At 41.6% G+C, this 72,089-nt stretch overlaps 1 protein-coding gene across 1 annotated transcript; it reads right to left on the reverse strand.

Moving 5' to 3' along the window:
- Positions 1-29,843: 29,843 nt before the first annotated feature.
- SLBP (stem-loop histone mRNA binding protein) lies at positions 29,844-40,907 on the reverse strand. The gene is made up of 8 exons (XM_063457665.1): positions 40,813-40,907; positions 39,610-39,744; positions 38,088-38,195; positions 35,927-35,989; positions 34,832-34,963; positions 34,109-34,258; positions 33,228-33,279; positions 29,844-30,676 (listed from the first exon to the last, which is right to left on the reverse strand). The coding sequence occupies exons 1-8, from the start codon at positions 40,854-40,856 to the stop codon at positions 30,572-30,574; spliced, it is 789 nt and encodes a 262-aa protein (XP_063313735.1). The 5' UTR covers positions 40,857-40,907; the 3' UTR covers positions 29,844-30,571.
- Positions 40,908-72,089: the final 31,182 nt, after the last annotated feature.

Raw genomic sequence — 72,089 nt, forward strand, 5'->3', positions numbered from 1 at the left:
CTTTAAGGTGGCTTCCAAACCTTCATCTATGGTGTTTTCTTTTTCTCAGGATTATGTAGAAGACATAAATAGTACAGACATCTAGGTGCTAGTAGTTCTATTCAACTATGCAATTAGAATAAAAATTGACAAGAAATTTGCTCACCTTTTTAGATAGATAGATCTGCTTCTGGCTGAATTTATACATTCCTCATATAAGGAACATTTCCTGTCTTGACTATGAAATGTATATCTACCCAAACCAAAACATGAATATTAATCAATGTCATTAAGGGCATGCATGGCAAATGTTGGAAGTAACACAAGAGGTGTGACCAAAAGAGGACAACGTTCCAATAATTGTACATGGAATTCTCACGAAATAACCCTGATTTGCTTAAGAACACCAGCAATAGATTGGTGCGTTATACAAATACCTACTAAGCTTTATTTTTCATTCCTCTCGGATCTGCATGTTGACACAAGCCTTTCCCCAACCATCCTAAAAAACTTGAAGAAAATAAGTGAGTTATTGACAATTATCTCACACATTTATTCGACTTAGCTTAATTGGAAAAGTACTTTTCTGTTTTCTAAATTACGCAGCTTGGTCGTCATCTCACCATAGTTCACTGTTTAATGAATAAATCCCACGGCATCGGAGTTACAGATCGTATCTAACACTCAAATTCAGAATAATGTTGAATTTTTACGTACATGAAAAGGATGTTGAGTACAGGCTGCAGAAACCCAATAGTCTCTATGAAAAGCTTTGTTATGATGGTAACTCAAGATCTCACCAAATCGACTGCAAAACCCAGGGATGAAGAGAGGAAATTCAATTGTGAATTCATTGACCTTTCCACTGAAATAGCCGGCACCATCAAAGAGTTCAGTGAAAAAATAAATAGTTTGCAAAGGCTTTTCAGTGATTGACTTTGATGTTTTCCTAAGCACTCGGCTAAATATTTTGAAAACTTATATGAGCCACGCATGTCAGAGTACAGCTGTAGTGAGAACAGTGTACCCAAAAAGCTATGCCGTAACACTGAGGTACTGTACCATTTAGTTATTAAGGTGATTTCAACATATCATAGCAATATATGATCTTCATCTGCACAGCATTTGGATAGATTAGAGGTCATTTAGTTTTGGGTTTGTGTCTTGAGGGAGAACATAATACTCTTAAGATACAGTATTAACTATATGAGTTTAATAGCAGCTCATTTAAAAAGAAAAATCTATAGGTTAAGAATGGCGAACTTTAAAATGTAGCCAAACTGGTACTAAAATGATTGGCACGTGCCTCTTAAAGGGTTACTGCAACTGAAAACCATTGTTTTAATAAAACACAGTTTTTTTTAGGGAAACCATGAGTGAGGCAGTCTCCTCAACCCCCATCATGCAAGCTTTAAAATAAAATAAAAGAAATACTAAAACCTATTCCATCGCCAAGTTCTCTCCTAAGCCTGATTCCCCTTGGCTGAAGTCACTCTCTCTCGTTGAAGTGAAGGGCGGACGGACTACGTGGAAACTTGGTCACCATAGAGGGATGGTGTGCCACCTTGTCCGTTTGGTACCAGCATGCTGTGTTACTGGTGCCAACCAACATTTTTGCACAGAATTGACATTAGTCAACCCAGGACTTTGTCATGGGTTGGTTACTGATGTTGCCAGAGGTCAAGTAACACTTCTGGCAGTTAATCTCCGCATGGGCAGTGTATCATAGATAAACAATGCACAGACAGATTTTTCAGGCACCATGTCCACTTCAAATTACTCATGTTACTTGGAGTAAAAAGGAACAATGAACATCACTTCACATTGACCAATCCCACCTCCTACTCTATCCCATCTGCAGGAGGTTGTATCAGTCGTGGGGGGTAATCAGTGGGATCTGTTGTTGTTTCTGTCTGTTTTATTGGGGGCTGTTGGTATCATTTTATTCATATGTTGGTTTTGTGTGTTTAATTGTGATTCTTGTACTTATTATGTACTGTGTAATACATTTTATCCCAGGCTGCTAGATGCCTTTTTGTTCTGACATTGCTTATTTTGGCTGATCTATGCAAGTAGTCTCACAGCTCACATGCCTTAGATATACACTTACGTACAGTACTATTTGGTTTAGCTGTTTCTTGGCTGTCGCACAAGACCTACTCAACAATTCCCAGCTCATCCCAACCCCAGGGATATTTTTCACTATTCTGAGTTCCGTTAATGTCTCAAGTTGATGACCTGTTGCAGACGCCAACGTTTCCCAACTTGACTCTGGCAATAATATCCATGCATTAGTGGAAAACAAGGCTGCTGCTAATTATTCCGTTATTGGAATGTGTACATTAACACAGTTTACCAACAAGATGCCAGGCTTCGACTCACCATTTTAAGATGATGAAGGTTCTGGTAAACCCCAAAATAATTCCCTTACTTTGCCATCCCCTCCACACAAGGCCACTTCCAAATACCTGTAGTGTTGTTTCATTATTTATGCATGTCATCTGATACAAATAATGAAATACTATATCAAACAGCCATACTATATGCTACAGTTAGAGACTCCAATAGCAAAATCATTGCCATAAATCGTACAGTATGTTACTGTTACAGCTTCCTATAAATAAATAATTGCAATATTAACATTATTGAATGCCCCTAGGTTAACAGTGATTTTTTTCAAATTATATAAAATATAGGGTGTAAAACTTTGAGACGGCTCTCTTTTTATTTTATTAACGTGATGTTTGTGGCATAAACATGTGAGCCATCAGTGATGCTCAAAGCATGACTTGGTCATTGTGACTATAGTATATTATAGCATAGGATTTTCTAAACCATGAGATTTGTGGTCTCATACTCGGCATTTAAATATGTATCACATGTTGACACAACACAGACAATTCACAGGCACTACATGTTTATTATGGTCAATATGAGGTATAAATAAGATTGTCCGTAGTAACGGTAGGCAGATTTCTTGGCAGACGTAGGAGGTAAGAGAGTTTAGCAAATTAAAAACCACCCCTAGTAGCATTTTTTATTGTGATATGTGTCTCCAATAATTCAATATTAACAAATTTCAATTCCTTTCTGGTATCTGCAATTGTTTGAGCTAAGGGATTAGGGCATCTTGAGTGGAGCAAATAGTTAACCATGGAAACCATCCCATCTGAGAAATTAGGCCTCAATTTAATATTTATTAGGATTACCTTTTCAAATGATCACAATCTGTAAGAAAAACTTGATTATCTACAAAAAAAAATTTTATCTACAAAAAAAATTGCATATATTTTAATGATGACTTCAGCATATAAATCATTTGAAATGTGTTTCTAACAGATTGTAATAATTTGAAATCCTTATCCATAAATATTAAATCGAGGCCATAGTGAGAGATTTAAATCTACCTCAATGTTTTCCTCTCACGTTAATGATATTTGCATGTCAATAGGTATTGGAAAGGAAAAGATATTTATCATTAGAGAGGCATGTGTGCCTAGCCAAATGGGATTTTGAGTTCAGTATTTAAAATATATCCTCAACACCCCAATATGTATCCATTTTTGTCTACATTATTTAATTTGTTCTAATTATGAAGAGACCAGTTTTTTTAAGGGTTTATAATGTCTAATTTCTATAAATACTTGTGTTCACAAGGAATGTGGGCTTGCCTAGATGCAATGTGTCTTAGAATGTTACAGTTGCAAGAAAAAGTATGTGAACCCTCTGGAATGATATGGATTTCTGCACAAATTGGTCATAAAATGTGATCTGATCATCATCTAAGTCACAACAATAGACAATCACAGTCTGCCTAAACTAATAACACACAAAGAATGAAATGTTGCCATGTTTTTATTGAACACACCATGTAAACATTCACAGTGCAGGTGGAAAAAGTATGTGAACCCCTAGACTAATGACATCTCCAAGAGTTAATTGAAGTGAGATGTCAGCCAACTGGAGTTCAATCAATGAGATGAGATTGGAGGTGTTGGTTACAGCTGCCCTGCCCTATAAAAAAACACACACCAGTTCTGGGTTTGCTTTTCACAAGAAGCATTGCCTGATGTGAATGATGCCTCACACAAAAGAGCTCTCAGAAGACCTACGATTAAAAATTGTTGACTTGCATAAAGCTGGAAAGGGTTATAAAAGTATCTCCAAAAGCCTTGCTGTTCATCAGTCCACGGTAAGACAAATTGTCTATAAATGGAGAAAGTTCAGCACTGTTGCTACTCTCCCTACGAGTGGCCGTCCTGTAAAGATGACTGCAAGAGCACATCGCAGACTGCTCAATGAGGTGAAGAAGAATCCTAGAGTGTCAGCTAAAGACTTACTAAAGTCACTGGCAAATGCTAACATCCCTGTTAGCGAATCTACAATACGTAAAACACTAAACAAGAATGGATTTCATGGGAGGATACCACAGAGGAAGCCACTGCTGTCCAAACAAAACATTGCTGCACGTTTACAGTTTGCACAAGAGCACCTGGATGCTCCACAGCAGTACTGGCAAAATATTCTGTGGACAGATGAAACCAAAGTTGAGTTGTTTGGAAGAAACACACAACACTATGTGTGGCGAAAAAGAGGCACAGCACACCAACATCAAAACCTCATCCCAACTGTGAAGTACGGTGGTGGGGGCATCATGGTTTGGGGCTGCTTTGCTGCGTCAGGGCCTGGACGGATTGCTATCATCGAAGGAAAAATGAATTCCCACGTTTATCAAGACATTTTTCAGGAGAACTTAAGGCCATCTGTCTACCAGCTGAAGCTCAACAGAAGATGGGTGTTGCAACAGGACAATGACCCAAAGCATAGAAGTAAATCAACAACATAATGGCTTAAACAGAAGAAAATACGCCTTCTGAAGTGGCCCAGTCAGAGTCCTGACCTCAACCCGATTGAGATGCTGTGGCATGACCTCAAGAAAGCGATTCACACCAGACATCCCAAGAATATTGCTGAACTGAAACAGTTCTGTAAAGAGGAATGGTCAAGAATTACTCCTGACCGTTGTGCACGTCTGATCTGCAACCACAGGAAAAGTTTGGTTGAAGTTATTGCTGCCAAAGGAGGTTCAACCAGTTATTAAATCCAAGGGTTCACATACTTTTTCCACCTGCACTGAATGTTTACATGGTGTGTTCAATAAAACATGGCAACCTTTCATTCTTTGTGTGTTATTAGTTTAAGCAGACTGTGATTGTCTATTGTTGTGACTTAGATGATGATCAGATCACATTTTATGACCAATTTGTGACCAATTTGTGCAGAAATCCATATCATTCCAAAGGGTTCACATACTTTTTATTGCAACTGTATATTCTATTTGTACTGTAGAGTTAACAATATCTATATAGTAGATGAACCCCCAATGAAAAACATTCCAACATTTAATTATTCATTTTTTCTTTGAGGTATATATCTTTTCTACAGCCTTTGCAAGCCCTCCTCTTCTAACCCTGCCCAGACTTTATGTAGCTGTCCATTGACAGACTTCTCAATGCAGCTAAATGAGAAGTCTTTGCACAGCAGTTGACTGGGCAATTACGTTACAATACATAGTTACATAGCTGAAAAGAGACTTGCATCCATCAAGTGGATGAGCGCTCCCTCCTGCCGGTCTCTTAATGTAGCGTGGCCGGGCGGCGAGTGAGCACTTCCCTTCAGTCCGCCGGCGGCCGTGTACAGGAAACAGAAGTTCCTGTCCCGCGTTCCGCGCCGCCCGGCCACGCTACATAGGCAGATAGGAGGGTAAGGACCAGGGAGGGGGGTGTAAGGACCATGAAGGGGGGTAAGAACCATGAAGGGATGGGGGTGTAAGGACCAGGGAGGGGGGTGTAAGGACCATGAAGGGAGGGGGGTGTAAGGACCAGGGAGGGGGTGTAAGGACCATGAAGGAGGGTAAGGACCATGAAGGGAGGGGGGGTGTAAGGACCATGAAGGGAGGGGGATAAGGACCATGAAGGGAGGGGGGTTAAGGACCATGAAGGGAGGGGGGTAAGGACCAGGGAGGGGGTGTAAGGACCATGAAGGGGGGGGTAAGGACCATGAAGGGAGGGGGGTGTAAGGACCATGAAGGGAGGGGGGGTGAGGACCATGAAGGGAGGGGGGGTGAGGACCGTGAAGGGAGGAGGGGTAAGGACCATGAAGGGAGGGGGAGTAAGGACCATGAGGGGAGGGGGTAAGGACCATGATGGGAGGGGGTTAATGACCATGAGGGGAGGGGGGTAAGGACCACTAGGGAAGAGGGGAGGGGGAGTAAGGACCACTAGTGCAGGGGGTAGTAAGGACCACTAGTGGAGGGGGGGAGTAAGGACCACTAGGGGAGGGGAGGGGAGTAAGGACCACTAGGGGAGGGGAGGGGGGGAGTAAAGACCACTAAGGGGTTTGGGAGAGGGAGGACCACTAAGGGGGTGAAGGACCACCAAAGGGGGGTAAGGAGGGAGGCCACTAAGGAGAGGGGAGGAGGGTAAGGACCACTAAGGGGGGGGGAGAGGGTAATGACCACTGGGGGGGGGGGAGATTACCACTAAGGGGTTTGGGAGGGGGAGGACCACTAAGGGAGAGAGGGAGGAGTGAGAAGACCACCAAGCGGGACTGCAGAGAGACAGGGGGCCAAGGGAGAGCACTAAGGGACAGAAGGGGAGAACACGGAGGGACAGGGGGGAAGGGGAAATCAATAACTGACAGGAGGGGAGAGCACTATGAATTAAAAAAAAATAAAAATAAAGAGCTGCTCCCCTCTCAGTCCCTATCCTACCCCACAAACCCTCTCTTTTACACTACACACATACATAACGCACCCCCCCACACACACACACCCGAAACACACAATGCATCCCTTGCGTTCACACAAACACTCATTCTCTTACACACAGAAACAAAATGCATCTCTTACACAATCAATGCACCCCTTACATACACACACTGAATTCAATTACATACACAGAAACACACCTTGCACCCCTTACACACACACACACAGAAACATACAATGCATTCCTTACATGCAAACACACCCCTATAAACACACTACATCCCTTACACAAATTGGTATCCCTATACACTACATTCCATAAGAACACACACACATTGCATCCAGTCTACAAGAACACATAAAACATCCCCTACACACATACACTCCACTTCATGTGAAAGAACTCATGGGCCATGTAGGTATTTATGGGTGGGCATTGTAGGCATACTCACGGTCAAGCCCTGGGGGCCCAGACCTTGAGCTGTGTAATGGGCCCTGTTTGTTAATTGTTGTCTCCAGAGAGCCTCTTCTACACCAGACCTGTGGAGCCAGACTGAGCCCATCATCAGCCTCTTGTCCTCATCTGGTGGTAAGTAGGCAATCCAATATATTATTAGTGGCACTAATCTCTAATTTACCTCACATTAAATGGATACTATAGTCACCAGAAGCACTACAGCATAATGTAGTGGTTCTGGTGTCTATAGCCTGTGCCTGTAGGCTTTTTAATGTAAACAGTCTTTTCAGATAAAAGACACTTTGTGAAGACTGACGTTGGCCCATATGGCAGAGCATATGGGCGGGGCATTGTGATGTCACATGGTGGGCAGGACATATGGGGGTGGGGGGGCGGCAATTTTTTTTTGCCTAGGGCAGCAAAAATACTTGCACCGGCCCTGTACACAAATATATATATATATATTTGTATAATGTTATCATATGCCCCATGAGGGCCGTTTTTTCAAACAAAAGAGATTTACAACCTTTCTTCATACTTAAAATGTTCCCTTCCTTTTATCAATTTTGTAGCTCGTCTCTGCACTTTTCTAGTGCCATGATATCTTTCTTTAGAACAGGTGCCCAAAATTGCACAGCATATTCAAAGTGTGGTCTTACTAGCAATATCTAAAGAGGCAAAATTAAATTTTCATCGCGAGAATTTATGCCCCTATTTATACATGACAAAACCTTACTGGCCTTAGCAACTGTGATAGTGTGTGTGGGGTGTGCCAGTGTGAAGGAGGGTGATAGTGTGTGAGGGATGGCAGTGTGTGGGGAGGGTGACAGTGTGAAGGAGGGAAACAGTGTGGGGGGTTGACAGTGTATGGGTGGGCTGTGTTTTAGTGACCAGCCTCCTTAACTTTTTTAAGACAGCAGTCAATTCCATAGTGGTCCAATGGGCTTCCTGGTGGTGCAGTGGGCTAGTTATCCAGGTGCAGAGTAACAGACCATGTGAAAGAGGCCTAACGAGCTCTGTCACTTGAAGTGTCAGAGCAATGCAATGTTAACTCGCTGCAACACTCTGATTGACCAGAGCCCATGAGACAAATACTTCATTCTGCAACTCTGCACAAGGCAGAACTGCAGACTGGATTCTGGGCTCTTTCCCCTGGGCAGACTGAATAGAGGGGACCCGCTTCAGGTGGCACACAGGGCAAGCCACAAGGCTCCCTCTTGATGTATCTTCCACAGACAGAGATGCATTTTGCCACCCCACCCCCCTCACCCACTTTTCCCCCCAAAATAAAATGCGTCTTTACCTGTGTGTCTTGTAACCTCCGTTTTGAATTTCTTACCCTCTTTAGCTTATTTTATCCCCCCTTTACTATGTCTTACACCCTCTTGTGTGTCTCTTACAACTCCCCTTGCTATCTTACTTTCTCCAGCCCCATTGTGTGTCTTTTTCTCTTCCCCAGCCCCTTTGTGTGTCTTTTTAATTCCTCCAGCCCCTTTCTGTGGCTTTTCTCCCCTCAATCTGTTTTGTGTGTCCCTTCCAGGGCCCTTTGTGTGTCTTTTTTCCCCCATGTCTAATAGACACATATGTAGCAACACACAGCCACACAGTCACACTGTAACAGAGATACGCAGGCCCTGCTTCCATGTTCACAGACCAATGTACCAACTAATCAGTCTGCCCCAGGGTGAGTTAGGTGGCCACGAGGCCCTAGGTGACTGCCTAAATCGCCAGCGCTGATAACAGGAGACAAGAGTCCTCTTAATATCCAGTGGGTGTAATCCCACAATGTTTTTTTAACTTGGGGGCTTCAGAGGTGGCTATTCCCTAAAGAATGAATCATCAGGAATTCAAAGTAAATAAAAGTGAATATTCCATTTTAGTCCAAAATCATCAACTGAAACTACAGCTGACTTCGAGAATTTTAACAGTTCCATTATTGTGACCTAAAACATGAAATTCACTTTCAATTCATGCCAATCAAACTTTAGTGAATAAAACTGTAAAATATCCTCTCTCACTCCCCACCAGTAAATGGTAACAGCAAAGTATGTAATAAATTGTCACCCACAATACTACCTAGAATTTGAATATACATGACATTACTCAGAGCTGCAGTAATCTAACTATACCTGGGATGTGAGGTGTCAAGTCCAGGTAGAGGACTGTCATTAACTCACAGCCAGCATTATTCCTGGGGTATCTAGAAATGGTGTGGCATTGACAGCGAAATTACAAAACTCAAGCCAAAATAGACAAGGCTGCAAAAATTCCCAAATGTACCCATTTTTATCAACTTTACTCCTTTGTTATATATTTTTATATTTCCCTTTTCAATTTACAACAATCTAGTGAATAAACTCACGAGCCAAAATATTCTTTAAAAGCACGATCCTACTTATATAACAAATATGTCATTGACTTGAAATGGATGTAGTAATACTCATTCTTGCGTTACATGCTTTTAAATGGCCAGATATATTGGTTTAAGTCATGTGCATGCATCGTAAACATAAAAATAAATCCTTTTAAAAATGAAATACCAGACTTTGCATTGTCTGTAAACATCAGTAGACACAAACCAGAGACCCTGGGCTACTTATACACACTGCAGGCTCTTGTGTCCATAATCTGAAACCCTCAGGGGTCAACATTGGGGGGAAAAAGGGCCAAAGAAAGAGACAAGCAGCTCATTCTTTCAAATTTCAAAATAACAAAATAGTAAGAAAGCCTTTAAGGAAATATGTTGCTCCCTTGAGTGGAAAATGTAGTTTAACGAGTGAGGATGTACGAGAGCCACTACGGACGCATGTTAAATATTGGAGGAAAAAAAAAGTAAAAATCAAACAGTGTATTGTTAATAATAAGATATACAAACAAGATGGGAAAGTTGAAGCCATTAAATAAAACCTCAGACTGAACAAAGCACTCTTTTATAACTAAGAAACTTGGACTCTTCTTCAAAGGAAGATAAATAGTAATAAGGGTAAACGCTCTTAAGTAAATGTACATAATGTCATTGCAAAGCATGGATTGTACTGAGACTCATGTATTCAATGTCTGTTTTTACAACCGTCATGTGAATATAATGACTTCAATTTTATACTTTGTCATATCGTATGTTTGGTCTTTGACTACAACTGTGTTTGGAAGACAAAATCCGTCCTCATCTCTTCCACTCTTGATACATATTGGATTTCAGACTATGAGAAGGGTTTCTGTTATGGCTAAACATTGATATGGTAATGGTACATAAGTTATGCATGCGAAGACGGAAAGCCTGAAGTTACTCTGATAGTGAGGAGGACCAAGACCTCTGAAGAATCACCATGGAAATGTCAACATACCCTATGAAGATAGACCAGAGTGGAAGATGTTTACCCTGGGAGAGTTGCCTAGGATTCTGGAACATGACCTGCCCTGTAGTATCCTGCAGATATAGAAGTCACTATCCCTCGAGGAACTAATTGGGAGCTTTAACTGATGCTAGAAGACCCGAGAATATATCTAATTTTTTGTGCAGTAAATGTACAGCGCACAGATTTTATATTATTTATATAGCACTAATAGGTACACTTCACATGTTGCATGCTAGATTATAGCACATGGAGGTTCTGTAACTGCAGCAGTTATATATTGTACAGTGAGGGGGAAAAGTATTTGATCCCCTTCTGATTTTGAACATTTGCCCACTGACAAAGAAATTACTAGTCTATAATTTTAATGGTAGGTGCATTTTAACAGTGAGAGACGGAATAACATAAAAAAATACAGAAAAACACGTCAAAAAAGTAATAAACTGACTTGCATGTCAATGAGTGAAATAATCTCATTGAGCATCTGTGGGAAGTACGGAAAAAACAAATCTGATTGATAAATATGAAAATGCATATTCTGAGAGTGACAAATAACCTCTGTGTGGTGTATATGGCGCGCGTCTCATATATCAATATCTCTGGAATGTAGAGTTACATTTCCCTTTAAGAACCTATTCTGATTGACCTTATCTTCTCTCTGTTTTTCTTTCCTGAAAACGTGTGAAGTGCTATGGGATCTGCTATCACCTAAATGCAGAAGAAATGCTAATCTCTCAGTACACACCCTCACTATCACCTGAGGTATTGCATGAAGTTTCAGAGTGCCCCACTCACTGCTCTTACTGAATTGCTGTCATACTGTCACAATTCCTGGTAGCGATGGTGTAATATTGTGCAATAATTGGAGGATGCAATAATTTGAAAAAGTAAATAGAATAATTTTGCTTTATAACTCTTTGCACAGACTGTGACACATGAACCCATACACAATGGAGTTAGGCAGTGATATAGTAATAACAGACAATAATATACAGTAAATACTGTATATATACAATATGATCCTTCTTCAGGAGACTCCTGTAATCCATTGTTTTAATAGACATAAGAGCAAAGTAACTATTCTGTTTAGGTGGGCAGGAGACCATGTTAGTCATTAGAGAATAAAATGCCTCATGGGGCGAACTACAGGAACTTGGAAATTCTAGAATTCTATCAGGGTTACTTTAGGCCGACGTGAACTGAGACTGCATTGGAACATTATTACACACGGCAAAGTAGTCTAGGTAACTCAGTAATCGAGCAATGTTAGTAACGATGAGCAAGGCTTAAATAGATTACAATAACTGATGGGGGAACGCAGTAGATCAGGACATTACTAAACAAGGAATATGAGGTTAAGTTAACTCTTATTTAACTTAACCTCATATACTTTGTGGTATCTAGCGCCAAGACAATTAGCAAGTTGCGAGGTGGCGCCTCCATCAAACACACATCCGGGATATAATGGAGAATAGAATAACAATAGTGGGGTGAATACAGTCACCAAAATGTTGTAGTACTCTAATCCCAATTTTTAAAATGAACTTTTTGGCAGCTTTGGCATGAATGTTTTCTTTAAAATGGACTACCCACCCATGAGATGGCTGGCAAGTTACAGGGCGTGGATCAAGGTTATATGTAATTGGTTTTTTAAGGCTGATATAAACCAACAGTCAAACCTAGGACAATAACAAATACTCAAAAGAAGACGTATTACCGGTCCTTAAAATGGCCAGGCTTAACGTATTTGCAGAAAAGACAGTCTGCAAGCAGACACAGATTAGTCCAAAACGAGCCGAGGTCAAATAAAACAGAAGTACACAGAATCGGAGGACAGACCAAACTCAGGGAATACAAAAATCTGGGAAGTCAATAAACAATGAAAAGTTGGAAACCAGAATAATCAAACAGAACTCAGAAACACACTCTTGGGTATCAGGAACCATTACAGAGGAGCAAACCGAAGAGCGGTCTTAGATCACGTCACAATAGTGGAATTTATCTAAACATAAACCTTTCATACTCACTAACAAGCGCTACATAAAAAACATATAAGGCACATATTAAGGCAGCGCATGGTATAACACATGCATGGCCATCAGTGGTACTTCAATTACAATTACATTGAATTCCATTGAAATAATTAAATAATAAAAACTATTGGCCGATTTTCTCTATGCCCTTGTATCTATCAAGGACATATTTAAAAACAATCTAATTCCTGGCAAACGTGTTACAAATAGATGAATCTATTCTGAGTTGGCATGGGTGCTTTCATTATTACACGCTTTGTTTGATAAAGAGTTGGACTTTGGAACCCACTAAATTTCCACTGAAGACATCTAGAAATTATTAAAAGGCCTTTGTAGAAATTAAGCATTGTTCTGGCCAACATCATGCAGCTTGAGTGGTCACGATGCTTGGAATGTCACCCATTGTTGAGGTAATAAGTAAAGTAAAGATACAAATTCTCGGGGATCCTTGATTCACAAATATTACAACCCAATGTTTCAAATCTTATGAAAATGTTGGTTGAACAACAGCTGTCATTTTCCATCCAAGTCTGGGGGACCACAAGGAAATTGTCAAAAAATTTTAGATGAAAAATCTGTTAATGTTTAGGGTAGGGATTCCCTGTGATGTTTGGACCTCTAGAGAACACCTACAAACTGAAGTGGAATATATACTGACAGAATCACTGGAGATTTAGTTGCAGAACCTATAGAGTTATTTACTAAATTATGAAATTGTTGAATATTCGGAGTGAACTTCAAATTTTATGTAAACATTTCCAAGATGTAAACATTCTCTTAGTCAGCTGTGTTTCCAGTTTGACTATTGCGTTATAAAATGTAAAATTAATTTTGAATTTGCTTTGAATTCTTGCAAAGTCACACTTTAGTGAATAAGCCCTTCCAGTGGATCGGTAATGTACTCACAGCTAAATCCGGCCTGAAATGCGTTTGCTGAATGTATGCAATGTGCCGTTTGTGGCATGCTCTGTTCAAAAAGACAAGCAAACTCAACATCCAACTCAATTAAGTTGTGTACAGTCACTTCATCATGTAGAACCCAGATTCTTTTTAAATATCAATTGTGACAATTTGCGATGTGCAGTGAGAAAGAAAAATATTTATTTATAAAATCAAGTCTGAGCCTGGCCGGGCCTATAGTCTTTCCCAGATTTGGCTCATTTTACCCAGACATAAACACACCCTGGACCTTTATACCAAATACATTTGGAAGTGTTTATTTATGTAACGGAAATAGACCCTGTGCTATGTATGTAACTGCACACTGTTCAAGTGCTTTTGTACAATTTAATTACTGTTGCTTTTTTTCAAAATTAAGTTTCAGCCTGATATCCTGGCCTTTCTTTCCCTAGCATTATTACACATTAAATAAAACAATAATTATTATGCAAAGTCTTCCTTATATTGCAAGCTGCAAAACAGGTTTTATTTTACGGAATCTCAACACTATCACTTTTGGGTGAGTATGGTAAATGTGTTTAACCCCTTACGGGCACAACTTCTGGAATAAAATTTCCATCATGTGTCACTAAGGGGTTAATATTAGCATCCAGGCACAAAAACACCTTAAAAACACCTAAAAACAGCGTTCTGTTTATTTTGTATTTATGATTTAAAAGAAAAAAACAAAATGTGGGAGTTGTGACTATCATACACAATTAGTCGCCTTTTTTTTCTTTCAATGTCGTAAATGTCACTGTTATTAATCGGACACATTTTAAATGTTTCTTCATCTATAGGATACATTAAAAATGAGGGTCAAACCCTGGTGTATCAATCAAGGTACCTACTAGTTTATATGAAATTTTTGAACTGAAAATGTATGCTATATATAATATAAACCTGTATATTTCATCTATATGTTGCCGACAAAATTTCTGGCAAATGTACACATTTTAAAATAAATCTATATAAATATATGCCTTCACATCACTTGTAAATCAAATCTTGGCATCAAATCAAAGACATTTCTTCGGCTCTCCATCACAACAACTATATTGATTATGCTGTAGTTGCTTTGACTATTCTTCTAGAGAGCTTGACTAACGTCCTGTTGGTGGAGTATAAGAGCAAAGTGACAGACATCATTCCACTGGAGTGGAGCCTTGCTTGGGTAAGTGTCCCCAAACAGGTCCAATCACATATGAGGAAAGAGGAACATGGGATGTATGTTTACTGCTGCATCCTCTATACTTAATTATAGCATCCAACAATCCTTGATTGTATGACCAGTGATATGTTTAACTCTGCAGTTCTCTCACTGACGTGTATGGGGAAAATTGCTATAGAATTGGTAGTGATGAACATAGCTCTGGTCATGTAACTCAGCCCCAGACCAGATTTCAGGACAGACTAGAGAGAAGAGACTCCTATGTATTTCCATATCACATTCCCTCTGATCAGCTGTACTGCCATCAGCAGGGGGCGCTCTACTGCAGATAGTTTTGTACAGGTGGGGGCAGGACAAAAACAACAGAGAACCAGACTGCTTGAGAGCTCTTAATAAAACAATTCTGGCAGTGGGACACAATTAAAATTAAATTAAAATAAAAACAAATTAAATAATTGAGATCTTTGGCTCTATCACACGGTATGGGCCTGGAGCATCCGACCAATCCCTCTATCAATCAGGCCTCATAATTCTCACTGCAGCACAAACCAGGAAGTGCTCCAGAATAAATCTAGATTGATAACTCCTGGTCTTCACATTCACTTTTTTGGGATCGATCCTTCAAGGTTCCTGATTTAGTCTGTTGCTGCTAACACACTGCAAAATTCCGCTCATGTGAAAATTGCTCAATAAACTCCTTTGACAGATGTTGTTATTCTATGGGTTAGCCTTCTATAGAATGCCACACAAATCTCCTATAGCATTTCATGTCTGCTTCTAATACCCCCGTTTGTGTTAGAACATGCAATACCTTTGTGAACTACCCACAACCCAGATGGTATGTGCTTTAACACAATGCAAACAAGCCCGAGTGCTGGTTACATAATAATCCTTTAAATCAATCTCTCTTTTTTTTTTTTTTAAAGCTCAGTCATTGATGAACAGATCTATTTTATGATGCATTTTCTTTCTGTTACACCTTATGCAGGTTAGCTAGAAAGACTGAAATGTTCAGCATGTGGTATCATTTTATACTATAATGCAATCCCACCAGTCAAAAGGAGATCAACTAATCAAACCAAAACATTTACTTCACATGATGCAACCATACTGAAAGCATTACTAGATGTCAGACACTTTTTAAATTGTATATTTTTATGCCTTTAGCCTGAGCAGACTTTGCTGGTCTAACTGTGTTTTACAGTGACTTTGCTCTTAACTGACGACATACTGAGCCACTGCAGAGCAATGATAAACAGATGCTTCAGAGAGATCTCAAGGAAGGCAGAAGACATTAGTCACGTCTCCGGAGTAGTGATGGTGTCGTCAGAGGTTACTCGATGGATCACTTGCGAACGTGACATTTGTACAGTAATGCAAGATATCGGCCAGATATTAGTAGATGTAACAATATTCTTAAAACCTGTAGATACTTTAGTTGTCATCAGGATTCACCAATAGGACATGGTTTGAGAATGCCCACTATGGACCCATAACTCAAGAAGGGAGATCAAGAAAGTCTGGGTTGTTGGTTTTTTTTTTGGGGTGGTGGGGACTTAAGGACAGAGCACTGTTTTAGGATAGGGGTATTTGAATTCTGTTGCTCAAGCTGTTTGCAGACCCATAAACATTTGCTGGCCAAAATTTGAAAACTGACCGATGATATTGAGGCCAAAATTGCAGAGTTGTTGATTTGTATTTTAAAATTAGATTTTAAACTGGTTGTCAGTTTATTAGAGCTCACTCTTTACTGAGTTATAAACATAAAATAATATTTGTATATTCTATTTTGTCCTTCCAGTAATCAGGTTTCCATGCACTGGGATATTATGTTTAAAAGCCAAATTCTAATTGAATATTAAAAAAACCTGTTGGTCCATGGTCCATTTTCTTCTTGATTAGTGTGAGGAAACAGGAGATCTGTGCTTCTGCTTCACCTCCCCAACTCCAGCGTGGCTGTGTTAGTGACTGCAGAGCGCATGGTAGCCACAGATTTCTTGATCCAGACCACTAGACCACCAGGAAGTGCCAGACCACTTTATCCAGCGCCAGGCTGCCTTGGCACTGGTGACCTCTCCTCTCCCGCCGATGTCAGATCCCGAGTGGAGCGGAATGCGCATGCGCAGCAAGAGCCACGCGCACATTCAAACATTCCATAGGAAAGCATTTCTCAATGCTTTTCTATGGACGTTCTGCATGTTTGATGCGATTTTCGGCTGTCAGGAAGAAAGCCACTAGAGGCTGGATTAACCCTGCAAGGGTTAAAACCTGGGGGACCTGGCACCCAGACCACTTCATTGAGCTGAAGTGGTCTGGGTGACTATAGTGTCCCTTTAATGCATCATGCACTTTGTTGTCAGCATTTTAGAATGCTGCTCGCAATGGTTGCATTTTGCGTGCTCCCAGTGTTAAATGAATTAACCAATCACAGCTGTTCATTTAAGAACTCAGCCATGGTGGGTGATTTAATTTCACATTAAAAACACCTACTGCCGGGCAGCACTTTCAGCACTGCCCAACAAAATTAAGAATTCATATGCATCCCGAAAGCAGATGAAATGGATAAATGGACGGACGGACAAACAACATGAACTGGAGATCCTAAGTATACAAAAATAGCATTGCTGGCCTATCCTGTGATTGCTACATTTGTAGATCATGGTAAAATTACTCTGCAATTAGGACTACAAAACATGTACATTAAAAGGGAAAATCCTAAGTACAGTTAGATAAATCTCCAGAAGATACATCTCTTTTCAATCTTGCCATTTTAACCCTTTTAGGTACAGAGTGTGTCCGATGGTAAGCCATAGACTGAAAGCACATATTAAATCGAAGCATGTGGCTACCTCACCCTTCCTTCCCCAGGAAATCTTATGTCTCCTTCTTGCTAAAGATAGATGTTTGCTGTTAAAGACAAGGTCCCAGGCCTCTAAATAAAGCCAAACTGGAGTTGCATCTCCGTGAAAACTGAATTTTACTAAGTGAAAGCAGAACCACACAAATGTAAACCTGTGTCGAGCTGACTTAAGTGATTGTATAGGGATCTCGTGTTCTGGATAATATTTGCAGAAAAGGGAGTTTGCATGAATGGCTGGGAACAGAGGTTAGGCACGATGGCATGCATTTTCTAATGGGCTTTTATTACCAGCTAATGATGTTTTCCTTAGAGCATTGTCCGGTCCAGCACACCAAATCCTCCTCCCCCTAGTGTTCTAGTCAATGGTATGAAAGCAAAGGGTGCTCGGGTGGCTTAAGGGAGCAACAAATTGTTGAAAAGTTGTTAAATTATGAAATGGGGCATTAATATACTTCCCTGGGAATTGTGTTGAACTGACAAGGAAATTGACGATTTATGCCTATGTAACCATAAATAATTTTATAATTGTGGAGAAATTATTGTGGAGAAATGACAACCCAAATGACAACTTCAAGGGAAAAATAAATTGGCCTAAAAGTTGTGTTTGCGAAATTATTTCTCTGCGATTCCGGGTGTAATGAATAAAGCTTAAAGCTAATTTCTAGATTGCATGTTAACTGGAACAGTTTAAGCATGCAAAGTGTGAGATGCACATTGCAACAGAGTTTATTACTTTTCTCACACAATTGTCAATGAGTCATGAATATAGCCCATTGTAATTTATTGATTACATGTTAATCAGAAACGTTGCACTTGTAGCAACTAAACCTTTGTTCCCAACAAGCAAAACTACTCCAATTCCCAGTACCTAACCTTAAATACTACCCAAACCCCTAACCCTAACAATTGTATCTATAAACCCAAACCATAATATTCTAAGGATAAACCATGCTCATCGGTCGCATCTAAACAGAGCTCTGTGCAAAAATATGTATTATGCCCTTTCTGATTACTTTTTTTTTACCAGAAATAATGGGCAGTCAGACTTTTGGGGACATCATTTATCCCTTCAAGTTCTTTGCTCGAGATATTTTTGAATATTTGGGGAAGATTCCTGCAGGAGCAATCTCAAGGTCTACCTTGTTGTGAGTAAGGAAAAGTGGCCGATCTCCCCACTCTTATTCACCCTGAAGCTAGAGGACACAGCACAGGACCTCTTTAACCCCCCACCCCTCCCTCACGCACTGGTGGAGTTTATCCTGGCTTAAAAATCTTAACTTACCCAGCCACTGCTGATACTACTGAGGACATCTCAATGCCTGAGTGCTGCACTGATTGGAGTATAGGCCTTCGCAAGATGGTGAAAGTTACTTGCTCCTCCAAAACCAAAAGTCTATCACATAGCATTATGTTTCGGAATTCACCCAGATTGTCCCATGACCACCGGACAGTCCTGCCCATGAAAAGATCTCAACACTTGGGTCCCCATGTAATGGGAGATTTTGGAGGACTCTCAGGCCGCTTCACTTACAACGGACCCCGCGATGTCCAGAACCATTTCTACATACTTGGGCTAGGAGCATAACTCACAACCTTGGAATTTTTACATCTTATACCATCTACTATCTAGCAGCCAGGGCCGGCGCCACCTGTAAGGCGACCTAGGCAGCCGCCTAGGGTGCACCTTAGCAGGGGGCGCCGGAACCCTGTGTCCGGAGTCCCAGCTGGGCTCCTCATGCTGCGCTGCCTGAGCGCTTTAGCAAGCCCTGCTGTGTGGAGGGCGGCCGGGTTTGAGTGACCGGTAGGAGGGAGGCGCAGAGCGCTCCCTCCTGCTGGTCTCTTAATGTAGCGTGGCCGGGCGGCGCGGAACGTGGGACAGGAACCTCTGCTTCCTGTACCCGGCCGCCGGCGGAATGACAGGAAGTGCTCACTGAGTGAGCACTTCCCTTCAGTCCGCCGGCGGCCGGGTACAGTAAACAGAAGTTCCTGTCCCGCGTTCCGCGCCGCCCGGCCACGCTACATAGGCAGATAGGAGGGTAAGGACCATTGGGGGGGGGGGGGGTAAGGACCAGGGAGGGGGGTGTAAGGACCATGAAGGGGGGGTAAGGACCATGAAGGGAGGGTAAGGACCATGAAGGGAGGGGGGTGTAAGGACCAGTGAGGGGGGTGTAAGGACCATGAAGAGGGGGTAAAGACCATGAAGGGAGGGGGTGTAAGGACCATGAAGGGAGGGGGGTGTAAGGACCATGAAGGGAGGGGGGGTAAGGACCATGAAGGAAGGGGGGGGTAAGGACCATGAGGGGAGGGGGGGTAAGGACCAGGGAGGGGGGTGTAAGGACCATGAAGGGAGGGGGGTGTAAGGACCATGAAGGGAAGGGGGGGGTAAGGACCATGAAGGGAGGAGGGGTAAGGACCATGAGGGGAGGGGGGTAAGAACCATGAGGGGAGGGGGGTAAGGACCATTAGGGGAGAGGAGAGGGGAGGGGGGGTAAGGACTATGAGGGGAGGGGGGTAAGGACCACTAGGGGAGAGGGGGGGGGGAGTAAGGACCACAAGTGGAAAGGGGGGGAGTAAGGACCACTAGTGGAGGGGGGAGTAAGGACCATTAGGGGAGGGAAGGGGGGAGTAGGGACCACTAGGGGAGGGGAGAGGGAGGACCACTAGGGGGGTGAAGGACCACCAAAGGGGGGTAAGGAGGGAGGACCACTAAGGAGAGGGGAGGAGGGTAAGGACCACTAAGGGGGGAGAGGGTAATGACCACTGGGGGGGGGGAGATTACCACTGAGGGGTTTGGGAGGGGGAGGACCACTAAGGGGGAGAGGGGGGAGTGAGAAGACCACCAAGGGGGACTGCAGAGGGACAGGGGGCCAAGGGAGAGCACTAAGGGACAGAAGGGGAGAACATGGAGGGACAGGAGGGAAGGGGAAATCAATAACTGACAGGAGGGGAGAGCACTATGATTTATTTATTTTTTTAAATAAGAGCTGCTCTCCTCTCAGTCCCTATCCTACCCCACAAACCCTCTCTTTTAAACTACACACATACATAATGCATCCCCCCCCACACACTCACACAGAGAAACATACAATGCATTCCAACTCACACACAGACACACCCGAAACACACAATGTATCCCTTACGTTCACACAAACACTCATTCTCTTACACACAGAAACAAAATGCATCTCTTACACAATCAATGCACCCCTTACAGACACACACTGCATTCAATTACATACACAGAAACTCACCTTGCACCCCTTACACACACACACAGAAACATACAATGCATTCCTTACACGCAAACACACACTACATCCCTTACACAAATTGGTATCCCTATACACTACATTCCATAAGAACACACACACGTTGCATCCAGTCTACAAGAACACATAAAACATCCCCTACACACATACACTCCACTTCCTGTGAGAGAACTCATGGGTGGGCCATGTAGGTATTTATGGGTGGGCATTGTAGGCATACTCACGGTCAAGCCCTGGGGGCCCAGACCTTGAGCTGTGTAATGGGCCCTGTTTGTTAATTGTTGTCTCCAGAGAGCCTCTTCTACACCAGACCTGTGGAGCCAGACTGAGTCCATCATCAGCCTCTTCTGGTGGTAAGTAGGCAATCCAATATATTATTAGTGGCACTAATCTCTAATTTACCTCACATTAAATGGATACTATAGTCACCAGAAGCACTACAGCATAATGTAGTGGTTCTGGTGTCTATAGCCTGTGTCTGTAGGCTTTTTAATGTAAACAGTCATTTCAGATAAAAGACACTTTGTGAAGACTGACGTTGGCCCATATGGCAGAGCATATGGGCGGGGCATTGTGATGTCACATGGTGGGCAGGACATATGGGGGGTGGAAAAAAATTTTTTGCCTAGGGCGGCAAAAATCCTTGCACCGGCCCTGCTAGCAGTTGCTCCCTTCTGATACTCATCTAGGTGCCAGGAGTGAAACTTACAAGATTGGTATGTTTAGAAAGCATTCATGGTGCCTCCCCCAAATTGGACCTATTTATATTTGTTTTTATTAATCTAATAAAGCCAATTTTCTGCCTTGCTGGAAGGGATATTTTGCCTCCTATTAATTCGTGAGGCACCTAAGATGCTTTCTAAACATCTCAATCTTGTGAGTTTCCACTTTATCCAGCGCATATCTTTTAAATTGTTTGTATTGTCATTGGTTCCCCATGTCATGTTTTCATTTGTCATTGGTTCCCCATGTATTTGGTAGAGTGTTTAGCAGGTAAGTACAGTTTAGCATGAACCAATCCCACCTCTGACCCAGCGATACCGACCGGCAACCTTAGCCCAGTGGGGGGGGGGGAGGGTTTACAATTTTTTTTTAATAAAGATCACTTTTTATTGGAATTTCCGCAAGATCTATTAACCCCTTAAGGACACATGACATGTGTGACATGTCATGATTCCCTTTTATTCCAGAAGTTTGGTCCTTAAGGGGTTAAGTGCAATTTATAGTGTTTACTTTCATTGAAGTCAAGCAATGTATAACTTCAAAAATACTTTTCTGATTTAAAATATGCTCGTAATACCTCAACTGTATCCCAAAGTCTGATCAACATACTTTAAATGAGTAATTATTAAAATAACTGATACTTACTGAGTAATTATTAAAAGAAAGAGAGCATTGAACTTCCATTAGGGCAAGCTGTTTGTGAATATACCGATGGATTGAATAGATGACAACACTGTGCTCAATATTTAACATGAAACTCCACAGTCAGGATGACTTCATGCTAACTAATGTCTTGCTTTTGGAGTAGAGGGCGCTTAAAACTGAATTCCTAATATTTGGAAATGGTGATGGGTTGTGGAAGCTGAGGTCGTTGTGAATGCTGTCGGTATGGAATAATTTCCTATCTCAGCAATCCACAGTGAAGTTGGGGACTTAGCATGATCTATTACTGCCCCCTACTGGTACTGTATACAAAATGCACATCAGCAGTGTAAGAACTTTGAGAACTTAATTCTTGGGACTGGGACAGGCAATACCATGGAATCCTTAGTACTGTGTTGGATGATGACTCTCAAGATTCTCAGCCAATATGCATCTGAAGTGTTCCAGTAATTGGATGCATTCCCACTTAGAGTGTATTTGTAACAATAACCCAATTTTCAAGTTCTTTTGTCACTTTCCCCCCCCCCCTTCTTTTAAAGATACAGTGCCAGCAACTGTGAAACACCAAGGGGCTTATTCAATAAACAGTGACATTTGGTGAGTGGACAACCAAGTTGAAAAAATTAGGTCAAAACAAAAGAGATGGGGGGGGGGGGGGATTCTCCAATGTAACTGTTATTTTAGCATATATTATGCAAGTTGGTTTAAATTCACTAGAAGGCATTATTATTTTAAATAAGTGAACTCTTTCAAATTACATTTAAACAGGTAGAAAATCTGTGCTTGTTACTAGGTAAATAACCCCCCACCTCTCCAAGTTGCCGTAAATGTAGACAATTTAATGCACTCCTGCTATGGAATTGTAATGCTGTCCATGATACATTATAGTAAAATCATTATTAGAGATGGGCAAACATTTCCGTCAAAATGTCAATGAGCCGCACTTGCACACAATGCAGTTTAGTGTGACGCAAAGCAAGGTCATTTTGTCAGGGAAAATTGACATCTGATCCTCCATACTGTCAGCATGAAAGCACCAATGTACATTGAGCTAATGGTCATTTTAACTTAAAGGGACACTATAGTCACCTAAATTACTTTAGCTAAATAAAGCAGTTTTAGTGTATAGATCATTCCCCTGCAATTTCACTGCTCAGTTCACTGTCATTTAGGAGTTAAATCACTTTGTTTCTGTTTATGCAGCCCTAGCCACACCTCCCCTGGCTATGATTGACAGAGTCTGCATGAAAAAAAAACTGGTTTCCCTTTCAAACAGATGTAATTTACCTTAAATAATTGTATCTCAATCTCTAAATTGAACTTTAATCACATACAGGGGGCTCTTGCAGGGTCTAGCAAGCTATTAACATAGCAGAGGATAAGAAAATCTTAATTAAACAGAACTTGCAATAAAGAAAGCCTAAAAAGGGCTCTCTTTACAGGAAGTGTTTATGGAAGGCTGTGCAAGTCACATGCAGGGCGGTGTGACTAGGGTTCATAAACAAAGGGATTTAACTCCTAAATGGCAGAGGATTGAGCAGTGAGGCTGCAGGGGCATGGTCTATACACCAAATCTGCTTCATTAAGTTGTTCAGGTGACTATAGTGTCCCTTTAATGATTATGCAAAATGTCCAGTGAGCCACAGGTAGAGCAGACGTCAGCTATTTTTTTTGTTATTCAATTTTACTATAAAATCATCTTTTTAAATAAAATCACTATTTGTAGAATGTAGGGTAAAAAAAACACTCTACGCCGGGATATCTTGGCCTGCAGAAACGTTGCAGACTGAGGTTCCAGCAAAGAAAACTCTAGTTCCACTTTTAGCTTGTGGTCCAAGCATAGGAATCTCCCATTCCCATTCATGTTTTGGGTTCCAGCAAAGGCATCTCTAGTACAACTTCTTCCTTGGGTTCCAGGACATGTACTTCTAGTTCCTGTTCCTACGTGCATTGACTCTAATCCCATTTCTTGTTTTAGGTCCCAGTAGAGTTAACTCTAGTTACACGTTTTGTTTTGGGGGTTCTAGAGAATTTAACATTAGTTCTAGTTCCTAACTGGAGTTCAGCTCAGGTAGCTTCAGTGCCAGTTCCTACATCAGGGGTGCCCAAAAGGTAGATCCCCAGATGTTTTAAAACTACAACTTCCATGATCCCTTGTCATTCTAAAGGCATGCAAAAACACACAAAGCATCATGGTAGGTGTAGTTCTACATCTGGGGATGTACCTTTTGGGCACCCCCGTCCTACATGATTTTCTAGTGGAAACGCCTCCACATTTCTCGCTTCTTGTTTGGGATTCCAGCCAGGTAGCACTAGTTACAATTCTTGCTTGGGTCCAGCCCAAATCACAATTTTTTGTTTCGGACCCAAAGTGAAGGCAAATCTACTTCCCGTTCTTGATTGGGGTTCTAGTACAGGTATCTCTCGTCTCACTTCTTGTGTGTGGATTCAGTACAAGTACCTTTACCTCCAAAAAGAAATGCTATCCTGGTCCATTTAAATCTATAATTTTACGTTTTATTGAAAACTATTATACTCACATTTTTCCATTGTTTTTTTTTTCTTCTTACAGCAGAACAAAACACTTTTTACAGTGGCTGTGATTAAAGCAGAATCTTCTTCATAGTTGCTATTTTTTTTTTTGCCCCCTAAATGGAGCTTTTGAGCAGATTTATATTTGTAGATTTCAAATTGAAATGTGCTTTCTTCCCGAATTAGCAATGGAATTTCCAACTTGCACATTGGTAAAATGGGCTGATTATGTCTCTTTTCATTGCTGACAAGCAGATGGCTTATGTTACAAAGGATTTTGAAAGTTTGCAATGCAGTAAAGGGGACACTAAAGCTGGGACTCTGTTGCACATTCTCCTCTTGATCAGATCAGTGAAAGGCAATTCTTAAGAAACAGAAAGATTTGAGGAAACACCTTGTAGACACAAAAAAATCTCCCTGTGCACAGCTATGGTAACAGAATATATTCTTTTATCATGTAAATCAAATTGTTGTTTCTGATTTGTGCCAGCTGTTGAGCTGAATATGATAAAATAAAAAAATAGTTTTTCAATAGATATTTGTCTCTCAGGGAGATACATCCACAGGTTAACCCATTCAGTATCAAGTGTGATTCAATAATAAAAATATTTTATTTTTAAACTGGGCCCCAGAGCTAGCATATGAACTTATAAAATAAAAATTAAAAAAGCAACTTTGCCTACAGAGTGCATTTCAGGGAGTGTTCATCAATATTTAATATTGATTCCATGTAAGAAAAATGTATGATGTTCCTTGTCAAGCAATAATTTATATATGTTCCAAAAACTGCATTGAAGTACAATTATTGTGCTAATCGTTACAGTAGATAACCACAAATAGCTAAACAGTTGGCAAATGCCCTGCTTATGGAGGAGATTTGTAAAGAATCTGTAGGCGTTTTGGGGAATGCAGATTCCCATACACCAGAAGAATGCAATCATTTTAGGACTGCATGTGGCCAGTTACCTGACTTTGATGCTCGTTTGATGTAGTACAGTGCAAGTTTATATTGTAGCCGGCACTCAAGCAGACTTTGACCTTTCACTTCCCACATCCAATCAAACTCCAAAACAAAATCTTGTTTATGAAACTAAACACTTTGCTCATGTTATTATATGCCAATTGGATTTCTACAACCAGTTCCTTTTGGCTTTATACAAGCCCAGATTACCCTTTAACAGCTCTAGAATGAATGTTACTGCCAGGTGCATCTTGCTGAACACTACTCCACTCACCCCTTACTCAGTCCTAACAAGCCTCGATCAGTTTAAAGGGACACTCTAGTGCCAGGAAAACAGTTTCCCGGGCACTGCAGGTCCCCTCTTCCTCCCACCCCCCTTCCCATGTTTCTGAAGGGGTGAGGTCCCTCGGCGGTGGTTTAGGGTCCGCCTACGCTCTCACCCTGCTAAGTGGGAAAGGACATCGCACCCAGGCCACTTCATTGATAAAGCATTATGAGTACCTTTAAGGAACAGAGGTGTTTTACTATCAGCTTGCACAGTCCATGACTCAGCTCTCCCCATAGAGGAAAGCCTTCTCTATTGTGTGCTCAGGCCATTTCGTTAGCATGCATTCAATGTAAGGGTTATTCACCAATGGGAGAATTCAAAGTGAATTTAAAATAAGACCAAAGTGGTCGAATTTGAAGCATCGCTGACCAAGCATTTTTTCAGTTTGGCTATGATCTGAAATGTGAAATTTACTTTTAATTTTTACATTAATGACTAATCTTATCAGGGAGTAGCTAGAAATGACAGTTTAAGTAGCTTTAACTCTTTCAGTGCCAAAGTAGCACTTACATCTTGCATTTTCAAGTGGATAATTACAACAATATAAAATACATACCTTTTAAACAATGAAAGAAAGTATATCAATGGTATACATCTCAACAGCAATGTGTTCGTACTTAGAACCAACCATTTACATGTGTGTAAAACTTGTTTGGGCCAGGCCATTTTCATCTACTGCATTTACCGAATTTTAGGTTCAAGGCACCCTTAATATTTCATTATTTTTCCAATACGCTCCAAGTAAAAAAATTCTAGGTTTTATACATATACTGGACCCATGTTCAGCAGAAATGTTTCCCTGTCAAGGGCAGATCCAGAACCTAATCTCAGAAGGGGCACTGGTAGGATTTCAATAAACAACCCAAACACAACTACAGTACTCTGTAGTGGTTATGGTGCCAGGGTAAGTAGTCAAACTGTTTTAAAAAGTTTGAGAACTTACCTGGGGTCTGCTGGGGGTCCACTAGAGTGTAGAATGAAGTGTGTGAGGGGTGCAGTGTGCAAGGGGAACGAGAAGTGTTATTTTGGGTATGTGGAGAGGAAATAAATATAAACTTTAAAAAAAAGTTCTTATCCTTCTTTCCTTTGCCCGGGGCAGGGGGGTGAAACAGTAGAAGATCTGGTGGTCCAAGTGGTGAGAGTGAGCTATAGCAGCTCCTGAGGCTAGAATTCACTCTCGTGAGATTCAGTGTTGCCATGGTATGTGACATTGCCTCAGGCTTGTGAGCGAACCGAGCAGAGCTGCAGGTTAGAGCTCCCCTGGGTACTCCCTCTCCTCCATGTGAGAATAAAGCACAGCATTATTTTATCTGTGCCATGATCATAGCACCGGGGAAACCTTTTATGGTGCCCAAGGGTGCTGCGGCACATTGTTTGGGAAAACACAAGCCTACTAGATAAGCGTTAGAATTTAATATTTTTACCTAATTGAGTGTAAAGTAAAATGTGGATTGTACCGGGCAGTCACAGCCAGCTAGGCTGTAACTTCTGACAAAACTGCACAGACTAAAATAATTTATACACCATTGCATTGACAATGGAAAAAGACAACCTCTGTGCCTACAAGTGTCCATTCAAATTTTTGGGCAACACAAGTCAAGAGTCGGGACTACTTTTCTTTACGTATAGCAATTATGTTTAAAAAAACTGATCTTAACCAATTCATGCCATTAGGATGTTACAACTGTCCACCACATCATAATGTTGGCATGGGTTGTCCTAGTATTGTTTGACCAGGGTTAAATACCAGCTCACACTAGGGAGACCCAGGTATTGTTAACTGGGGCCTTATCATTCCCAGACTGACCAATGGTACACATGCATCGCTCAATATGATATGCAGCCATTTGCTCCAATCTGTAGTACTTTCGTTGCTTAGAGAGTCTTTAGAGGTGGTGGAACTGCTTATTTACAAAATACAGGGCTCGAACCAGGAATAGGAAAGGATAGCAAGTGGTTTATTTAGAAAAACAAAATGTTCATTACAGATGAAATGGTAAACAAGAACAAAGTATACAACCAACATTTACAATATTTTTACATAATCATTAACAATTTAAAAGTTAACAATATCAAGTTATAACTTCCAGCATAGGAACAGTTTCATATATTTACAGGATAATCAGGCAATGTTCATACTACTTCAAACCTACTCCGTAAACACCTGCATGAATCAATATACAGGAACCCATTGCCTTTCGATGTTACACAATCAAAGGTTTGCAGATATTTTTTTAAAAAGGCTGTGCATTCATCACAACAGATAGAGCTGAACACTGCCCCATAAGAATCTGTGGTAATGACAAGACTTTTTACTGGACTATACACATTACTTGCTCACCATGTAAGTTCTGCTCCAAAAAAAAACAAAATAAGTTAACAAAAATGTAGATATGCTTGTTGAGAAAATCACGGTCAGGAGTGCAATGAGAACATAAGAGTCTAGACTACTTGTCAGCAATAGAAACATGCATGACATGCATGAGGTAGAATGCAGGCATTTTGGGGTGGACAAAAGGTATACCCCCACTGCAACTTCCATAATGCTTTGTCATTCTAAAGGCTGGTAAAGCATGGCAACTGCAGTTTTAAAATGTCCAGTGATCTAACTTTTGTCTTAGTCCTGCTTTACAAGAACCATTTAAAGTCTGAAACATAACCAGATAATACCAAGTATGTCCACTAGAGGGCACTGCTACTCTTCAGTTTAAAAAAAAAAATCAATTACAGAAAAGATACAGATAAGCAGATACTGATGGGTCAATCTGACCGATTTAATATCAACATGTTATCTCACAATGTTGTGGGTAGATGTAGTATATACAATGGGCAGGGTGTCCTGAAATCCAGAGAAAATGTGTGTGCTAGAATTAAGCTGCATTATTTTGGGGTGAGTGTCCAAGAAAACAAAAAGGATGTGGGGGGATAAGGCATGGATACCACCTGTACTGGGAATATATGAAGCACTCAAAAGATTTAACATTTAAAGAAATGCAACTTCAGAACACATTAAGCCAAATTACTTGACAACATAACAGCACGTGCTTATGTTAATATGTGGCATACAAGTCTAGTTTCTCAAATCGATGTATTTAAATAGGATGCCTTTTCTGCATGCTGGAAGTCCACAAATGGTCCTAAGTAAGAAGTGAGCTGTTTAATTTGCACCCACGGATTTGACTAGCAATGTGTAGAATTTTTTTTTAAAAGTGGACATTGTAACCAGTTTGCAAAATTATCACATTAAAGATGGTATTACTCCCTGCTAGCCGATAGGTTCCTTTATGTGTACATATTAACAAAGGAGGACACCATACAAGCTGCAATGTGGCTCACATTTCAGATTCTCATTTATATGCTCCTGTCCATTGGAACAGCAATTTGAGAACATTAGGTATTTATAAACCACACATTCATTCTGTGCAGACTGAAAGCACAATGCATAGATGTATAGCTACCAGGAGCAGAACTTAATTCTCATATCGCAGCAGACCAGTTCTTGACGACTTAGCACGTGGGACAGACTGATACAAGTTTAAATTAAAGCTGTACATTTTACAGGTGAAACCAACGATACAGCATGGCAGCCCAGACTTCAATTGAGCACTACATATAATGTTTGCAGAACCATAAAAGGCCTAAATCCATAGTGAAACATTCCCACAGTTCAGAGCAGATATCATTCCTTCACAATTTTATTAACTGGTCAAAGCCTACTTTTTAAAGGTTATTTCCATTAACTAGTATGCAACTTTGGAAAATGCTTTTAGAGAAAGGCACTAAAGGGTTACTCTAAGGACTGACCACTTCAATGTTCTGAAGAATCGTGGTAGGAGGACCCTGTATGTGCAATGCAGCATATACATAGGCACTTTAAATTGCAGCTAGAAGTGCAACTCCACAGCAGCAGTGTTATTAGCCAATTTCCATTCTATAAATATTCCTTGCTCAGGCACTCCATCCTTTGATAACTGACACCCTCAGTCAATGATTGACCAGAACAAACACCATCTGGCTACTTAAGTGCCTTTTGCTGTAGTGCTAATAATGCTTGGAGTAACCCTTTAAGAAGGCCATTAACAGGAGTTTAATTATTCTGAAAAATTAAAGTGGGAACTATAAGAGGACTCTACATCTTACACTCACCCAGATAGCATGTAAGCAGAACCGGGTTTCTGAACACATGCTGCAGAAATCCTGATGTACCATCTCATGCAATGCATGTGTTCTAATATCCCTTAGCTTTAGTTAGATACAGCTCTGCTGCTCCAAGACGAAGTGCTTACTTAACGTAGCTGCCTATTAGTTACCAGCACCAATATTGTACAGGCCAGCAATGCCCAAGCACGCCAGCTGATACGGGGTATATTGACGACCATGATCACAGCGGTGAGACAAAGATTAGGCATGGCAGGTAAATACTGGCCTCTAATATGTGTAATGGACATTCTGTACAGATAATATAAGAAAATTACATGCAGAAATTCTGATAAGTAGTATGAGTTCAGTAAATAAATTTAAAAATTACATAATGTTAGCTTAAAAGTTCAGCATCATTTGTTTCGTTCAAGCATACATCCAGATCAAAGTCATCTTCCACTGTTTCAACTTTCCTGACTTTGGTTGGTGTTCCTGTAAACTAAAGAGATACATCCTCTGTTAGATCAGCCTGTGAGCAATTACAGCACACTGCAAACATGACTTTCGACTTAGATACATTTCCTGAGCCTTCGACATAGAAGACTAGACATACAGTTAAGTGTCTTGCAGATCAATATCAAATTGGCAGGCTCCAAAATGCAGTCTTTCCTCTACATGCCTGCATTGAACAGCGCTAGAAGCATTGTGACAACCATTCCAAGCAGTTCCAACACTTCACAATGATGTTCCTCTAATTGTAAACTGCCAAATTAGTGCTTTAGGTTTATTTTATGATCTGTTTGAAGCATTTTCCAGCATGCAAGAAAAACTATTTAGGACAAGGTCTGAAAATATCAAATAGATTAATAGAGTCAACTAACTAACAAGACAGCAGTCCGCTGTTCTTACAGTCATGTAAAAACCTCAGAACCATGTTCGGGGGAGGGGGGCGGATGAAACTGTAGACCCAATCTGACAAGCAGCTAAATATCCTTTGGATTTTGCACTAACAAGTTGATTTGCCCCTCCCAAGCACACAGGTGAAAGGCCTGATAGATGATAGGACCGCCTTTACAGAATGCTTTGAACTCTGCATAAAATGATAAAATCAGTTGAGCTCTATAACCTTATGTTTCGGAGCATAGCCTTTCAAATCCTCCATCTGGGGAGCTATTGGGCCCCTGGTAGCATCCAGTGTGCCTTAGTCAGCAAGATTGCTAGTCTGTCCCTTGCAAGGGTTTTGAACAGTAATATGGAGAGGCAATTTTCAATCTTTTAGAATACTTGTCATAACAAAGGAATTACATCCCACTTGCGTACTGTACTGCCACCAGATCAGGAAAAAGTACACCCTCTAAGAATTCTATGGTTTTAGATATGACAGTTATCTGTTCCTTAGCAGGTCTTAAAATTGGGTCAATACAACCTCAGATGAACACATTACATATTAGTGTCATGATTCAACAAAAAGACAAAATGGAGAAGCTGCGTGAAAAACCAAGTACACCTTATGATACAACATGTAGAATCACATTTAGCAGCAATAACACAATAGTCCAAAAAAGTCAGAAACATTGTTTTGATAGAATTTGTGACCACTCTTTACGTTTCTTCAGTTCATTGAAATTTGCAGGCATTTATTTATGCAGTTTTCTTAAGGTTCCACCACAGCATGTCAGGTTCAGGTCTGTACTTTGACTGGGCCATTGCAACACCATAAATCCTCTTTCAGCCATTTTGTTGCAGATTTGCTGGTGTTCTTGGGCCTGAGGCAGGATAACATTTTGGCCAAATTTTAGCTCTGACATATGGCCTCACATTTGACTAGAATACAGGGTGGGGAACCTTCGGCCCTCCAGATGTTGTGGACTACATCTCCCTTGATTCTTTGCTAGCATTATGGGAGATGTAGTCCAAAACAACTGGAGGGCCAAAGGCTCCCCAGCCCTGCTATAATGCCATGCTATAGAGGAGTCCATTGTCGAGTCAATATATGCAAGGTTCCCAGGTCCTGTGGCTACAAAACAAGCCCAAAACATCACATCAGCACAAACGTGGCACTGCATTATAGCCAAACGTCTCCACTTTGGTCTCATCTGCCCAAAAGACACCGTTCCAGAAGCCTTCTTCAGATGCAACGTTGCAGACCTAAGCCGTGCTTCCATGTTCCTTTTAGAGAACATAAGCTTTCTCCAAGCAATCCTTCCGAACAAACCATACTTCTTCAGTCTTTAAAATTGTACTGTCATGAACGTAAACATTTAACATACCAAGGTCTACAGATTCTGAGATGTAACTTTGTCTTTTGCAATTTCGCTGGTCTGACATTGGAGTGAATTTGCTGGGAAGTCCATTACTGGAAAGATTGACAACCGTCTTGAAGGTTTTTTTTAACTTTAGAACAATCTCTCAGTGTAGGACTGACTTTAAATTGTATGGAAATGGCATTATAACCCTGTCCAGTTTGATAGACAGCAATAACTGCTGCTCTAAGACCATTGATTAGGTATTTCATCATCGGCATTGTGTCAACACACCTGAATGCTCCAGACCATAAACAGATAAAACAACATCTTTTATAGAGGTGGTTACACTTTCTGATGGTCAAGGTCATTTGATTAGCAGCACATGTCTGCTACTTGGCCTCTTCATTCCCATAGAAGCAATAAGGGTATAGTGCCAAACATGGCTTCTCCATTTTAACTTTAGTTTGTTAAATCATGACACTAATGGCATGTGTTCATCTTGTATTTACCTAATTTTAAGATCTGCTAAGGAACAGATTATTGACAGTATGCCCTGATACATAAAACCATAGAATTCAAATAGGGTGTACTTTTTTTTAACCATGACTGTACACATTAAAACACTTTAATACAAGCAGCAATATCTATAGAAAAATTGAATCATGACTCAAAACTGACTTCTAAAAAAGTTTTGGCTCTAAAATGTTTGTTTTATATACACAGTATAAATATTAACATACATACAGTTATGCTGCCTATTACACAGCTGTACTAGCACAAGATACATGCAAATTATAAACTTACAAGGCTCTCGTCTGATCCAGTATCTGAACAACAAGTTATCATGTCTTCATTGCTGTAAATGAAACAAATATATGAATTATAAATGTATGACTACCAAGACATGCAACACAACCTGTTTGACCATTGCTTGTTTAACCAGAATTACAGTTACTAGTGTAAAACTACTGTATGTCTCAATCTTTGCCTATATAATTAAGACCAGCTTACTTTAGATTGCCCAACTATTCCAGATGCCATAAAAATGCTTTTCTGAAAACAATGTTAGTGTAAAGTCAAACTGCCTTTTGCTTTCTGAATGAACCATACACCAAATCGTCAGGTAGCAGTGTCTGATTGACAGAGGAAGAGGCTTATTAAAACTCATTCTCTGAGATTCTGGCTGAGGGAGTTAAATCTACATCTGAAGTAATGTCAAGTGAGAGGAAACCACTTGCCAAGTGTCCTTTTACTCAGACCTCTACATCTAGTAAAGAAAAAAAAAACAGAACAGATGTCAGGGTGCACAATTGTTTACTTGATAAGCATTAATCAGAAGCTTTGTAACTGTGCTTTAATGAACCCAGAATGTTATTATGGCCTCTCTTCCAAACAGACAGGCACATCTTGGATGTCAGTTTGCAGAGAAAGACAACTTAAAAGGAGATTTTGGAATACACTTAATTTGAAGAGATAGAGCCAGAGCAATATTCTCGTAGTCTACCATAGATGCGTAAATCTATGCCACCCATGAGCGATCTACTGCTGGCTGTGTGGCAGGCCCCAGTGAGAATCCATGTTAGCATGACTACAGACAATTTGTATAAAATATTGTCAGTGAAGAAAAAAAAAAAAAAAAAAGGCTGGTGCTAGTTAGGATGACACTAGAAATAAATTAAACTTACAATGGCTGTAGTTCGCTGCCTTCCTCTGTAGGTGGATCCCATGCATGAAGAGCAATCTTCCACAGTTTAATTTGCTGGTCCCAAGATCGGCGACTGTACTTTTTAAACTTATTGGGTGTTCTTGGGTGAACACCTGGTTGTCGTACATGCCTGAAAGATCAAGTCATTAAAAAAAAAATTTATTTTTTCAAAAAGCTTTGAGAGCAAACAAATCTTATGAATTAATTGTATTTGTAAATTTGTATCAACACATCTTTATTTTCACCCTGCATAACAAATTTTCAGAAACCTCTACTGGCAGTCTTCCTGACCTCAACTAGGGGCATTTACAATTCCAAAACAATAAAAAAAACTGTCTGCAAATCAAATGTTGCCGATAGCGGTATTTGAAGGACTGTGCAGTAGGCATGTTGATGTATTCAAAGGCACAGCAGGAATTCCAGAACTGGAAACAAGGAGTGTGATTACCTTTTTTTTTTTTAAAAAAAAAAAAACAATGGGGGTGGGAAAAAAGGCAACCTAGAGTCATAACATTTTGGGGGCTTTAAGAATTCCCTTTAAGAATTATGTGCTAGTAGTAAATTTTGACAAAATAAACCTTTAACCCATTAAGGACACATGACGTGTGTGACACGTCATGATTCCCTTTTATTCCAGAAGCTTGGTCCTTAAGGGGTTAAGAATCGCAGTAACAGGATAATCCTTACGCAAATAACACCATACCTTGGCACGTCTTTTAAATATCTGTCGTAAGCTAGTGTGTTCTTTCCATAGTTGATCTGCTTCTGTCTTCTTGCTAGAATAGAAGCATCAGTTTCCAGTTCTCCAGGAGTGGATGAATCCTTTGAATCAGAACTGAAAGAAAGCAAAGGATAGTTAAGCCCTACATGCAAAGAACCCAAAATGCACTCCATGAACAGACTGAATTAGTGGCTTAATATTACAGAGATGCTTTCCCATAAACACTCATGAATCTGAGTTATGCCATGAAGATATGTTCAAGTGAGCTAGTCGCACTGTTGTGTATAAAGTTGAAGCTTTATCAACTGCAAGTTGGAGTGTCCTAAATATGCATACATTTAAAGAAACACTAGGCACCAAAACAATTTAAGCTTGATGAAGCAGTTTTTGCTGTACAGATCATGCCACTGAAATCTCACTGCTCAATTCTCTGCCATTTAGAAGTTAACAGTTAAAAGCCACCCTGCAAAGAAATGTAATATTTACGCTTCCCTTATTACAGTGTTTAATTTAGAATTCTCTTTCTCCAACTCTGTTAATGGCATTCAGGAGTCTTGTGTGTGATAGCTGAACAGAGCATAAGGCAAGAATTTCTGAAGCAATATTTGATTGAAAATTAAACCTTTTTTCAATATTGGTTGTCACAGACAGGAAAGATGTGGTTCATGTAGCAAGAAAGCCATATTTAACTTCAAAATGGCAGAGAATTGAGCAGAGACTGCAGATGCATTTTAGTTGAAGTTGCTTTGGTGAGTCCATATACATATTTAGTACAGACATACTCAAATCTAAAACACGTTTTGTGAATCAAAACAGTACAAAGGTACTCTGAAAAAAACTGAAATGGCATGTCCTCAAGTCAAATCAGTTTTAGCTTGCCTATAACCTTTACATACATTCCATTTGCCCATCAGACTAGTCTTACCCAAAAGGGCAGCCCAGAAAAAAAAAATAATATTAGGCAGGTCCCATGTTTACACAATGTAGACGGCACATTCTTCTATTTGCGGATAACAGTAACTGTACATTTAGTTATATACCTAAAAATCTGAATGTTTGTGACATGATGCCACTTACCTTTCAGAAGACAATCTTCTTTCCCTTGTTGCAAAGTCGCTAATCAGAAGCCTTCTCTTGTACCTAAAAATGTATTAAAAACAAATAAACCTTTAAATTCTGACAACTCAAATTGTTCATGTTGCACCAAAAGAAAATAATTCTAAACAGAATGTGCAATAAAGAGGGCTTAAACATTAGATCTCTGTAGAAATTAGGAAGGCTGTGCAATATCATGTAGGATGGTGTGACTACAGCTGAATAAACCAAGTTATTTAACTCCTAAATGGCAGAAAGTTGAGCAGCGAGACTGCAGCTTGAGGATTAGTACTGGTATGTATAAAGCACCAATATTTTCTGCAGCGCTAATCTACACTAAAACTGCTTTATTAAGCCATTTAACCTCAAAATGAACAGGGGGCGGGGCCAGGCAGCCATGCCAGCAGGCTGCAAGTCACTGAGGAATTCAGCTATTTTGTTAAATACCCACCTTACTTTGCTTGAAACACCCTGGAAGTCTGTGGTACAAGGTCCTGGAGCACCGGAAGTTGGGTGGGTTCTCAGTCCTTGAGAGATACTCTGGGGCTTGAGGACTGAGGCCTACCCAGGAGGGGAGTGTGGGGTATGGCCGCTGCCTCGCTTTCGACTCCGGCTAATACAAAGCTACAACATACCAGAAGCGCCCCCCCCCCCCAGGCCCTGTTTACCCCCCTTTTGAACCGATGCGGGTTATACCGGTCCCCCCCAGGCAAGCCATCACCCTTGCATCTCACCTGGGCAGCCCAACGCCGAAAGTAAATCGCTCCCACACGGCCTCACTAAAATGGACGACGGGGCGCAACAATGCCACTGGCCAAAACAGATGAGCCCGTTGTGGCGCGCTGAAGCAGTGCATGTGAAAGCCCGAGCTGACACCGTGGGGATCCTCAGCAAACACCCCTGGAATAAGCAAGACAGGCAAGAACCACAGCAGCCTGCATCTTTTATACTTACCCGCACTGCAGTGGCAATCCATCAACGTGGGTCCAGTGCGTGCCCCAACTGAGTAAGCCTTACAAACATTTATTAAACCAACGACAGCGACCAACACTGGAAGAACGCTCAGGGAAGTTATCCCCATGCACCAATACCATGTGGCACGGAAAGTACTGCGCCCATACCCATTCACGATCTGCAAACACTGTGCCCTATGGCGAGACTTTGGGACTCAGTAGGCCTCTTGGATGCCCTACAGGAACTCCCCATGCCTAGGAAGAGGCTGCTTTTTCTTTCCTCATCTTCCACATAGCCAGAGCCAGCAGCAACCCCAGCTTCCCACGACAACACTTAAGACACACAGTGTAATTTAACAATAATAGCCTAATCAGATGTTAGAGGCTACATTTACTAATAAGCGTGCATCTCCTCTGTTAATGTTAAAAGTACATATTAGTTTTAATTTCCTGCCTACTGCTGACAGTCCATCATGCTACAATATACCTGGTGGTAATTAAAATTTACTTTAACAAGCTTGTGACCTCACAATTTAACAAAAATGTCAGTACCTGAATCTAAAACCGTACCTCGTAAGTCATAACGAGTAACTGACACATACGATTAACTCTTTATGAAACCACAATAATTTTAAATAGTGCTGTGAATCAGACAGGTTATGCCTTTTACTGGATGATATATTATGTTGATACCTACTACAATGTCTATTCATTTGTGAACATGCAAAGCACTACAAAAATAAGTTAAAAAAAAAACTCAGCAAAATTAACCATACAGATTTTGATGCCACAACAGACTTTAAAGTGCGTATAACTTCACTCACTTTTCAGGCAGAGACACCAAGTATTCAACAAGAACAACATTTTGTTTCACATTCACTTCTCTTGAAAATAATCTATATTGGTGCTATAAATATTCTGTTCAACAAGGGAAATATACTTGCACCTCAAGTGTCAAAAGTGATCACTTCTAAACCTGCTAGAACAGCTAAGGAAATAGACCAAAATCATGCGACTCATTAGATATCCCTTAGTGGAATGTGTATTGTAGGTTAACATTTTTTCCTATGATCTACAAATTCCATATAGAAAAAAAGCCTCACAAAATTTCCAAATAATGTCTTCATACAGAAGCATTAAATCAGAGGCACGACCAAGGAGAGTACAGTTTAAGATGAGTAGACACCTACTTTGCCATATCTTTTTCAATTGTTTCTTTCAGAGACTCTTCCTCTTCCACTACAGAACCCCAATCTTTACATCTTGGCACTGGCTTGTGACTTTCTGGTGTGGTAAAACTGATAAAAAAATACAAAGAAATTATAAGCCAGATTAAGAACAATGTAACAGTAAGGGAGTTTATGACATTTGGCCAGAACTAGTCAACAATCAACACAAAGCTGAAAAATGTAGAGCAACTTTGCACTCCACTGGCCGAGTCAGCGGATTCTGCCAATGACCAGGAAAAATTGCCAAAATTGTTGTAAGGAGAGTGAGTGAATGCTAAGGCTGGCCCTTTGGGTATCAGTAGAAAGATTTTTGTAGCTTCCATGAAGAAAAGACCAAGACAGAATGCAAATTTGTTAAGTGCAACAGTTTAGCCTGTATAAAATATTTTATCAATGGCCACCAGTAAACTTGACATGATTTCCAAGAAACCACAAACCAACATGACATGGTGTAAAAAACAAAAACAGACATTTCCAAAGTTAATTTACACCTCATTACTGCAATCTTTTGCTTAAACTAGTAAATGCAATTAAGCTTTTACCAGAGGAAGTAATGTAATGGACACATCGCCACAAGAGGTCTGTACAATGTTATCACAATGATGCTCAAACAAGCTCATATTCACATGGTATGCTTTGGTTGAGCCAGGAAAAGCACATGTAAAACGTTATTTTTAGCCATTGGGTTGAGAAAAATCACGTGAAAGTTCTGCATTAAAAAGGGACACTGCCATAAAAGGCTACAGCAACAGGTGCAGTCCTGTGCTTACTCTACCAAGGTCAGCATAATGAGAAGATCTAGAACGCATTACGTTCAGAGCTACTAAGAGATTTAAGGTTATATGAAGCACCTGAATATTGCTAACCAATGGCAAACGTTATCTATCCCACTCCTAACAAACTTAAACACTATAGCGTTCGGAATACAAATCTGTATTCATAATGCTATAGAGACCTAGTCACCCTGTTCCGCAGGAAATAAATGTTATTAACCATTTATTTGCTTACCTTAATCCAGCACCGTTGACCACTCCATCGACATCTCCCAAGTGGAGCAGAATACGCATTCGCAGGCAGGCGCGTATCCACGCATTCAAACCCGCCCATAGGAGACCATTACTCAATGCTTTCCTATGGGGATCTTTTTTGATGCTGGATTCCGTCAAAGTGCTATTTGCTCCGTGTAAGTTGCGGAAGCAGCCCTTGTGGCTATCAGAGAGTCACTAGAGGCTGGATAAACCCTGGAGTGTAAACACAGCAGTTTCTCTGAAACTGCCAAGTTTTCAGCAGCAGGGTTAAAACTAGGGGGGACATGGCACCCAGATCACTTCATTGATCTGAAGTGGTCTGGGTGCCTATAGTGGTCCTTAAATGAATGACTATATGGTGAATAAGAGACAATATAAGTTCATATCAACCATGTTAAGGATAAGTCAACAAGAACTGAACCGGGAATTCTACGAAACCATCTCATGTACGTTACCTTTCATCTCGTCTATTATTTTCTATTTGCGGTTTGTCTTCATCAAACACAGTAGAATCTGTATCGTCAAAACGCCTGAACTTCCCATTGCAATGGCGTTTCCTTCCCTGAGACCAGCGGGATGGGGGGTGCGACCTATATTGAAAAAAATTTAACACAATTATAAGCAATTCATTGTATAGCTTAGATTAAAATAAAAACTAAATCAAGACAGTCAAGTTAATAAGGAGATTGCAAACAAAATAGGCATATACTAAAAACCAGCAAGGATGAGCGTAGAATTTGTATATAAAATATTTGAACGTTAAGTTGCTCTGCATATGCATCTACTAAAACTAAACTCCTTTGTTTAGGAATTACTCTTTGAGGAGGGTTATATCTGGTGGGTGTTTCCCTTTGTCATTGTAGGAAAGGAATAAGTTAATATTTTACCTTCAACACCATAAGAGTGCAAGAATTGCGAAAACTAAAAGCCATTTTCCTGCTAAAATCGAGACCTGAACTGATGCTGTATTCATCTATACAGACAATATTAGAAGACACGCCAGGGGTACAACAAAATTCCCATTGGGTAAATAATATTTAATCCCAATAGTTTAATTATATAAAAATAATGACACTGGCCAAATATAAGGACCCCAAACTACCAGGAGGCCTAGACAAAAGATACAAAATGCTACAATAAAAGCAATAGTAGTATTAACCTGGATAAAACAAATAGTTTATCCCATGCAGGGTAGGTCTGGGGGTGGGGTATCATCCAGCCAAATGTGCCCTTATGGGGGCAGGGCATGTTTCCGGCCCCAGTAAGCACAAACAGGGGGGAGGGGGCACATTATTGCCCTAGAAGGTGCTATATCAGGGTTTCCACATGGCCTTTACTTAGGTAGTAAATGAGTGCAGATCTATAATGAAATAAGTACCTTGCTAGAAAATACAGAGTGTAATAGCCAGTAACAGAGCAGGATTGCACACCACAAACCAACAACAAGCATGATGAACAAGGCACCAACAATGTGAGTAGCGCAGTACAAAACACGTATAACATAACACTATGTACAATGAATAATCAGCCGGCCAGCATGGTGTGCAGGCCTCAGGACACTGCTTGAGCCAGCCAAGTCCCCCATACCATCAGGCAGGCCACACACACTATATGGAGGATTTAGGGTGATATAATGTGATATTTTGGGGGTGAATTACCTGCTCTCGCGGTTATCAATGTTAGTCCATGCGTTACGAGACATGATTCCACTGAGCTCTACTTCCCGAGTGCGCAAACCGCGCCACAGACCTGCCCTTTATAGCCGCGCCTGGCGCCGGAATGTACCACCTCCAAAAAGTAGGGGGAGCCTCTGCTCGTCTACAAGCTCTTTACTCCCACCTCACCACGTACGCACTCAGACGGCCACTTGTACATTAGCATAAATAAGGTTTTCATTGACATCTCTGCAATTAGTGCGAAAAAATGATTTTTGAGCATAATCAATAAATGCAAAGTGCACGATAACCCCCCTACTGCGAAATGGAGGTGAACAAAACCAGAAGCTGTATCGCGGTTGGTGCGCCGTCTTGAGATGCTGTGCGGTGATTGGTGGAACGTGCTGTCAGTCAGCATTGTGTGTAGCAGCTGTTCATGTATAGGGGGTGTCTGTTTTGAATAATATTTCCCCGCCAAACATCAAGTCACACATTTTGGCGCAAAAAATTTCCCAATAGTAATACATAGCCAGACATTACTCTTTAAACACGAGGAGCTAAATCAAACTCTTAATATTTACAATATTTACTGTCCTCAGAATGATTATATATATATAGAGCTATATTTATGTATATGAATGTGTGTGTATATATATATATATATATATACATACTTATACACTCTCTTTCCCTAAAAATAAAAGATGTAAAAAATTCTGAATAAAGATATAAGATGCACTTAACTTATTATTTAATGTTTTATAGAACCCAGATAACAATATGCGATGCCTTTATTTATTGTTGTATAAAACCTGAATAAAGATATAAGATGCCTTTATTTAATGCTTTGTAAAAACTGAATAAAGATAGAAGATGTCTTTATTATTTACCATTTAAAAACAAACCTGAATAAATATATTTAAAAACATTTTTTTATTTAATACTAATAAACTTATATATGGGTTTGTGGATACGTCGATGACCGGAAATTTGGTATCACTTCACAAAAAGGCAAATTTGAAGAGAGACTCCATTTTGTCTCTGCTAGGAAGCCGCATGGCTGTTAGTGTTTAAGGTTCAGAAAACATAGATACAGGCTTGCCAAAACAAAGTATTTTTAAAAACACGAAAGGTTAAGATAACATAGTTATTACACATAGCTAGTAATACATAGCCAGACATTACTATTTAAACATGATGAGCTTTCGCAATATTGTTTTTTTTTTAATCAAACTATTAATTTTTAGAATATTTACTGTCCTTAGCATGACCTATATATATATATATACACACACACACACACTCTCTCTCACTCTCTCACTCTCGCTCAAAATAAAAGGAGTAAGGTAAAAAATCTAAATAAAGATACAAGATGCCTTTTTATTTAATACTATTAAACTCCTATATGGGTTTGCGGATACATTAATAGGCGGAAATTTGGTATCACTTCACAAAAGGCAAATTTGACGAGAGACTCCATTTTGTCTCTGCTAGGAAGCCGCATGGCTGTTAGTGTTTAAGGTTCAGAAAACATAGATACAGGCTTGCCAAAACAAAGTATTTTTAAAAACACGAAAGGTTAAGATAACATAGTTATTACACATAGCTAGTAATACATAGCCAGACATTACTATTTAAACATGATGAGCTTTCGCAATATTGTTTTTTTTTTTTAATCAAACTATTAATTTTTAGAATATTTACTGTCCTTAGCATGACCTATATATATATATACACACACACACACACTCTCTCTCACTCTCTCACTCTCGCTCAAAATAAAAGGAGTAATGTAAAAAATCTAAATAAAGATACAAGATGCCTTTTTATTTAATACTATTAAACTCCTATATGGGTTTGCGGATACATTAATAGGCGGAAATTTAGTATCACTTCACAAAAGGCAAATTTGACGAGAGACTCCATTTTGTCTCTGCTAGGAAGCCGCATGGCCTTGAGGTTTTTTTTATGTGTTCAAAAAACATAGATACAATCTTGACCAATAGAATTAAAATGTTAACATAGTTATTCAACATAGTAATACATAGCCAAACATTATTTTTTAAATATGATGAGCTTTTGCAAGTTTAATTTTATATTTAATCAAACTGTTAATATTCATAATATTTACTGTCCTCAGAATTATATATATATATATATATATATATATATATATATATATATATATGTATACACACACACATCTATCTGTCTGTCTGTCTATATATCTGTCTGTCTATCTGTCTATCTGTCTATCTATCCATATACAATCTCTCTTTCTCTAAAAATAAAAGGTGTAATGTAAGAATTCTGAGATATAAGATGCCATTATTATTTAATGTGTTATAAAACCTGAGTAAATATATAAAATTCCTTTTTTATTTAATACTATTAAACTCCTATGTTGGATTGTGGATACGTTGATGACCGGAAATTTAATATCGCTTCACAAAAGGCAAGTTTGAAGAGAGACTCCATTTTGTCTCTGCTAGGAAGCCGCATGGCTGTACGTGTTTAGGGTTCAGAAAACAGATACAATCTTGCCAAAACAAAATATAAAAAAAAAAAAAAAAAGAGTAAGGTTAAAAAAAACAAACAGGGGGGGCGGAGCCAGCGCCTGAGCGAGCAAGTCGCAACACACGACAGCTCCGTGTTCGGGACCCGCTAAACCACTCATTTCAGCGGCCAGAACAAACTCTGGGACCCGCAAACCGGTCCATTGATCCCGCACACCATGGGGAAGAAGGCGAAGAAAAGCCAAGCCGATCCGGATCCCGGTTCCCAGGATATAGGCACTTTCCTGCGCCAGGCACAACGGCATGCGCCCGCCAAGATGGCGCCGAAGGAGGCCTATGCCTCCCAATCCTCGGATGAGGCTTTAATCCCGTTCCCGGGAGGATACAAACCCTACCTCTGCCGCCTCATGAGTTAGGGGACACGGCTCCAGCTACAAAGGCCGACATCAAGGCGCTAAGCACAGAAATTAAAGCAATGTTCGACGCGGACATGGCACAAGAGCGAGGTGAGGTCTCGACGCTCAATGGCCGTGTAGGGTCCATCGAAGAGTCCCTTAAAGGCACCTGGGTGGCACAAGCGGCCACAGATGCAACACTGGGATCCTTGCAAAAGGAAGACAAGGCCAAAGCAAGGAATTTGAGGATCCGAGGAGTTCCCGAAACGATCACCACTGTGGAGCTGCCACATTACTGCAGGAGGCTCATAGCCACGTTACTAGTCCCAAAGCAGGCAAAACAAGTAGGAATGGACTCCTGCTTTCGTCTCCCCAAAGCGACCAAGGCACCCCAGGAAGCTCCAAGGGACGTGCTCATTAAGTTTATACGGGACTCAGACCGAGGGGCCCTAATGGGAGCTGCAAAAGGCTCACCTACAGTTACATTTGAGGGTGATACTGATGTGGAATTATTAAAAATCTTTATTGTACTTGTATTGAATTATTGTACTAACTCCATTTTAACTTTATACTGTGACTTCGTCCTCCATTTTGTCCTCCTAACCTGACTTCTTCAATCCTCCATTTTGTCCTCATGACTTAACTTGTTCATTTTAAAACTACATTACGTGACTGAACTTCTCAACCCAATTAATACAGTAGACAAAGACCGTGTTTCCTTCAAGGACAAGTACCAGGAGGTGCTGGCTACTCCTTAAGACTTGCTGGCTACTCCTTAAGAGTTTGTAAGATAGTATAGTTTGAAGGCCACAGAACACAGTAGTAATGAAATGTTCTATTCATAAGAGACCTTGCACCTGGACATAAAGCCTGATATCACTGACCGTGTAAAATGACGCTTAGGACCCCCTTGTCCCCCACCCGTGTCCAGAATAATCCCACCTCTGATGGGTGGGCACGGGACTAACCTCTTAATTTTACTAACCAATAGGTAAGACACTAACTCCGTCACTTAACAATTAATCCAATTGATGATGTTTATTTGCTGATATTCTAATAATCAATGATGACGCAAAATGCCTCTTAAAAGGGCCTGCGCGCCCGCTTTTACTTCACTTGCCAATAAACTTTCTCGAAGTTATTTTAACCTGAACCTCGTGTGTCAGACTTAATTACTTCAGCGTATATACGCAATTTAATTTTATTGATTTGGACAGGAACAGATAGACTTTAAACATTTTGGTTTACTTTCAAAAAGTACCATAACAACTTGGCGCCCAACGTGGGGCACCGGGCTATGTCTGGCCGGTGAGCCGTCCTAAGGAAGACAAGGGTGGACGGAGGAATCCAGGGGGAAGGAAGGGAGATTGATCACCTCCAGATACACGGTAGAGACTTCTGCAGAGCCACCGGTACGTTCCGGCCCCTTTGATTGACCCGTCCACGTGTCTGTGACTGCTTCCCGGGAGGACATCAAAGACAGGTAATATCTTGCCCGGTGCCTCGTTACTCACTTGTTTACCTGCATTTTAGTCTATCTGTTGCCTGGGTGTGTTTGAATTGTTTGCCTGTTTTCCCCTTTTTGGGATAAAGGGGGGTGGACCTGAGGGGACTTGCCTGGGTCTTCGGTTTGTCTGTTTATCTGTTTGTATTTTACCTCTTTTGGGATAAAGGGGGGTGGACCTGTGGATTCGTTCCTGGGGGTCTTCTGTTGCCTGTTTTACCTCTTTTAGGAACCACGGTGCTGTGGTTGTAAGGAAAAAGGGGGGTTGACCTGTGGATGTGTTCCTGGGGGTCATCTTTTCCTGTTTAACTCTTTTAGGAGCCTCGTGGCTGGGGCTGTAGGGAAAAAGAGGTGTGTTGGATCTGTGGAGATTGTGTAGACTCATAGTTTCCTGGGGATCCTTCTTGTGCCACTTTGATAGCCTAGCTAGCTTCTCTGTGCACGTTACTCTGCTTGCAGAGTGGTGGTACCCTCCAGCTTTGAGCGCTGAGCTGGAGCCATTCCAATTTTTATTTTGTGGTGTGTGAATTCGGGCAGGCATTGCTGTCTTCATCACCACGGAGTAGTGGGACTTATAAAGTGGGTCTTTATAGGGGCACTACAAGAGTGAGGGTAGCGCAGACACTATTAGTGGGCTGCTGTGACGAGGGAGGCATATGGATTTCGGACCGGTGTTAGTTGTTATCCTTGGCCGTTGGTAGTAAGATACTACGGGATTGAGGGAGGTGACTTTGGAGTAAGCACACGAGTAAAGGAAAGGAATTATTGTTGATTTCATTTGAATTGTGATGCATGCACTGTATTTCAACTGTATTGTTGTCTTGTTTGTTTAATAGGAGTCTCATGAACTCCTGTGTCTGTCTCTAAGGATTTTCCTTGCCTCTCATCTTTTCTGTACTTCCTATATTATTATACTATCCACTCCCATTCCTCTTGAAGGAGAAGTGATTGGTCACACACTTCTCACCTCGCTCCAATCCGTGTCTACCACCCCGGGTAGGCGGATTCAGTGACTAGTCTACGTTTTGGGAAGACGCACCTGAGAAAGTTTTACGATTCTCGGGTGGCAGTCGAGCATTGTAGACGTTCTTGTTCCGTTTTCCTTCTCTCTCCCTATATCTAGGACGCTGGTATAGGGGTAAAGGGATTATGGGGCAGGATTTAAGCAAGCCCAATAAGGGCTGGTTAGCATGTGATTTGGTAGAAAACAGAGAGGGTGAGGAGATGGTTAAAGGTGTTGTAAAGATTGCAAAAGTATGTAAAATTACTGTACCAACGGGTGGAAGATTGCAACCAGAAAGTTGGCGTAAGTTACTGGCAGAAATGAAAGGCAAGCTTACAGATAATGGTTTATTAAAGACTGCTGAAGCATGGTACAGAGTAGCGAAGGCTATTCAGCTAGAAGGTTGGGTTGAGGAAGAAATAAATCACAAGGGTGTGAAATTGTTTGTGTATCATCAGAATTGTGTTGCTGGGGTCTACCCTCAGCCAGCGCCCCAAAGTGGCGCCCAGGGGACATCTATCCCCAAGGTTCAGTCAGCAGTAGGTGATAGCCAGCTGACTATGTTCCCCGCTCCCAATCCTCCTAACACTCATCCCGCCACCTCCCCTGTTTGCCCGGTCCTGAATTCTGATGGATCTTTCTTTTCCCCCTCCCCGTCCCTAACACTCCCATCATCCTCGTCCACCCCTACGCTACCTGCTGTACCTCCCACTAACATTTCATCTGCCATTCCTTCCCTACGTTCCCTCTCCGTTCATGACCCCCTCCCCTCCTCATCCGCCCAACTAACCACCTCTTCCACCCTCGCCCCGACTCCTCCCCCTCCCATCTCCATCCCAGTCCAATACCCCACCTCCTTCCCCTCCCCAGCCTGGCCCTACCCCTTCCCGTATCCCACGACTCTGCCCTATCCCGGATATCCACTACCCCTTCCCCAAGCCACTCCCCAGATCCCGGTCATGCCCAGTCCGACACAGTCTGCCCCGGATGTGCCCTCTTCCAACATGGCCGCCGCTTCTTCCCTTAACCCTAATGTAACACCTTCTCCGGCCACCAATATGGCGGCCCCCAGTTCGGCCCTGATGCCGGTAATCCCCGGTGACTACCTATCCCCAGGTTATGACTCACTAGCCACCCCCGCATCTGGGGCTCGTTCCCAACCACCGATCCTTTCACCTCATTCGGGCCCTGCACCACGCAAAAGAGCCAATATCATAGAATTCGATGATGACGAGATGGACAGGGTGTCCCATGTCTCATCGGAGCTTGCCGCGGGAGCCCCAACTCACCGTTCTATCGATGACCCTTTTGGCCACAAGGGTCGGGGAGAACAGGCCCCTTCTAAATATGTTGCCTTTAACCCCACTCAAGCTAGCGCATTAATGAAATCGCTCCCCGACCCAGAAAAACAACCTATGCCTTTTTACCGAGGGATAGTTCAAATTCAAAAGACTTATTCCGCCGCATGGCGTGATCTACTCAGCATTTGTGCTATTAAAGCAGGGGATGCCTATTGGCCAAGTATGGCCCGTCACCTCAGTACAGATCTGCTTTCCAGTGATGTTGATTACCCCTCCGGGGTAACCTTTTGCACCCAATTAAGAGAATGGGCTAAGGACAAACTTGCAGATCAGGCTGCTGGCCTTACTGATGTTGTTCAAGAAAAAGGGGAATCAGTGGAAAAGTTTCATGCAAGACTGTATCAAATGTTCACAGATCTGGGGTTTGATCTTACTGACAAAATTCATTCACAAATGCTGTCAGGTGCGTTTGTCCAAGGCGTTAAAGACTCTATACGCAAGGGAATTATTGCTGCACGCCCTGAATATAAGGTTGTTCCCCTGGATACCCTGCTTTTAGTCGCTAGGGGCCTAGAATCTGCCCAGACCCCCAAAAGGCCAAGCTCTGCTCCTCTTATGGTTTCACGCAGTATCCCTGTTCCCAGGGGCACCAGACCAGAGGATAGCTTCTGCTTTAATTGCAAAGCTAAAGGCCATTTTAAAAGTGATTGCCCGGAACCCAAAAGAGAGATAAGAAAGCCATCCAGACCTGCCCCGGTCACTAAGACCGAAAAAGGGGTCCCAATAGTTGAGGAACCCGATGAATAGGAAACTGGCAAGCCTGTGTCTGTAACCCCTGTAATGGCAGTGTCTACAGGGGATAAGGGGGGACCACTTGCCACAGTGACTCTGCCCATTGAAGGCCACCCCACCACATTTCTAGTTGACACAGGTGCAGCCCGTAGTGTTCTACGAGAACAAGACTTGCCAGACCCATCTTTTCTGTCAAATATTGATGTCTCTTGTGTTGGAGTGGATGGCCAGCCGAGACATAGCCCTCTAACAACCCCGCTACGAGTTGGTTCTAGCCTGCTCGCTCGCTTTGTAGTATCCTCCACATGCCCCATTAACCTGTTAGGTGCTGATGTCCTCTCACGCCTGCAAGCATCCATCACGTTTACCCCGGATGGGCAGGTAGAAATGTTTACACCCCTGTCTGTATCAGACACTTCAGCCCTATGCTCTTTGCCTCTGATGCTGCATTTAGAAAAGCCCCGTGAGGAGACAGCAGAATTAAGGTCCAATTTCCCAGAGGAATTAAAAACACAGGTGCCCGCAAAGTTATGGTCCTCAGGCCCAGAGGACATAGGTCACCTAAATGTTCCCCCTGTGGTGGTAAAGCTTATTCCAGGAGCTAAGTTACCAAGAAAACCACAGTATCCATTAAAACCAGCACAGTCAGCTGCAATTTCTGTCCACATTAAGGCACTCTTGGAGAAGGGTGCCCTTGTCAAATGTAAATCTGAATGCAACACCCCGTTATTTCCTGTGAAGAAGAAAACTCCGAAGGGTGAGCCAGAGAAGTACAGGATGGTTCAGGATCTCCGTGCTGTTAATGAAGCTACAGTCCTGGACACCCCTCTTGTACCAAATCCTCATACTCTGCTTTCTGGAGTCCCACCATCTGCAAAATTCTTCACAGTTATTGACCTAGCAAATGCTTTTTTCAGTGTCCCACTGGACCCATCCTGCCAATATCTGTTTGCTTTCACTCATGAGATGCAACAGTATACCTGGACTGTCATGCCCCAAGGGGCACAAAATTCACCAAGTCAATTTGCAAAGGCCATGGCCACCATCCTTGACCCGTGGCAAGCCGAGCACCCAGAAGTTGTTCTGCTTCAGTATGTGGATGATTTGCTGCTCTGTGGAGATGACATACCCACCACCGAAGAGTGCTCAATTAGTCTGCTTTGTTATTTGGCAGAACAAGGATGCAAAGCTTCGCTCATCAAGCTACAGTTCTGCCAGCCTTCAGTAATTTTCCTTGGACACTGCCTATCTCAAGGTACCAGACATCTTACTCGGGACCGGGTAAGAGCTGTGCTGGATATTCCGCCTCCAAGGACTTCTAAGTCTCTTCATGCCTTCCTAGGCCTCATTTCCTACTGCAGAGCATGGATCCCAGAAGCCTCTCTGCTCATGCAACCTCTCTATGACGCACTTAAGTCTGACCCTTTCTGTTTAACTAAAGAAGCTATGGACAATTTTACTGCTCTCAAACGAGCCATTGCTTCTGCTCCTGCCTTGGGCCTCCCTGACTACTCCAAAACTTTCAAATTGTTTGTCTCTGAAAGACAGGGCCACGCAACAGGAGTGCTCACCCAAACTAATGACTTAAGAGGCCGCCAGAGGCCTATTGGATATTTCTCATGTCAACTGGACATTGTGGCCAGAGGGACTCCTTCCTGCCTCAGGGCTGTTTTTGCTGCGAGAGAACTCATAGAGAAGACCTCAGACCTGGTCCTTGGCCACCCTCTGGTTGTTTTGGCCCCTCATGACATCTCTGCCATCATCAACCAAGTCCAGCTCAAGCACGTGTCTCCAGCCAGACACCTGCGCTTACAGTGTCATCTTCTTTTGCCTGACAACATTTCCATCCAAAGATGTCAGGTGCTTAATCCGTCCACTCTTCTTCCACTCCCTGAGGGGGGTATCTATTATGGATTTATCACGGATGAAACCTACATTCACCTGCTCTGTGGATGTATTAAGAAAGTCATGCATCCACATTTGACATTTTATGAAGGAGAAAAACCTCTCTGTGAAGGCCCAGATCACGCCTTCTGCACCACGTGGTACAAACCAAACATTACCCCTGAACCTTGCTATGAAGATGAGCTTTACCACCGGACCGATGTAAAGCTCACTGCACAAGACTTCTATTGTGACTCTGAAGGCAATAGCATGGTCTTGATCCAGCTACCTCAACAACTTAACTACCTCTACCGTCATTGGGATACTGCTATCCCACATATTCCTGTTACCAAGTTGAAGACAAGGTCATGGAATGATCTTGGGCCTATGGCAAAACTATGGGCCACCATGGATGAAGAACAGCTACAGGAAAATGGTATTGTCAAATACCCAACAACTGACCTTCTAGAAGCATGGCCACGCCATTTCCTGGAGAAGGAATTCCAAGATCTAGTCATAAAGAATGATTATGACCCAGAAACACCTCATGACTGTTTTGAACAGATGAAAATGGAAACAGTGCACTTACCAACTGTGCATGAGAACCCATTACCAGATCCGGATTTTACCCTGTTTGTGGACGGATCGAGATATGCCGATGAAGGAGGAACATATCATACAGGATATGCCGTAACCACAACAGATGAAGTTATTAAATCATCATCCTTACCACCAGCAATGTCTGCACAAGAAGCTGAATTACAGGCTCTGACTTCAGCCTGCAAAATTTCCGAAGGAAAACGTGCCAACATCTATACAGATTCAAGATATGCTCTAGGCGTGGCACATGACTTCGGCCTAATTTGGAAGACTAGAGGATTTCTTACCACCGCCGGTACACCAGTCAAACACAGCACTGCAATCAAGGAGCTAATGGATGCCCTCCTACTCCCCAAAGAAGTGGCTGTTTTGAAAGTAAAGGCCCATGGGAAATTGGATACAGATGAAGCAAGGGGCAACCATTTGGCTGATCAGGCTGCTAAGTTAGCGGCCAGGGATTTGCAGGAAGTGGATGAAGAAGTGTCCGGACAAGAAGAAGAAGTCCCTATTTTTGCCCTGCAAACTCTTCCTACTGATTTGCGAATTTTACAAGAACAGCAAGCTGCAGTCACTCCTGAAGAAGTCCAGAAATGGAAAAAGAAAGGAGCTGTCCAAAAGGACGGAATATATTACAACAACTTCAAATTTTGTCTTCCCAGAAATTTGTATCCAGCAGTTGTCCAATGGGCACATGGGCCTGCACACCTGTCAAAAGAATTGATGGCCGCCCTCATACAGAAGTATTATGAAGCACCTGGAATCACAACATTGATCAATAGCTTCTGCAAGGCCTGTGTCATTTGTGCAAAATGCAATCCAGGAAAACCAGTTAAAGTACCTGCGAAACACCTGGCAAAGCCCATGTACCCCTTCCAGCGGATTCAAATTGACCACATCCAAATGCCCAAGAGTGGGCCCCATGAATATGCACTAGTAATAGTGGACATGTTCTCAGGCTGGCCAGAAGCCTACCCAGTGGCCAATATCACTGCAAAAACAACCGCAAAGCGCCTACTTACAGATATTGTATGTAGATTCGGACTCCCAGAAGTTATTGAGAGTGATCAAGGCCCAGCCTTTACAGCAACTGTGACTAAAGAAATTTGGACTGCTCTAGGGGTGACTCTAGCCTTCCACACCCCTTACCACCCACAAAGTAGTGGTAAAGTGGAGCGCATGAATGGCACCCTAAAAACTAGAATGTTAAAAATGTCACAAGAAACAAAGATGCCCTGGCCAGAAAGCCTACCAATAGCTCTATTTAGTGTTAGGCACACACCTAGAGGGAAGCATTCACTGTCCCCATATGAGGTTCTATTTGGGACAGCACCCAGACTAGGTTGTTACTATCCGCAGCAGTTGCAACTCCAATCAGATGTTTTAGTAGACTATGTAACTGAACTTGCAAATGTCCTAAACAAAATACATGCCCAAGTTTTCTCTTCAATTCCAGATCCCGAATTGGATACAGGTTCCCATAACCTACTTCCCGGAGATTGGGTCCTGGTCAAGAAGTTTGTGCGGAAAAATACCCTGGAACCAAGATTTGACGGTCCATTCCAAGTTCTCCTGATTACCGCAACCTCCGTCAAATTGGCCGGTAGGCCAAATTGGATCCACGCTTCCCACTGCAAGAAATCTCCTGCCCCAGAGGAAGCGAATATCGCACAAACATGTATCTCTGGTACATCTTCTCCTTAATTAGCCTTATGAAGGCCCAGCAAGTAGCCATTACCAAAGACATTAGTGGGTACACCTTCTGGTATAATTCATCATGCACCCAGGTGGCTACTTATACCTTTGACTACTGTGATATTGTAGAATGCCCATTTCCCACACCACAAATCCAGAGCATCTATAGAGATATCCCTCATTCGAAAGACCCATATGTTTGTGTAGTTGACAAACAATGGGGGCACAATTGTGATCACTGGGGGGCGGCGGGATGGAATGCCGGGCCTGCCTGGGGTTACAAACCAAAAAGTGCCGTAGCTAAAGTAGATGATCATGGTAGATCGCTTCTCCAGAGAATGACTTTGAGAAAGCCTGGGGGGAGCACACCAATGAAATTAATCCTTAACATTGAGCGCCCAAGCCCAACAGATGCAGACCAGTATGTGATGGGAATGTACTGGAAAAAGGGTTCCTACCAGAAATTAGGGCATTTCTACCTCAAAGATATGTGCAACTCTTCTGAGTGGCAAGGGGCCACCCATATGGTCCCTAACCCATTAAAACCCCATATCCAGACCTTTCAGGACATGATGGCCATTGCTAACCCCACTTTTGAAGATACCATGGCCGCTGAAACAGGTTTTAATGATGTAAATTTATGGTTAGAATGGATGAAATATAATGCTAATAAACATAATAGAACCGCATGTTATGTGTGTGGAGGTGCCCGGCCTCACCTGGGTACCGTACCTTTAATCCTACCCGTAGATATAGAAGAATGTGTTTTAAGCCTTTTTGCCTATCACTATAATTTTAACAGGTCCATATGTATTGCATGGACAAAGGAGTATCCTCTTCTAGCCAAAGACGTCAAACCCCCTGATGGTATTACCGTATATAAAGGTAATTACACTTGCTATGCCATGTACGATGGTATTGGTAAATTTGTAGGTAACTTTTCCAAAGGCTATTGTGCTACATACAGAACTGTCCCTGTACGTTTGCTGCAACATCACACTAGGTCACTAGGAGACATTTATTGGTTGTGTGGGGATTTACAGCTAAGATCCAGAATGGACACAGAATGGTGGGGAGAGTGTACTTTGACTAAGGCCATTATGCCTATACATATTATTTCTGACACACACCTCAACACCCATGAGTTCAGCCACACTAAGGTTAAACGTGACGCCCCAGTGAAGGGAAGTTTTGATCCTCATGTATATATTGATGCCATTGGAGTGCCCAGGGGGGTGCCCAATGAGTTTAAAGCTAGGGATGAAGTTGCTGCAGGATTTGAATCAATTTTTACCATAGTTACCGCAAACAAGAATCTAAATTGGATAAATTACATTTATTATAATCAACAGCGTTTTGTCAATTACACCAGAGACGCCCTCCAGGGATTGGCCGAACAGTTACAGGCCACATCCCAAATGACTTTTCAGAATAGGATGGCCCTAGATATGATCTTAGCCGAAAAAGGAGGGGTTTGTAAGATTTTGCCCGACACCATGACATGTTGTACCTACATCCCAGAAAACACAGGCCCTAATGGTAAAGTCACACTAGCTATAGAAAAATTAAATGACTTGTCTGAAGAGTTAAAAAGGAATTCTGGGATAAAAGATCCCTGGGAAAGATGGTTTGGTTGGATGACAGGATGGCAAAAGGCTTTAATGCAGATTGGTATGGCTATACTAATTTTTCTCTTTATTTTTGCTCTTCTCTTTTGTTGTGTCCTCCCATGTCTGAGAAAATCCCTCATGAAGACTGTTGACCAAGCGGCACCCGCTTTTACCCATCTCGAAGTTGATGACCAAGAATCTCAAGACATCAACTCACCCTGTCTGCCGCTGCAAACATTCCCTTTTGTCGATAAAGTGCAGGAATTCTAGGAAGGGACTAGATTAGGGACAGCATCTGTCAGTGAATGGTAAAGGCCCCATGTGGAGAAGTGGTGGGTTAGCTGCCATGGGATACCCTTGGGTGTGAAGCGTTCGAGAGCCATACTGACGGATGGTTAGCCTATTAGGGTCAGATCTAGGGACAGCCTTGCACTTTGCATTAACATCTAGCTAGCGGCCACGGGGTTTCTGTGCCTTTGGGTTAACACGTCTTCTGATACTAACATAATAAAGTTTTATCTCTTAGAATCTAACATTTCATAGGGGGGACTGATGTGGAATTATTAAAAATCTTTATTGTACTTGTATTGAATTATTGTACTAACTCCATTTTAACTTTATACTGTGACTTCGTCCTCCATTTTGTCCTCCTAACCTGACTTCTTCAATCCTCCATTTTGTCCTCATGACTTAACTTGTTCATTTTAAAACTACATTACGTGACTGAACTTCTCAACCCAATTAATACAGTAGACAAAGACCGTGTTTCCTTCAAGGACAAGTACCAGGAGGTGCTGGCTACTCCTTAAGACTTGCTGGCTACTCCTTAAGAGTTTGTAAGATAGTATAGTTTGAAGGCCACAGAACACAGTAGTAATGAAATGTTCTATTCATAAGAGACCTTGCACCTGGACATAAAGCCTGATATCACTGACCGTGTAAAATGACGCTTAGGACCCCCTTGTCCCCCACCCGTGTCCAGAATAATCCCACCTCTGATGGGTGGGCACGGGACTAACCTCTTAATTTTACTAACCAATAGGTAAGACACTAACTCCGTCACTTAACAATTAATCCAATTGATGATGTTTATTTGCTGATATTCTAATAATCAATGATGACGCAAAATGCCTCTTAAAAGGGCCTGCGCGCCCGCTTTTACTTCACTTGCCAATAAACTTTCTCGAAGTTATTTTAACCTGAACCTCGTGTGTCAGACTTAATTACTTCAGCGTATATACGCAATTTAATTTTATTGATTTGGACAGGAACAGATAGACTTTAAACATTTTGGTTTACTTTCAAAAAGTACCATAACAATACCCTAACGTTATACAGGGACTTATCCAGACAGACCCTCATGTGGCGCAGGTCACTTCGTCCTGTTACCCTGCAGCTAAGGGAGAACTCCATCCCATATAAATGGTGCCCACACCGCCTCACGACGGAACAAGCAGGAAAGCAGTTATCCATGTCGCATATCACTGAGGCATCTACCTTCTTACAGTCGTTGGGACTTTCACTGCCGGCAGCATCTGTGGGCGCACGCCCATTATGGAACATGGAAGACATCACCCGGTTCGCTCCCAGAGCTGTGGCACAGAAGGCGACAGACTCCCTGACCTGAGACTCATCTAGTGGGCATGCTACCCACAATTGGACTTCGCTACACACCACTGCAGGCCTACAAATTGGACTCTCAGTACAAACCCACGTACTTGATATATCCGCTGACTATGTGTGTATACTGTGTTTATCATTTAGTTCACTTAGCAAGTTAATTTTTTTTTTTTTTTTTTTTTTTTTTTTTTTATATTCTTTATTTTTGCAGTGCAAAAGAGTTAACAACACGCATGGGGTACCCCAAAGGTAGTCCACATGCTTTTACATAACATTTTCGATAATTAGGGGTATGTTAGTACTTGCACTTTTTTATGGTTAGTCTGCATTTGTAGTAGTTTAGTTGCAAGATTTTAGAAGTGCAGGGTATAACAGACAGGCATACAGTGAGATGTACTGCACTTTTTTTTTATAGTAGCACAAAACAAAATTATAAAGCAAAGACTTGTCAGGGAAGAAAGATTAGAATAGAGCAATCAACAGGGTACTCTAGCTGACAATGTGATTGTGTATTAGTATATTTGTACCACCGGGTAGACAACAGTGTGAGAGAGATCGTGAGGCATATAATCTTAAATCATGAGGAACTTTGTTTAGGAAAAACTGGGTTACTCCACTACTCGAGCTCTGGTGAGGGCTTGTGCCTTGTGTCCATAGTCCTGCTTTCTCCATGAGGCTGAATCTTGTGCCCTCAGGGTCTCTGTTTCTCCCAGGGGTATATGGACAGGTGTCTGGATGTCCCTCCCTGCGGCCCCCAGCCCATAAGGAGAGTGGGGCGCTGGGTTGCTGATGTGATTGGTGGAGCGGCAGGAGGTAAGTACCTGACATGCTTCGGACCTCGGAGGAGGCTGAGGATCTGCTACGGTTGCTTGCTGTAGTGGGTCCGATGGCTTAGCAAGGTTGCGAGCAGTGCGCTTAAAACTTAGTTCCCTCCGGGCTAGACAGCCCGCCGTTGCTCTGCTGTGACCGCCTGTGTTCTTAGGCTTGTTGAAGGCGAGGCGGCCATCTTGATTTTTGCCATGCGGTCTCGGGTTTGTGTTTCCGACGCTCAAGTGGCTTGAGTGTTCGCTGCATCCCCGGTGGGGTCCGGGATAACCCCCCCGGCCCACAGGGGGGGGAGAACGGGGCCCTCGGTAGGTGCATGGGGGGTCCCGCCGGACTAAGCGCGGGAGACCGGCCGCATCTCCCGCCAGAGCCTCACGGCAGGCCGCAGTCCCAGCTGCCCAGCAGTCAGCCTCGCCGGTAGGACGGGGTTCAGTATGTCCGCCGACAGTTGTGCTCGGGTCCCCTTTGCCTTCTAGTAGCTGCTAGTAGCTGCTGTGTGGTGTTCTTTAGGGGGGAAAGAATAATTTTGAGCTGGATATTAGGGTTTCACAGAGGAGCCGAGGTGCCCCACGTCCATCCAGCTCGGCGGCCAGGCCCCGCCCCCCCAGCAAGTTAATTTTTATAACATGAACCCAAAGACTACTTGCGTATCCCTGATAGCTTGTAAAGTTTTTGCATCTATTGCAACTGGCGGCTCCGTAAGCAACTAGCCGGCAATTAGATGTAAGATGACCCCCCCCACCCCCCTTCCCTCCTCCCCCTTACCCTACTCCACTGTCTAAGCCAAGTGCTCCAGTACTACCAGACTAACCTAGAGCTTGTGCGCAAAATTATTCCCGGCATCCTAAAGCTGAGCTCATATAGCTGGGTACAAGCGCCCTCCAAACTCGCAGCATCGATTAAATCTGCCTGGCAAGTGGGGGTCTTGAGGCGAATATCTAAAATTAAAAACGGGTGGATTGGCAAGGGTGATAATATATCAAATGTGTGAAGTTTTTGTTAAATGTATTATATACAAATGTATTATATACATATGTTCCTCTATATGCACCTGATGTAAAACGAGTTTGAATTCTGCATACCCACAAAAATAAAGAATTTAAAAAATAAAAAAAGAAATAAAAGAAAAATAAATAAATAAAAACAAAAACAAACAAACAAACAAACAAACAGAATTTAAATGTTAACATATTTATTCAACATGTAGGAATTGCATAGGGGGTTATTCACTAAATCCTGTAGTGACAACTGTGGCTACAGTTAGAGGTAAGTTAGAGACATTTTCCTTTAGGCCTATACTCTGCATTGCTTCTCAGTACAAGCATGATTGAATAAGTTCTGTATTCTTACAATGAATTGTCACAAAGATACAGGAGAAATGCAATATTCAGCATAAAGCATATCTCTAGAAAGAAAATGGCAGACACAAGGCAATCTGAGCAGTTTGCCAAATAAAAAAGGCCTAAAAAAACATTTGTTTTCACCCAAGGGCTATTATATACAATTATATGTAGTCCTGTTTTCTGTTGTTTTCCATTTGATCTCTTTTTTTTTTTCCATCTATTGGTTAATTAACTAAACTCGGAATTGTAGCAAATTAACACCAAAATTAGGCACAAATAACTGCTCTGAAAAACTCTCCATCTTAATTATAGTAACATTTTGACAATTTTAGCTTCATTTGTATAATCCAGCCAATTTTAATAGGCTGGAATTTGGAGTTTAGTCAGCAGTCTTATTTGTATTTTATATTATTAGTGTAAATGTGTTGTTTTTTTTTTTTAATTCATCACCATTCGCTATTTAGTAAATACATCTTAGTGGGGTTATGCACTAAACCAAGAGGCTTATTCACTAAACTCAGAATTGTAGCAAAGTGAAAATCAGAATGGCTAAAATTGCCAAGCTGCTATTACAGTTGACTTGGAGTATTTTTTATAGATTATCAATTTTTACCTAAATTTTGCCATTCAAATTTTAATTTGCAGTGAGTGAGCCTGCAAATTGTAGAACGCTAAAAACTTGAATTACTACATTACAGCTAAAGCCATTCATTCAGAATAATAATCCCAGCTTTAGTTAATTTTCGCTAATTTGGCCTTCATTTTGTAATTCTACAAAACACTAAGTTAATCAAATGAAGATTTATTCCACCAAAAAGTGAATCCAGTAACGTTTCAACACATACAGTGTCTTTGTCAGCCTGACTGGCCACTGGGCTGGCCACCACGCAGGGCTGCATGTGTACAGGGCCTTGTTAAAACACTCTGACCTAGAGCTGCACTCTCTGCATGTAGTTTGTACAGTGCTTGTCTTTAGTGTGCTCACACTTTTGCTTAATCCCTGGTGACCCCAAGTGTAGAACACCACAAAATAAACTCGATATGGCAGAACACGACTCTGAAACTGGGACTGTCCCACCAAACCTAGGTATGTTGGAAGATATAGAATAGCCTAGTGCAGATGCAAGTACTTTATGGAGACTTTTCGCTAGTTTCTATTGAGGCAGTAAAACCCCAGAAAAAACTACCGTAAGACATATCAGGTATAGAACGAGGGGGGGGACGTTGGGGGGCAACATGGGTCAGTAGATAGATCAAAAGATCTCCTTGACCAGCCGTCCACTTCCTCACTACAATAAGTAATAAGTATGTGTTATAAATGGCTCTATAATGGCAATACCACACCATATGCGCAACACCACTGTAGCATCGCTCTAATGTTCGAATTTTTTGTAGGTCGAAACTTTCAATTTAAAATTTTTAGAGTAAACTGTGAACATGAGAGATCAATTGGTCTAGGCCTTGTGTTTGACTTACTGGAGATCTTCGGAGGGGGATGGGGTTTTACAAAAGTCTGTGTCAGTGCTGGGTCTGGTTGTATACATGTGTTAGCGATGGTTTGTGTATATTTAAGAGTCACAGGCAGAGAGTCCAACGGCACACTAAATCTGCAGCTCAAGGCGTTATTAACTGTAAACTTTATTATTTTCCCTAAACTGAACTAAATGTGTGTGTGTGTGTTAATGAATATCTTGGCATAATAAAAATATATATCATCGTCATAAATCCTCATTATCATGTCTCATTCACCCTGGTTTTATCTCAAACCCAAACACCATTTACATGACAATTAAACTGCACTGTAATAAACATTGCATCTAGCTTTTCACATCATCCTAGTGGGGGAATGTACTAACCATTTGTGAAATACACCTTATTGTTTCTGAATCCATTTAACCCGCAGATATTTTATTTTTTTTCAACCTATAAACAGGTAATGTGGCCAAAGTCAGTAAAAAAAAATATTTCGACCTGCAGAAGAAAAAAAAAAATGTAATGATGATTAGAGACTCTGATTATATCAGAACCGTCTAATTTACAATTTTATTTTTATTAATTGTACTCTAAATATATATCACCTCAGAAATACAAATATTATTAACACATGAAAAAAAAAAAATATATATATATATATATATATATATTACCATCTTGAAAAAGACCTGAAGAGATTGAATTGCTTGCAGTTGTAACACAACATCGTTGCACCAATAAATACACAGAGTGCACCCCATTTTTTGTACATATTATTATATCTAGAGAGAGAGAGATAGAAGGGGTGCAGAGAGAGTCAGCGAGCAAGCTTTGTAACAAGTATTATTGATAAAATGTCATATTCCATAGCTTTGTGAAACAAATAAAAAAAATAATGAACAAAATAAAAAGTATGTGACAGTTTGGAATACAGTACTAAGAGGAGAAACCACCTATTTCTCATTATCACATTTGCAAATGTGTGGCTTTTGAAGTGCCAAATGATTTGCTAATCTATGTTAATTTGTATTTGGGCCTTAGTGCATTATCATACAAATAGCAGGAAGTCAGTAGTGAAGGTAGCTGTTTGGTTGTTTGGGATGTGTACGCTATTGTTAAATACTCCAAAGGCTCTGGCCACCTGACCTTTGTCTGTGTTTCAGTAACAATAAACACTTTTCTTGTTTCCTAGGTAACCCTAATGCACTCCAGCATTAGTGGGGGGGACTAGGGATGCAAGTTTAATGTGAGATGCAGAACATTTCAGGGACATTCTAAAAAACAGAGTTAATTGTAAATGAGCTCATACCATGTCTCTTTGACACCCTCAGTGTTTACAGGTCATACTTTTTTTTATTATTATTTAAAATAAAAGATTACAAGTAATAAAGCCTGTGTTTAATATTTTGCAAAGCATACATACAAGTAAATACGTCCTCTCAGTGTAAAACAAAGCTCACCCGCCTTACACTATGGAGGCAGCCATCTTAAAGTCCTTTCTGATCAGAGGCACAGCTTAATAAACAAAAGCAGATACAATCTTGACATTTTGCACATATTCAAGACTTAGTGTTTTTTCATGAATTCTGAGATCATGTGCAAGTGTTGGGAATGTAAAAAATATACTCTGATAAGGTTTCAGCCTTTCCAATTGAGTATAGTTTTAGCAGATAAAAGGTGAACAATGATTAATAAAGATGACCACTCCGCATGGAGCAAAGGTAAAGTGTAATTAACTTATATCCAATGGTGTAACCCGCCTGGGGCAGAACAACATTTTGGGCCCCCCATGTACCACCCAACCCCCATCCACCCTGTCCTTCTGATTGTAAGACTAATTCAACACATGTAAGACTATATTTTTAAGCATTTCGATTTTTATGAACTTTTATGATTGAATATATATCTTATTGCAATACAATAAAATTAACTGGTGACGAATGTAAGCGTGTTTTGTATGTTTGAATGCAGTTGTATGTACTGTTGCTATTCGAAAGCAGTGGTGTACTTGTGCTTAGTGTTTGTGTTTGAATGTGTTTGTACGCACAGTTGGAGTTTGATTGCTGGGTGCACATATACTGCCCCGCACATGCACTCTGAAACACACACAGATATGCACTGACTTATACACAAACACTTATACACACTAACTCACTCACACACAAACTCACTGATAGAAACACACACTCAATGACAGACACAATCTCACTGATTTGAAAGACTAATTAACAGGCACACACACACACAATCTCTCACTGACACTGACAGACATGCTGACACACTCTCAATGACAGACACACACTCTCACTGATTTGAAACACTCACTGACAGACACACTCACCTACACTGACACACTCACAGACATTTACAGACACGCACACACACTGACAGACACACTTACACATTCTTGCACACACACTCACAAATAATTTTTTTCTTGTGGTTTTATTTATTTATTTACTTCATTTTTTATTTTTTTGTGTGTGTTGCCTTTGTTACATATCACGCTAGAAATGACAATACATTAGCTAAATGTTGGTTACAACTTACAATAAGGGAATGTGGAAGGGTCAACACCATTTTAGAAATTCAAAACAAACTAATAATGCCATACTGAGAGCAATACAAATAGCAACATGAGCAGGAATGAGTACAATGCACGGCAAAGCCTCAAACGTTGAAAAATATTGTCAGGCTAGACAGTCATGTCCAACCAATAGTCAATACGTATATTAAACAGAGTTAGGTCAGTAAAAGGAGTCTAGACAGGAGTCATGAGCACAACTCTTATATGTAAAGAGTCAGTTGGACAAGTGGTTGATAACCGATTAATAGTGCCAAACAACTTGGTAAGCGGCCATGACTACTGGGTCACTGAAACCTGTCTCACTATTAGAACCCTGCACCATACAAGACGAGAGAGATAGTTATAAAAGAACATACGAAAATGAAAGGCAAATAAAAAAAAAAAACAGTAACAATTAACATAATATGGCTAAATAAGCCCAACAAGGGCAGGGTGGCACCCGCAGATAATAGGATGGCTCTCGATGCATACTGTCGAGTTGCACCAAGTAGCTTGTTGGCATTCAACCATTTCCCATGCTTGGGATGTGCACAGTCATTATGAGGAGGTCGGTGAGGGTAGCTGCATAGTGGAAGCAAGGTGGAACATCCCTCCAGCTCCAGGCCCTAATGGAAGCCAGCATCTTTAAGCTGCGGAATCGGAGGCTCTGAGAGTCCCAGTCCTTCCCACATCTGGGGAAACAGAAGGATCTGATGGTCTTGCAGTGCCAGCAGCAGACTGCCTTCTGTCTATGTGGGCGATACATTGGGGTCATGCCTCTGGCGGCCCCCGATCCAGGTGGGTTAGCGTTAGAGGAAACGTGAGTTTTCTCAGGAAAATGCTATGCTCTCAAAGGAGATCTGCTCACTACCTGGTGCAGAACCTCCAGTCTCCCTCATGAAGCTGCTACAAGGTTGTTGCCTTGCGGTGCTCCAGCTCTGCCCAGAAATGGGAGAAGATTGCATCCAGTTGTTGCTCTATGGAGCCATGGAGCTGCATAGTGGCGCTCACTTGAGCAGTAGGTGCCCCTGCCATCTGGTGCTACTCAGTGTGTGCAGGTGTTTACTGAAGCTGTGAGCAGGAATCAGCACAGGTAAGTGACTCAGGAGCATCAAATGCTGCGGTAGCAAGGACCGGGATAACCACCAGGGGGGGGGGGGGGGGGAGGGGAGACACAGGACTTGCCGCCTTTCCAGCCAGTGCAGCTCCGCCATTGAGTTTGTTCACCACTCCCAGTTGGGACCACACTAGGTTCACCACCATTCTGTCGGGCAACACGAATGTAGGCTTGTTATCAAGTACTTTGTGAGGAGCTCTCTCTCCATGTGTCCATGTGTCCATTCAGCATGGCGGTCAAGCCCCACACCATCCAGCCTCCCTAGCATTGGGAGAGGTGATGTGGGTCCTCTAAATGGGATCCGGTGGGATCTTCATCCTAAAGTCCAGTGGTTCCTGTAATCTTCCAGTTCATCACTGCTCCCTTGAGCGCTGTTTAGTGATGCCAGGGGCAGGAGTGACATCATATTTAGGGTCCTGGCATCACAGCAGGGCATCACAGCAGAAGAGCCCTAAGGTGGCCAGCCGACCATCTCCTTGGCCCCCTGTGACAGTAATTGGCCTGCTTCTCTCGGCACCCATTCTGCCATTTTTGTGCTCGGGGCAGCCGTACCATGACCCCTTCCCCCCGGTAGTTACGCTACTGCAGGGATCAGAAGCCCTCTAGCCTTTGACGGGCAAAATTCAGTCCTGGTGAGTACAAATTCACTTCTAGTGAGTGTGCCATGGACCATCCAAGTTTGCAGTGGCGACTCACTTTGTGGCCTGGCTAAAAAAGAAGGGTTTGAAGTTTTGAGCCCTGCATATGTATTCATTACAAAATGATACACACCAATGATATATCAAAGTAATCTTTTATTTTCAGTATTAATAAATAAAGGTAGCTTTCCTTTTATGTCATTAATGCCATCCGCTTTAAAGCTTTGAGACTGCACAGGCAATGAACACATAAAGAGGAGTTGAAGACTAAATTGGCTCAGATTTACAGTTCTGTTGTCAATTCAGCATGCATATTACGAAATAAAACCAAACAGCCGAACTTTTAAATGTACCCTGTGTTGGTTGTCATCTACTATACGATAACTGTTCAAGTTAGAACCCATTCTACATCTGTCAAAAAGATGTCAATACTGAGTAGATTATCATTTCTTCTGCAAAATATAATTATCTACGGATTTAATTTTAACAGAATTTATCAACACATTGCACTAAACGGCACCGACTACTAATTAGTATTTTGACTACAATTAACATACGAGGCTCTTACACTAGCTAGAGGAGAGTTGTTTGCATATGTACTTAAAAGCTGTGGGAGAACACGTTAAGCCAAATCATATACTGTACTAAATGGTATCGTTACGGCCCACCCTAATTAGTCAGCATTCTGGCTGCTAATCAGCACGTGAGCCATCTAAAATAGCAAATTACAGCTGTATTTGCATAAGCCATTAAACGGGATTGCATTTGTCTTTCATGTTAAATAATAGTACTGAAGCTTTGCGCTGGGCCAGACTGACAAAAAGTCCACAAGGCATTTAAAGTTAGAGCAACAAAATGGAGGGAGGGTGTTATCATCCCCGTTGACGCACCTGCACCTGCAAAGTGGAAATGTCAATTCAGAAAAGACCTGCAGAACAGCGGAAAAATACCCTTTGTTTGTTTATCACAGTGCAAACAAATTTTAACCCCTTGAGGACCGGACTGTTTTTGCGATGTTTGTACGTTAAGGACCAGAGCTATTTTAACACTTTTGTGGTGTTTGTGTTTAGCTGTAATTTTCCGCTCTCTCATTTACTGTTCCGATACAAATTATATATTGTTTTTTTCAGGACAAAAAGGGCTTTCTTTGCATACTATTATTTTTATCATGTCATATAATTTAATTAAAAAAAAAAAAATAAAATATGGTGAAAATTTTTAAAAAAACATGTTTTTTGACTTCTACTTAAAAAATCTTTTACTGATCTACAAAATCGAATGAAACAAACTGCTAAATAGATTCAAAATTTTGTCCTGAGTTTAAAAACACCCACTGTTTACGTGTTTTTTGCTTTTATTTGCAAGTTAGGAAATTGCTGTTTCAAAATGTACATTTTTCAAATGTATCAATAGTGACATTGTAACACTGTTATGTCATAAATCTCCAAAAAACACCCCACATGTATATATTTTTCTTAAACTAGATAACCCAGGGTATTAATCTAAGAATATTTTGATACTTTCTATGCAGCCATTTTACCACAAACCTTTGCCAAACTTTGCAGAGGTAGTTTATTTTATTTATTTATTTTTTTTTCACATAAATTGCAATTCAGGTATAAATTCACAGATTCTGTTAGGTGTCACTACTAAACAGCACCCCAATATGTGTTCAGCAACATCTCCCGAGTACACGGATACCCCCATGTATAGGGGTGTCGGGTTGTCGGGGGGCTAAAAGGCCACATTTGGCAGGTGCGCATATCAGTTTCCCAGCTTGGAATTTTGACATGTAGTCAACCTGCATGCATGTCCTATTTGGGACATTTTTGAAGCCGACCAATGTATTTTACCTCCATCAAACCATATATTTTTGAAAAGTAGACACCCTAGGGTATTTCACATGGTGGTATTTTAACACTTTCCATGCACTAATTCTACCACCAGGCTTTGTCAAACATTGAGTTAGTAAAAATGTTTCAGTTTTTTTCACACACATTGTACTTTAGGCATGAATTATCAGATCCTGTTATGTGTCACTGCCAAACAACACCCCAATATATGTTCAGTAACATCTCCCGAGTACAGGGATACCCCCCATGTATAGGTGTGTTGGGTTGTTGTGGGGCTAAAAGGCCACATTTTGCAAGTGCGCATATCAGATTCCCAGCTTGGAATTTTGACATGTAGCAACTTGCACCCATGTCCCATTTGAGCCAATGTATTTTACCCCCATCAAACCATATATTTTTGAAAAGTAGACAACCCAGGGTATTTTAAATGGTGGTATTTTAACACTTTTCATGCACTGAATTCTACCACCAGCCTTTGTCAAACTTTTGGATAGTAATCTTTTTTTGTTTCTTTGTCACACACATTGTACTTTAGGCATGAATTAACAGATCCTGTTATGTGTCACTGACAAACAACACCCCAATATGTTCAGCAATATCTCCCGAGTACAGTGATACCCCCCATGTATAGGGTTGCTGGGTTGTTTGGGGGCCAAAAGGCAACAATCAGAACTTGTACATGTCAGTTTTTCAACTTGATTTATAGGTGTCAGGATCGGGACAGGGATCCAACACGCAGAGTACAAAGAGTGGAAAGGTACGTATACCGGGCCTTAGAATGGCCGGACTAACGTACCGAGAGTAATAGAGAATAGTCAGAGACAAGCCGAGGTCGAGGGAACGAGAAGACAGATAAGCGAGAGACAAGCCGGGTCAAGGGATAACAGAGATAAGCAGGGTAGTACAACAAGCCGAGTCAAAACCAATAGAGCAAACTAGAATACCAGAGCACTGAGTGACTAGACAAGCTAGAACCACGACAGGGCAATGAGCTGAAGTGAGAAGTAAGCTTAAATACCCTGGCTCCGGATGGTAGACACGCCTCTGACAAGTACCGATTGGATATCGGACACTTGAGTGACAGGTCGCTCGTGATAGCGTCATGACGTCACGTATTGAGCGTCCCGCTAGAAAAGGACGTGGATTCCTCGCGGTCGGTGTTTAAGTGACTGGATGAACCGCGAGGAACGAAGGAAACAGCTCGTTTGGACGGATAAACTACTAAGTCTCTACCTCTTTTAGAGGTAGAGACCTCAGGTACCCTGACAATAGGTATGCTTGGTCTATCTTCAGTTTGACATATTTTTGTACCCCCCAGTTAATGTTACCATTATGACAGTATATACAGTATATATTTTTATAAAGTAGACATCAAAGGTTATAGAGGATGGGGTGTTTTGACTTTCTTTCCCCCAACCATTTTGCCCCCCGAAGAAAGTGTAGTGGTAATTTTTTAATTCTGTTTTTTATGCACACGTCATCTGGTTTTGGCCAGCTGGTTATGCTTTACTGCCAGAAAACTTGTTAGGCCAAATGTGCAGGTAGCAAATGTACATTTAGCAGCAATCTTTAAACTGACTCCTGCAAATAGAATCTAACTGGATAACTGGAGATTTGGGGAAGGAAACTGACTAACAAAAAATGGCTGCTTTCCAAAGAAACAAAAAATAAAATAAAAATTCAGGAACACTTCTTACAACTGTTCTGTGTGGTACAGCTTGAAACATGTTCCTACACACAGTCCTGGTTTCGAAGGGCAATCAGGACAGTGAAAAGGGGTGTTTGTCCTTTTCCTGTTTTTAAAACAGACCCGGCAACGTTTCTGGTTTTTTTTTTTTTCTAGCAGTTGGCGGTAACTTAAAAATAAAATGTCTGGACTCAGCTTGCACCGTTGTTGGAACTTGTCCATCTCCATAAATTGTTAAAGAAATTATTTTCAACTGAAATTGGAGAAAGGTGGTTTTCCCTGGATTATTTTTTTTTAAAAGCAAAAATGAGTTGTGGGTTGCTATTTGCATCAGATAGATAGCCACCTTTTTATACCATGCTTTGGTTTTTCGTAAAATAAGATATGGCTGCATCAGCTGATCAGCCAAAGCAACACCCCCCATGTACTTATTATACGCCCTGATGCAAACCGGTTTGGACTCTACTCTGCCCCGGACAGAGACGTCTGACATGCGTTCGTCATGGATGGTGGTTAGCATGTTGACATCCTTTCTGTCCCTAAATTTAAGTGCAAGCACTTCAGCTTTGCGAAGTGCTTTACATTCGCCTTTTTTAATTTTGCCTCTATGAGAGATCGTGGAAAGTCTTTGGAATTTTTTCTGGCAGTGCCGCAGGCCAGTGTCTGTAAACCATAAAGTGTTTTAAACAGACGGACACTACTATAAAAATTATCCACATAAAGGTGGTAGGTAACCTTTATTAAACAAGGGGTTTAGTAGGTCCCATACAAGTTTCCCACTTGTCCCCAGGGAGTCAAGACAGCCAGGAGGGTCCAGTTGACCATCTTTCCCCTCATATACACGAAAGGCAAATGTGTATCCACTTTCGCTCTCGCACAGTTTGTACAGTGTTATGCCATACCTAGAGCGCTTTGAGGGGATATATTGTCTGAACCCTAATCTCCCTTTGTATTTCATTAGAGATTCATCTATGGATAAATTTTGTTGGGGGGTATAAACATCCGAAAATTTGTCCTGAAAATGGTCTAGCAGTGGGCGTATTTTATAAAGCCTATCGTATTGGGGGTGATCTCTAGGGTGACAGAGGGTATTGTCACTGAAATGTAAAAATCTCAGCAGTAACTCGTATCTGGCTCTAGGCATGGTTTGGGAGAATACTGGACTCGACATTATTGGGTTGGTGCTCCAGTATGAGCAAATCGATGGCTTTTTTATAATCCCCATGAGCATTGTAAGAGCCCAGAATTTTTTAAGCTCTGGGACATCTGTGCATCTGTGGGATGCCAGTCATGCTCCCTGGCTGTATAGCTACCTGGATTGTTGTCAATAAATTGGGTAGCATACAAGTTAGTCTGGGAAGCAATCTCCTTCCAGATGGTATCCCCTAAAAATAGTTCTACATACTGCATTGGGGAGAAGCCATCCACATTAACATTAATGCCTGCGTTGGCACTAAAAGGGGGGACGTTGGGCTCGGCTAACTGTGGAGGTACCCAGTCCTCCTCCACATTCGGCGTAGCAGAGTAAGCACAGCTTCTTTCTTCAGCCGGCTCACACACAGATGACATGTCGTCTTGACTAGACGTGTCAGAAAACTGACCTGGGTCAAAATCTGACGCAGTGTCAGTGGTGTCAGAGTCTGACGCCAAGAAGGCATATGCCTCCTGCAAATTATATATACGCTGCATGTTTTACACACGACTAAAACAAATTACAAACACACAAATTATTTTGTATACTTTTTTTTTTTTTTTTTTAACTAAAACAGACTAAACAGCAATCCCTAAACTAACTCCTGTCACAAAAATCTAATGGAGATTTGGGGGAAGGAAACTGACTGACCAAGACAGACCAAGACAGTACAAATGCACTGCTGTAACAGATCTGGCAGGGAATGGGGTTAAAACTGATTTTTTTTTTAATTCACTTTAGATACTGTTTAAAGCTCTGGAAAAATTCTGCTGCAACAAACTATCACGATCTCTGTCTCGCCTCACAAAACGCTACACAGGAGAGAGGGGCAGAGATCCCTGTCAAAGTGAGTGTTTATAACACCCACTTTGACAGCAGCCAATTGTGAGCGATCGCGGATCGCTCACACGCCGCAATTGGCTGTTACTATCTGCCTGGGATGTCTGGCAGATAGTTACAGCGTTATACTGGCGGGAGGGATCTTTGATCGCTTCCCGCAGCCGTTTTTCGCTATGACGGTTCAGGACCGTCAGCGGTCCAAACGCACGTTTTACCGCTGACGGTCCTGAACCGTCAGCGGTCCTGAAGGGGTTAATGAATGCTTGATCTGTGTTTGCTGCTGATACACCTTAGGACAAAAGAAAAACAGGGCTTGGGGAGGTTGTTTAGTGTGTGTGGAGGCTGCGTGTGGTGTTGCATGCATTTGGAGGCTTGTTTGTGGGGTTGCATGTGTGGGGGTGACTACTTGTGGTGTTGCATGTGTAGGGGAAGGGGTAAGATGCCTAGTTGTTGTGTGTGAGCATGTGTGATGAGACAGCTTGTGGTATTGCGAGTTGGTAGGTGTACCATTTGTGGTGTTGCATGTCTGTGGAGACATTTTTTGTAATGTTGTGTGGCTGGAGGCTGCTTGTGTTATTGCATGTTTGCACGGAAGCTGCTTGTGGTGTCCATTGTATGGGGGTACACTGCTTGTGTGGTTCAGCTGTGGGGGAAGTTGCGAGTGGGGTTTTGTGTGAGGCCCATTGTGAGTCTGAGTGTGGGTGAATGGGGTTGTTTGCGGTGTAGTGTGTGGGTCTGTCTGTGGTTTAATGTGTCTGTGTGGATCAGATCTGGCATTTCCATTAGGTCAATAAGGCAGTGACCTAAGCACTCTTTAAGACGGGGCACTAGTAGAGGCTGTAATGCCCCTCAGGACATATGAGCATATGCTGGTGGGCTGTGATTACAATTTGGGGCTCTATATGCAAGCATCAGTAGCAATAACACTGCTAATTTAGCGCCTTCCTAGCATTCAGGCACACTCAAGTCTATGCCCAGACAACCAGCCTGCAGAAGAGGAGGGCAGCGCAAGTGCGCAACATCCACACATTGCAGCCACCTGCCCTGTGCCTGGGCAACATGTAGAGTGGAAATCATGGCAGTAGGACCTCCTGAGACGTAGAGGAGGTACCATGCTGACTGAAATGGGTTGTTTCCTGATCACCCAACCCCCCACCTGAGTATGTGAGGGACAGGGGAGGGTTGCTTGCTGTGTGTGTGTGTATATATGTATGTATTAGGTGGTGGTGGGTGGTGTGTGTCTGTGTGCTATACTCGGACTGAGTATTTTCGCCAAGTATTCCCTTTCCCTGGTACAGGAGGTTTAGAATGATTTTAGATAAGATCCCAAACACCAGCCGAGTAAAGCCTGAACAACCTTTATTCAGCAACAGGCTAGTTTATACACATATCCCTAACAGGGAGTCAACAAGGCACACAATACATTCCCCTACCCCAGCACCTGGGTGTCTGGGACATAACTGAATCACAACCAGATAATTTAATTAACAACCAGACACTAGGCCGCCATCAAACGGTTATCCCCAGAGAACATCCCCAAAAAGCTCTGGACATGAGGAGCAATCTGTCCAAAAAACTCTTCATCAGAGGTGACTAGCTCGAGAAATCATTAAGGTAAGTTAGACTGGGCCGCGACCATTCTCCGATCCGGGACTGGGTTCCAGGCTGTTTGTTGGTAAGTCTTGAGCAGTCACTGATGCAGGCTTCCTGTGACTCTGGAGCAGGGAGCTCCCTCGGAACTTTGATGTCATCGGATGCCTGGTCACCTTCTTCTTGCAAATAGCGCCCTGTTTGATAGTCCTGGGACCGAGTACTACCCAACTGAAGTTTAAATGAGTTCTCTGACAGTCCCTGATGGTCACTTGCTGACCTATTCGGCTCCTAAATATCTGCCAAGGATAGGCAAGGCATGGAAGGGACCAATATGTAATTACAGTCCTTTCAAGAAGGTATCGACTGGGAGTCCTGCGCCAGTTGTCATCCTGATCAGGGTGGCCTGTCGCATGTACTAAGCAGTTTGCGTGTGTATATATATATATATATATATATATATATATATTTATATATATTAGGCAGTTTCTGTGTGTATGTGTGAGCCACTTTGTGTGTATGTGTGAGCCACTTTGTATGTTTTAGGCAGTGTGTGTGTGTTTAAGAGTGCATGTATGTATTAAGCAGTGTGTGTGTGTGTATGTGTGTGTGTGTGTGTATATGTATGTATGTATGTATTGGGCAGTGTGTGTATGTACTAAAAAGTTTCTGAGTGTGTACTGGGCAGTTTGTTTGCGTGTATATATTAGGTATTTATTCAAATCTGATTCATTTCTCAAAGGAATCAAGCATTGCCTTTCCCTCTTGCCCCCGTCCCTGTCTCTTTCTTACTATGTGCCTATCTTAATTAAAAAAAGAAAAAGCAGGTAAACACTTGAGGGTCTATTAACAAAACATTGATTTAATGATTTTGTTTTTAAAATGTAGGTCAAAATAGCAAAGTAAAAAACTTCTTCAACTCAGATGAAATGGAAACTTTATCCAATTTTTCTATTTTGACCTTATTTTAAAAATAATCGTTTAAAAAAAAAAAAAAACAAACAGAAAATACTGTGAAAAAAACAAACAAACAAACAAAAAGTGACAAAATGGAAAAATTAAGAATAGAAGAGTAGCCAGAGATGGAGAATGTATGTCTAATTTTATTTAGAAATTTACCAGTAGCTGCTGCATTTCCCACCCTAGTCTTATACTCGAGTCAATAAGTTTTCTCAGTTTTTTGGGGGTAAAATTAGGGGCCTCGGCTTATATTCGGGTCAGCTTATACTCGAGTATATA

The sequence above is a fragment of the Pelobates fuscus genome, chromosome 6 (genome assembly GCF_036172605.1).
Source record: "Pelobates fuscus isolate aPelFus1 chromosome 6, aPelFus1.pri, whole genome shotgun sequence".
In the NCBI taxonomy this organism is placed as follows: domain Eukaryota; kingdom Metazoa; phylum Chordata; class Amphibia; order Anura; family Pelobatidae; genus Pelobates; species Pelobates fuscus.

Bases quoted from the DNA above. Each gene is read 5' to 3' on its own strand.
- SLBP (XM_063457665.1), bottom strand. From the start codon at position 40,856: ATGTCTCGTAACGCATGGACTAACATTGATAACCGCGAGAGCAG. The intron at 35,990-38,087 runs GTAGGTGTCTAC...ATACATTTTTAG, and splicing joins ATTGAAAAAGATATGGCAAA to GTACAAGAGAAGGCTTCTGA. The intron at 30,677-33,227 runs GTAAGTTTATAA...GTATCTCTTTAG, and splicing joins CTGGATCAGACGAGAGCCTT to TTTACAGGAACACCAACCAA.